At 48.1% G+C, this 72089-nt stretch overlaps 1 protein-coding gene across 1 annotated transcript; it reads right to left on the bottom strand.

Moving 5' to 3' along the window:
• Window positions 1-54672: 54672 nt before the first annotated feature.
• On the bottom strand, window positions 54673-59875 carry LOC138299599 (uncharacterized). The gene is made up of 2 exons (XM_069237994.1): window positions 57120-59875; window positions 54673-56593 (listed from the first exon to the last, which is right to left on the bottom strand). Exons 1-2 carry the CDS (start codon window positions 58265-58267, stop codon window positions 56482-56484), a joined length of 1260 nt encoding a protein of 419 aa, XP_069094095.1. The 5' UTR covers window positions 58268-59875; the 3' UTR covers window positions 54673-56481.
• Between the last annotated feature and the right edge of the window lie 12214 nt (window positions 59876-72089).

Genomic DNA, 72089 nt, shown 5'->3' with positions numbered 1-72089 from the left:
GGCACATAAAGGTTTGTAAGCAATTGCACAGTTTTAAAGAGTTCTTCAGAATAATTAGCAGCACGAGTGATTTTTTAGTTTAAAATGTAGTTATTTCTTCAAGTACAAGTTTCTTTTATTTCTTAATGAGACATTTATATCTGTCTTTTTTCATTTTCACAGTACTTAGATCTCCAGACTCTTTTGTGCATTTGGCATTTCTGTTTCATTATCTTTAATTTAGGGGAGAACCATGGGAAGTAGGATTAGATCAAAACGTTTTTACAGTTTTTGTTGGTACAAGCTCAATAATAACATCCAATACCTACTCAGTATATTTAACAGCTGCTTCATTAGGGTCTTCAGTTAGGGGCGGTAATGAGGCCTCAAGACTTTCCTCCAACTCTTTTATATCTACTTTATTCCATGCTGGGCACTTTTTAATCTTTTCTGTATAATTAAATGTAGGCTTAGGGACTGCTACCAATAGGGTCAAGTGGACAGCATTGTGGTCCACCCAAATGACTGTCATTACTGCTTCCACCTTAAGGTTGGCATGGTTGGAAAAATACAGTCCAGCATTTGGCCTACCTTATGCATTGCAGTCTTTACCAGCTGACTTAGAGTAAAACAGGTGTTTCAATAAATAGTTTTGTGTCTCATTGTTTGCATTGTTGCCTAAATGGAAAGTAAAATCTCACAGTGTAATGAAATTAGAATAGATGATGCTAAACTTCCTAATAGCTTCCAGGATTTTAAGTTTATGGCCAGGAAGCCTATAGAGTAATAGCCCTGAGAACATTTGCTGGTCTGTCAATTTACAATTAAACAGAGGAGCCTCACAATCTGTTAATGTAGCTGGTTCACACCTGACTTCCATCCGTTTGTGTTAAACTATCTCAATGCTGCCTTTGCATTTACCTGCACAATCAAGCCTCCTGGAGGCATAATTACCTGAGAGTGCTGAGACAAAGGCCTTCATTACAAGTTTGTAGTTGGAAAACTCTGACCGCCAAACTCGCAGGGAGGAGGCAGCTGTCATACCAGCTGCCTCCTCCCTGGTCGGATTACAATGTATTACAACATTCCGGCAGTCAGACCAGCAGGAACAGTGCTACAATAATGGTCTCAGTTCCCTCAAGTCTCCTGCACTGTGTTTCCACTAGCATTTACACCGCAGGGTCCAAACCATCAAAAGGATGGTGGAAAAAAGTTGTTGTGATGAGCATGCCAGCGTTGATTTCAGCCCCACTGTGACTGACCACAATTCCACCCACTCTCCCAGCCCATCAGGAACCATGTTTCTAGTGGTGATGGTGGTCCCCTGGCGATCCTACAGCCAGAGCCGTAATGTGGTGGTTGGATTACCTGGAGTGAGATGGTCCGACCATAACTGTCAGCCTTGCAGTCCTTGGTCTGCCAGACTCATAATGAGGCCCTAACTCTGGGTCAGAGGCTTCAACTACCCAAGTTTCACTTACAAATACTAACTCAGAAGAATAAGTCTCCAAAACGTCTGAAACTTCATACTTATGTTTAATGAGGGACTGTGAATTAGTCAAAAGGCAGCTTAAGGTTTTAGTATCAGAGGCCGGACAATCTTGTATTTTGACCAACCTAACTGTTGACATCAGAAACTGTGCCCTACCACTGAAATCAGAGGTATTGCAGTTTAAACAGTCACTCATACTAAGATTAAAAATGTTACACTCCTTTATCTTTATCTGCAGCAAATCTTCTCTCGAGTACTTTATTGGAGGAAAATGACCAGAGGTTTTGGTGCCAGAGTTGAAGGTCAGAACAGCGCTGATGTACAGAAACAGCAAGAAGTACAGGGTGATTTAAAAAAAGGAGTGTTATCTCACAGAGAAGTGTAGAAGGACCGAATGATCAACTGTCAAATAAAGGACATATAAATGGAATTTCCTGCTGTTTGCTGGGACAACAATCTAGAGGCAAATTTATCAGTGTTTAGCTTTGCCCTTGTGCCATACAGGGAGATTCAAGTATGAACATCAAGCCAGGCAGGGCCACTTTGCTTGGCCCTGAGTAGTTCCAGAGAACTAGGGGCAAATTTATAAATCTTTCACACAGCGCAATGCAGCAAGCCACCTTGGTGAGTTGTGGTTTGGGAAAGGGAAATGGCAGGAGTGTGCCATTTTTAACATTAGGATTCCTGTCCTTTCCTACCATTGGCAATCTTTTTGCTGCCTTATGCTATTGCAGTCACCCTTGCTTCATGCTGCAAGGATACTTTCATTGTAGGCAGGATTGTTTTTGTGCAAGAAGGGGCACCTTCCTGCACAAAAAAATCCTCAAAGGCATTTTCCTCTATGTGTGGGTAATACCCTTGCTTCACTCATGGAATGCCCCCCTTCCATTTAGTAACACAGGCCAGTGATTTGCACTGTCTTGCATTACTCTAAATTTATCAAGCCACGCAGGGCCACACAAGGTGGCCTTGCGTGGTTTGATAAGACTCACTTAGGTTTTGCGTCACCCTTGCGCCCCCTTGTGTGGCACAAGTATGATGCAAAACCTTGATAAATATGCTCCCTAGAGTAACGCAAGGCGGAAAAAATCACTCCCTTGATTTACTATGCAGCAGTGCACTGTGCCATGGGTGGAGCATACGTGTTCCCAGGCATCTACCAATGGATTATGACACATACCCTGAATTTTATAAATAGGTAGACCTGGATTGCATCAGAATAGTATGCCACTCCACCAGATGTGTTCTAATGAGAAATCCTAATATGTTTCCTTGTTGTTTCCTCTTTTGAAGAGTGCTGCATTCTGCAGCACACATAAAAAGAGCAAAATGCCTCTCAGAATAGTTTTTGTGTAGGAATATGTCCTGACATGCACAAAACACAAAACTGCCTACATCTCAGGCCTCTTTGCACCATGATCCAAGGGGGCCTGCGTTTGGGCTAGACAGACAAAAGTGTGCTAGGGAATGATAGAATTGCCCCCTAAATTGGAAAATATGACACATACATGCCCTTTCCCTTTCACACAGTGCAGCAAGATGGCTTGCCATATAAAGTTGTGTATATGTTTGATAAATATAACCCGAAGGGTGCTAATATTCACAAATGGCTTGCAAGACAGTCCTTCAAGACAGCTTGGTGTGTTGTGCTGCTTTTAAGGTATGCAGCAGGGATGTGGGCTCTTTCGCAATGCATGGGGCATTACAGCACTTGGATAGCATTGGTGCACACACTGATGGCTAGAGAAAATGCAGGAACCCTTGCAACATGGTGCAAGGATGCCTGTACTGGAGCTAGGCAGCACATTTTGCGCCAGTACGGGCAAGGAGCAGAAAAGCATGGTATAAAGTTAAATAGGACCTCCTCCTGCCCTCTCCATTAGATGCAGGGCAGCACAGCAAAGTGGCTTGCTGCACTGTGTTGTATGAACATATCTGGAATATGCCTCTAGTGAATGATGAAGGTGTGAGATCATTGTACATGTATTGCCATGAAAAATCACAACAGCACAGCATTTGCATATTCATGTGTCTAAACATAGGTTTTTCATATTCGTGTGCACTTGAAAGTGAATGAACATAATGTCAGAATGTACCAGGGATTACCTATGACATATCCAATCATGAAATATTTATGGCATATGCCTATTTCTTTCCATAAGGACAAATAACATCTCCTGAAGATCAGCCTGTCTGTGATACTCAACATGTTGATGACACCCTGTCCCTCCCCCCCACTGATGAAGACACTGACGAACAACTTCTGGATAGAATTGAAACTCTCCTTCAGTTTAGGCAAGGGAAGACAACATTTGTGGGTCTCCAGATTAACCAACCCAGACTGGACATGGACCTCAGAAATACAGTATTGCAAGTGAGGACTCTGAGGACCCCCAAGTCACATTTCAGAGGGGAGTGGTAGAAGTCTAGAGGCCAATGGTTGATGAACTCAGATTGGGGATAGAGACTATAGCAGGTACTCTCGAAGGAGTCTGTAAGTGTCTCAGCCCCCAAAAAGGGTTGTCAAAGGCTATTTTAGAGACCTGCTCTTGAGTCCATGGGACCAACAACACCGCCTTCAACATCTGACACTAGTGATGTTGTTAGCCAGCTGGGAGCCATCAATTCCTTCATCCAGCCCTTGGAAAGAAGACTGGAGGCTTCAGTTAATCATTTGGAGGCCAAGATGGATTCCTTCATGCCATCAACAAGTGCCTTCAATAGCAACATCACAGCTGTGTTGTCCATCCAGCAAGCCCCTTCTAGTGACTACCATGCTGCCTTACTGGCATTCATAAATGCCGTTGGAAAATCAGGAGTAACATCTACTGCTTCTGATGTTTGTTGTTCAGAGACCAGTACCATCATTCATCTGCCTCCTATTTCAACACCACACATCTAGTGGAAGCAGAACACTCATTAGAGAAGGACGATGCACATTTCCCTAGTTTCTGAGCCATAAATTCCCTAAAAGCATTTGTGACAGTTTCCTGCCCAGTTATATAACCGGTACTGCGTAGGACATGATGACACCTTCTTTGAAACCCACTACAGTACCCTCTTTTTGTGATGTATTGGATCTTATCCAACTGTTCTCATCAAACATCATCCATATTTGTTAATGGCCATTTGTTCCTCACCACTTTTCATATGTAACACATGTAAATGAGAAGTACTAGCTACATGTATTGTGAAGCACTGCACATTGGTATTTGGCACTATGTGATGATTTGCTGAACGTTTACTTATTGCATGATGAAATGTGAAAAACTGAACCTGGTTTATAATAAACAATTTTGAAATCCCTTGGCCAAATTTGTACTTTGTAATCTCTAAAGTCTTAATTAATAACCTAACAAAGACAAAATCAATTATTTTTTAATCTAAAGAAGAGAGAAATAAAGTAAATATCACATGCCATCTCTGAATGCGCAACTACTATACTGACATCCATTACAATGGTAGATCAAGCTATGGAACGTCAGAGTAAATGAACAAGCAACCTCATTTTGGTGGACACACAGAGAGATGATTCAAAAGTCTCCAAAGACTTACCACCTATTAAAAGGATGTGTGAGGTATGTGACCCCCAAAACACTATTCCACTGATCCATATCTATGCTGCACAGACACACTTACCTCAACATAATTATATAAGTTGTATGCCTCACTGCTCCCATAAAATATTTTTATCAACACATCGCTCAAGATGGTGGAACCAATACTAGCCAGATACTAATGCTCATATTTAGCATGGGTTTGCATTGCACTTGTGCCACGCAAAGGGGCACAAGTGCAGTCCAATACCTTGAATGAAGATATACTAAGCAATGCCAGGCCAGCTTGCGTGACCCTGTCTGTCTTGGTAAATGTGGAGTAATGCAAGGCAGAAAAAATAGCGGTCTTGCAGTACTCTGCCATAGAGAGGCATTCCATGAGTTGAGCGAGTGTGTGCCCACACATTTTTTAATGATTCAAAAAGCTCATGGCTACCCTGACAGGTTTCCCTGTACTGGCCTCCTCACCGAACCAAAGTACAGCATCTATAATATCACATTATGCAGGTGGAAACAGCTTACTCATCAACTTCATTTGAAGACCTATGATAATATCGAAGTAAACAGCCAAGTCTTCAGTTTTTTTTCAAAATACTGCAAACAAAGTACAATCATGCAATGAGTGTGACAGGGTATTGTACAATTTAGGGAGAAGATATTCAAAAAAGTGACCATCTTTTTTGGTCCTTATTATCCTTGGGATCAGGGCTTGATCTAAATGGCTTGAACGCAGAGCACGATTTGAAATACAGGCAGACACAAAGGCCTTGATTTATACTTTTTGGTGCAAAACTGCACTAACGCAGTTTTGCACAAAAAAGTTTAGCACCGGCTTACAGCATTTCTGTGCACCAGGTGGGCACCATATTTATGGAATGATACAAGCCGGTGCAAAGGGTAGGCAGAGTAAAAAAAAATGACGTTAGTCGGGTGGGGCTGGTGGTATGGAAGGAGGGGGTTTTGCACCAAAAAATGACGTTATGCAGGTTAGAGTGAAAAAGAAATGACTCTAACCTGCCTAGAGTCATTTTCTGACGCAAAACCATCCATACCACATGACTCCTGTCTTAGAAAAGACAGGAGTCATGCCCACCACCCCAATGGCCAGCACAGGGGACCAGGGTGCCCTGGGCATGGCCATTGCACCCAGTGCCATGTAGGAGGGCCCATTTCAGGGCCCCCAATGGCACTTAAAAAAAATACTTACCAGTACTTCCCTTCCCTTACCTGGGATGGGGTCCCCATCCTCCGCTGTCCCTCTGGTGTAAGTAGGGGTGTCCCTGGGGAGGGCACCTGGGGCTTATTCCATGGTGTTCCTCCATGGAAATAGGCCCACAGGTCACCTGGCCCAGGTGTTAAAAAAAGGGGCGAAGCCATTTTTTGACCCCTCCTCCCAACCGTGCGTGATTTTTCCATGGGAGGATATATAAGGCGCTAGGGCCTTAGAGTCATTTTTTGGCCGGGAACGCCTATCTTGCATCTCATTGCCTCAAGGCAGTTTTCTGCAGGCAAAAAAATTACTTTAACTCCAATATTTTGGCGCAAGACAAGTCTAGAGCCATAATATAAATATGGAGATAAGTTTGCTCTGGATTTGCCTAAAAAAAAAATGATGCGAATCGGGCACAAAGTATAAATATGCCCTAAGGATCTTAAATACAGTGGCCCAGTATTGACAAGGCACTTCTGCAAATAACGTATATTCTTAAACTGGATTCGCCGCTCAATGGGTAACCAATGCAGAGTGTTCAGCAAACTGGCTGTTGAAGTAAGTCTAGGTGGTTACAGCAGCATACAAGTTGCCATTCTTTGGACAATTTGGAGTAGCTTAAGCAGGGATTTTGTAACATCCAGGTACAAAACATTGCCATAGTCCAATCGGGATATCACTAAGGCCTGAACTACTGTCCGTTAAACTGAATCCAGTAGACATGGCATGATCTTCTACAACCAATTAGGAATGCCAAAGCATGTGTAGTTTATCATCTATCCAAAATCCCAGGCTTTTAACCACCTGTTTTGGAGTGGGGACTGGGCTCAGAGCAGAAGGCCAAAGATGGGGGCACCAGAGGTGGGGCTGATTGCCTACCATCAAAACCTCTGTTTTGTCCCCATTGAGTTACAACGAGCTGTCATTCATCCAAACTGAAACTTAAGCCAGAAAGACTCACAGGGTGTGCACATTTCAATTATTCTTGGTAGATTGGGACATCAAAATTTGTGTGTTGTCAGCACAAAAAAAGTGTGATCTCATAGGACTCCTCGATGTCAGCAAGAGGCCAAACATATAGATTGAACAGTAGTAAGCTCAGGGTGGAGCCCTGGGGTACCCCAAAGCTAGCAAATAGGATTTAGACAAGTAATGATGTGAGTGCACCTGGAAGGTCCTGCTATCCAGGAATGATCTTAACCATGCAAAGGCTGTGTCCTGCACTCCCATTCCCTCCAGGCGACTGAGTGTAGTTGAATGATTCACAGTGGCAAACGCAGCACTGAGATTTACTAGAATTAGTGTCGCTGAATTCCCTGAGTATAGTTGGCCTCTAAGATATTCTGTGACACCAAGAACAGTGGACTCAGTACTGTAGCAAACCCTAAATCCTGATAGTTGATGGATGCAAAATCCCGTTCTGCTCCACAAATTATGTAATTTGCTGATTGACATGCCTTTTCAATACCTTTGATAAGGAAGGCAGTAGAGAAATTGGTCTGTAATTTAACTATACTGAAGGGTCAGAATTTGTTTTTTTAAGGAAGGGAGTAACTAAGGCCCTCTTCCAAACTAATCACCTTTCCTTCCACCAAAGAAACGTTTGAAAGATGGGTGACCTGTTCTATAATAAACATAGTCAGCTTCCTCAGAATACAAGAGGGGCAGGGATCCAGTGGTGAATCATACTTGGTGGAATTCAGCAAGGTTTTGAATAGCGGAACCCCCAAAGAAGTAAAGACATTCGGACAGTCTGACACCAATGGAGTGTAAGCATCTCGACATGCGGTAGGACTGTCAGTAAAAGAGTTTTGAATATTCTCTTTTTCCTTAGAGAAAAAAATCAGCTATGTGATCACATTAGACTTGTGAAAGGGAGATAGTAGAACATGTAGAATTCTGGTCAGACAGATCTTTACAATTTTAACAAGAGTTTTGGGACACTGTGAAAATTCACATCAACACATTAATTTAGTTGCCTTCACAGATTTTTCATTAGTGGTAGACCAGGGAATCTGAAAAAATGATACACCTCCCCAGGGGAGTGCTGACAAGGAGATGGTTGTTGGAATCTGATTATTGTGTTCTTCATAGTATGCTGCATTATGCAGCACATTTCAAAAGGAGTAACTGCATCTTCAAATTGGTTTTGGCCAGGAAGGTATCCCTTCCGGCACAAAAATTATTTCCAGGCTACAATGCAGGCCCCCTTGCACCGCTGTGCAAGGGTGTCTGAGATAGCGTTAGGCAGCAGTTTGTGTGCAAGCATGGACAGACAGCAAGAATCTGTTGTGTCATGTAAAATACAGCTCTCTCCTGCCATCTTCCTTTCACTCAGTGCATTGCAATACGGTGACTACCTGTGTTGTGTTGTGTGTAAAATTGAAAATGTAGTCCCATTATCAGTGTTACAAGCATGGATACAGGTACATTCATAGCTGCAGAGTGAGGAAGCCCTACAGTTGTTAAGAGGAGTCTGATGCTGCAGTAGTTTGGTACAATGACCCTCATTACAGCCCTGGCGGTCGGTGATAAAGCGGCGGTAATACCACCAACAGGCCGGCGGTAACAAAAATTTAATTATGACCACAGCGGCAACCGCTCAGACAGACAGCTACTTTAACACACCGACCACCATGGCGGTAGCAACAAGCACCACGGCGGTAATGGCTAACAGCTAGGCGGAACACAATGTACCGCCCACTGTAATAAGACAGGCCTATCCGCCACCTTTTCCGGGGAGGTACCAAGGACATCAAAAGCACAGCGGAAACACTGCACAGAAGGGAAATGACTCACCTCTGGAGACTCAGGGAACAACCACGACGCCATGAACCCTGAGTTGCACATCTTCCCTATGCTTGTCTACCTTTTCCGGCATTACGAACATCAACGCCGGGGAAGACAACCACAGTGAGTACTGCCGCCTAGCACACAAGGGAGGCGGGGAGGAAAAAGAGAGTGACACACATACACAACACGCAACACCCCCACCCCCAACACCATACACACAAGCAGATGCAATAACATTACATGTACACCCCATACTCCTCAGGAATAATGCAAGGACAAAAGGAAGTGATTAAAGTGAGTGTAATAAGATAAAATAGTAAAAAATACGTGCTTCAAAATCAAAAAGTATATACCTATTTACAAATGTAGGGACACTGCCCAGTCCTCATTGTCCGTGGCCCACAGGGCCACAACACATAGGCCAGGGCCCCACCTCACTCCTGCAACAACATGGAGAGAACACTGCATGGACATCAGGTCGAAAATACACAGGCACCTCAGCGGGACGGGGAATGGGGGGCACCTCAGCCGGAAGATGGTACAACGCCACTGGTCCTGGAGGGGGCAACATGCCCTGTGCTTGGTCCTGGGAGTGCAAAGCCACAGTGTCGAGTATGCTCTCATTATCCTAATGAGACTAATGGATTTTTTGGCGGCAAGATCGTTCACAGTGTGGGGGACTAAGTCTAACCCACGGCGGAGGACCCTTGTGACCCAAATCCGGGTTGAGCTCCGGCTAACTAGCAGTGCCTCATCTCTCCCAAAAGGACGAGACAATTGGGCAGCCAAGCGCATGACATCCTAGTGTTTCCCAGGGAAGTCGTGGTCACTTAGGTTCCAACCAATTCTCTCATACACAGTATGGTCTCATATACAAATGACAAAGGCAGTTTTAAGTTTTAAAGATTGGTTTAATAAAACAACTGTATTTTAGATAACAAGGCGTGAGCCGCAATAACCAGAACAATACAACTCACTAATATTGAAATAGTAACGAGGAGAGTGAAACATAAGAATAATGCTATCATAGTGCGACTAGATTATGTTCTCTCTTCTAAGTTCTATTTTGAGCCCAGCATGTTAAGCTCTAAGCCTGCCTTTCAGGTTCCCCCGGGAGGACATCAACCCTCATACCTGAGCAAAGGCCTGTGATCGGGATCAGCATCTGCAACAGGGCAGTCAGGATCTAATTGTGGTTTCCTGGTTGGAATCTCCCTCTTACGTGTGTCAGGACTAGGAAGTGTTTTTATAACTATCACGCCGATGTTCTAAGAAACGTCCCTACGTAAGAGTGTGTACTTTCTACAAACCCTAAAGACTAAACTTCTACCACGTCTATCGGCAATGTACCAGACTGTATCCTTGACTGAAGCACAGAGTGAGCAAGAATGTATTGTTTGAGAACTTCAGTGCTGAAGTAAGCTAAACAATGTGGTAGAAGAAAATAAAACAAGACTGTGAAACTTGTTATTGTAAAATAACAGTGTGAGTCTAGATAAAATGCATCTAGGGCAAAGTGCACAGAGACCTAATACTTTCAGCAAACGCGCAGAGAGCTATATGAAAAATGGCTACACTACAACAGTCTCTCCAGTGGATGGTTTGCCCACTGCTTGGTCCTGGGGAGTGCAAGGCCACAATCATTCATGTGGGTGGTTTGCTCACTGCTTGGTCCTGGGGAGTGCAAGGCCACAGTCTCTCAATTGGGTGGATTGCCCACTGCTTGGTCCTGGGGAGTGCAAGAGGTTCTGGAGGGGGCCTTGTGCCCAGTGTGCTTCATTCTGAGAAGGATGGGGTGAGTGGATGGCTTCTTCCACTGGTTCTGGATGGGCATTGTGCCCAGTGTGCTTCATCCTGGGAAGGATGGGGTGAGTGGATGGCTTCCTCTACTGGTTCTGGAGGGGGCATTGTGCCCAGTGTGCTTCATCCTAGGAAGGATGGGGTGAGTGGATGGCTTCTCCACTGGTTCTGGAGGAGGATTTGTGCCCTGTGATGCAGATCTTGGGGAGTGTAAGGTCACAGTCTCTCACCTGGGTGTCACACCTACAGGATTTGAAGGGTCCAGAGCACACTACAGCGCATGGAGGCAGGACTACACACTGCCCGCCAGTGGTGACGGCTGCTCAGTAGTGGCAGTGGCGGGGCTGGGGTCGGGGCTAGCAGTGGTGGGGGGAGGCTCCAGCCCATCCCCTGCAGCCTCGGACGGCTGCCCACTGGGGCTGCTGCTGCTGGCAGTGGTGCTGCTGGCTGTGCTGGCAGTGGTGGGGGGAGGCTCCAGCACATCCCCTGCAGCCTCGGATGACTGCCCACTGGGCTGCTGCTGCAAGCAGTGGTGATGCTAGCAGTGCTGGTGGTGGTAGTGGTGGGGGGAGGCTCCAGCCCTTCCCCTGCAGCCTCGGACTGCTGAACCACCATGGTTGGTGGTGGGGGCTCCGAATGAGTCCCATCACTAGGCCTCCTGTCCTTCCTGCCTGCTGGTGCAAGACCCTTGCCCTTCCCTTTCACAGCTGTTGGTGCCTCCTTGCCCTTCCCTTTTGCAGATGGTGTTTCCTCCTTGCCTTCCCCTTTCGTAGCTGGGGGTGCCTCCTTGCCCTTCCCTTTCACAGCTGGTGGTGCCTCCCTACCCTTCCCTTTCGCAGCTGGGGGTGGCTCCTTGCCCTTCCTTGAAGCACCTGGCGCAGGCACACTTTCAGTGCTGCTGGCTGGTTCCCGGGATCCTCTCCCACCTGCACTAGCTTTCAACACTACTGTGGCCGTGGACTGGGTGGCAGAGGTGCTCGTCTGGGTTCTGACCACCCTAGCCTGACGTGAAGGACAGTGGGGAGGGGTGAGGAAGAGGTCAACGGTGGAGAGGAAAAGCTTCTTAGGGACATTGAGGCAGGAAGAGGGAGAAGATTTGGGAGTGGAATAAAAAGAAGTGGTTGTAGGAGGTGTCTGTCTGCTGTCTTTGGGTGAAGGTGCATGGGCTGGATGCTGTTGTAAGGTGGATGGTTGTTGGGTGGCTGAGTGCTTGCGTTTGTGTACTTTGGGAGGAGAGGGCACAGTGGGAGAGTCCACAGGGGACGTGTGCATGGATGTGGGGGAGTGACTGCCAGTGAGGGGTGTGTAGTGATAGGCGTGCTGGTGATGGAGGTATTGGATGAGGATGTAGTGCATGCAGGTGTGAGTGGAGACACTATTGGGAGGGAGGTGGACGAGGAGGAGGAGGGGGCCACAGTGGAGGCAGTGGATGTTGGTATGTGTGCATCTGGATTGTGTTTGTGTGAGTGCCTTTGGGATGATGTGTGGTGCTTGTGTTTGCCTGAGCTACTCATGTGTGTTGTTTTGTGTGCATGCTGGTCTGCCTGTGTGCTTGGGATAGGTTGGGGTTGAGGGGAATGGGACTGGGTAGAGGAAGTTGGAGGGGGTACATAAGTAACAGGGACAATGGCTGCCATCAGAGAGGAGGCCAGAGCTTGGACTGATATCTGTTGGACCGCCATGCCAGAGTGAATGCCCTCAAGGAATGCATTTGTTTGTTGCAAATGGGCTGCCAGCCCCTGGATGGCATTCACAATGGTTGACTGCCCAACAGAGATGGATCGCAGGAGGTCAATAGCCTCCTCACTCAGGGCAGCAGGGCTAACTGGAGCAGGGCTTGAGGTGCCTGGGGCGAAGGAGATGCCCACCCTCCTGGGTGAGTGGGCATAGGAAACATGCTGAGGGGCTGCTGAGAGGGCGGTGCTGGTACGGGGGTGGTGGCTGTACCTGTAGTTGGGGTGGGAACACAGGTGTCCGCCACAGCCAGGGAGCTTCCATCAGAGGAGGTATCACTGTGTAAACTGTCCCCTCCTGTCTCCGTCGTGGTGCTCCCTTGCCCTCTGTCCCACTGGTGCCCTCACCGTCAGTGGATTCGGCCTCCAGGGCCATGTGGGATGCAGCTCCCTCTGTCGCCGGTGCCTCTAATCCTCCGCCAGATGATGCTAATGCACCTAAGGACAGGCTGACAAAACAAAAAGGGGGGGGAGACAAAGGATACACTTGGTCAATGGCTGCTCCAACACCACCGTTGGCGTACACGACACACACATACACACAGGGTACAGCCCTATGCACTATGCAATGCCCTACCTGTCACAATGCTAGTCATCAGGCCATGGAGAGGAATACCTAACACCAATAGCAGCATGCCTGAGACCCATAGACCCTTGCCCAGTAGTGGATGCCTACTAGCTTGGTACTAGGTGGTTTAAATCATACCCTTCCCAACATGGGACCTACACTGGCCTAGGGGCACCTGCAGGTCCACACTCCCCACCAGGAGACCATCCCACACGCACAAGTAGTATATTAGGAAACTGTACTCACCCACTTGTGGCTGCTCTGATACCCTCAAGCACCAATACAGCTCCAGATAGGCCACCGCCAGTATGCGGGCCATCAGGGGTGTCAGGGTTTGTCAGGCACCCCTTCCTCCATGGGAGACCATCCCCAGCTGGGCCTCCGCCATCTTCCTTGCCCAGCGTCTCTGGTCCCCTCAACCGTTAGCGACATTGGGTGCTCCGTCTGCCATAGACCCCCCAGGGCCTGCACATCCTTGGCGAAAGCACGCCATATACCCTTTTTCTGATGGGCGCTGACCTGCAGAAAAATACACATAGAAAAAGGTATAAGTCAGTCCATCCGGCCTGTTACACTCATGTCCCACCATAGCCCTCACATCCCCTTACGCAGAGACATTGCCACCAGACATGCAGCATGCTGCCAAGGACCCTTCCACCAATACCCTGTTACACGAGGCCCTCACACACAGCACTCCATGCATTCATGCCCCATGCATCGTGCTCACAGTGTACTCACCTGTTGGTCTGAAGGCCCATACAGCATTCGGTACTGGGGTAGGACCCCATACACCAGTCTCTCCAACTCCACTGCGGTGAAGGTAGGGGCCCTTTCCCCAGTGGCACGAGCCATGGTCGGTTCCAGACACAGGTCACAGCAGCACTTGCAGTGTAGGTCCTCTCCTGTTGAAGGTCAGGTAGCAAATGAGTGAACATATAGAAAATGGTGATCATGTCCATGGGGGTGCATACCGTCACCGCCGGCGTACATCACCATTGGCCACTGTAACCCATATGGCCCAATGACAACCAATGAGGAGTTGCACGGCTGTACTCGACCGCCTCCTGCAACGGTGCACAACATCAGTGGAATTACCTCATTTCCACATGTCCATCCACACAGGACAGGAGGAAGCCATTTCAGGGGGGGGGCAGGCCATGGCACCTAACTGCATCACAGTACACATATGCACCATTTGGGCCTATCCAACAGTATTGTGTTACAGTCACAACATGCAATGCAGTGTAGTGTTTGGAAATGTAGAATACTAACCAGCTGCTTCCCGTTTTGCCCCCTAGATTACAACCGCTGCAGATGACTTGGAGATGGAGACATCCCCCGTGTACACACCCCTGGTGGACTTGGCAACAATGGAGGATAGGCACATTATCCTGACCTATAGACTGGACAGGGGCAAACTCACAGAACTCTGTGCCCAACTGGAGCCTGACCTGATATCTGCTATCTGTCACCCCACTGGGACCCCCCCTCTTGTGCAAGTCCTATCTTTGCTCCATTTCTTGGCAACTGACTCCTTCCAGGTGACAGTGGGCTTGGCAGCAGGAATGTCACAACCAGTGTTCTCAATAGTGCTGACCAGAGTGTTGGCTACCCTGATTAAACACATGTGTAGCTACATCGCCTTTCCCAGGTGGAGGATTTGGCCACAGTGAAAGCTGACTTCTATGCAATGGGACATATCCCCAACATAATTGGGGCTATTGATGGTACACATATTGCATTTGTTCCCCCGAGAAATGAACAGGTGTTCAGAAATTTAAAGAACTTTCACTTCATGAATGTGCAGAAAGTGTGACTGGTGGTCCAGTACATCTCCCATGTCAATGCGAAGTATCCTGGGTCTGTGCATGATGCCTTTATCCTGCGGAATACCAGCATCCCAAATGTGATGGCTTAACTCCAGAGGCACCGGGTGTGGCTAATATGTGAGCCCTGGTTCCCACCCAGTGGATGTTGGTGTATGGGTATGGTGTTGGCCATAAGGGTTAGTGTGTGTCTAACAGATGTCCCTCGATATTTGCAGGTGACTCTGGTTACCCCAACCTCTCATGGCTACTGCCCCCATTGAGGAATGCCAGGACAAAGGCAGAGGAACATTACAATGAGGCACATGGGTGGACAAGAAGGATTATAGAGAGGACCTTTGGCCTCCTGAAGGCCAGGTTTTGTTGCCTCTATCTAACTGGTGGATCCCTGTACTACTCAACCAAGAAGGTCTGCCAGATAATCGTGGCATGCTGCATGTTGCCTAACCTTGCCTTGAGACGACAGGTGTCTTTTCTGCTGGAGGATGAGGCTGGAGATGGGCGTGTGCCAGCAGTGGATCTTGTGGATAGTGAAGATCTGGAGGCAGAGAATGAGGATGAAGATGAGGACAAGAGAACAGCAATAATACGACAGTACTTCCAGTGACACACAGGTAAGACACTGTAACTTCACTTTACATTGAGAGTTTTGTGTTGGACATTGTACATGGCAGGCATATTCTCCCAATTCTATGGCCACTCACTGTACCCTTTGGCATCTCTATTTTCAGATATCTGTGTCCCACATAGGCTCCTGGTGTGTTGACTGCAGCCTACTACAGGTCATACATATGCCTACATTCCTGTACAGTTGTATTGCAGTGTTTAAAGCTTTTTAAACAAATACATAGTTCAATCATTTGCCAGACTCCATACTTGCATTTTTTAAATGGTGTTTATGTAAGTGCCAATAAGTAGAGGGGTATGTGCAATGGGCTGGTGTGATGGTTGAGGAAAGTCCAGGATAGAGTCCAGTCTATTTGTATCACAGGTGCATTGTCCAAGGGGGCATAGGAAGTAGAGCAATGGCAGTTCAAGGTGGACAGGGTGAAAGAGTGGGACACAAGGGTGACAATCAGGGGAGTCCTATTTCCTGGCACAGGTCTTGGCAATGTTCTCTCGCTTCTGCCTGGATCGCAGGGACCGTTTGCGGGGTGGTTCTTCTTCTGTAGGGGGAGGGGTGCTGGTGGCCTGTTGTTCCTGTGGCAGGGCCTCCTATCTATTAGCTGCAGCGGAGGTAGAGGGCTGTGTCAGGGGCCCGGTGGTGTGCCTCCCTCATGGTGTTGGCCATGTCTGTCAGCACCCCTGCAATGGTGACCAGGGTGGTGTTGATGTCCTTCAGGTTCTCCCTGATCCCCAGGTACTGTCCCTCCTGCAGCCGCTGGGTCTCCTGCAACTTGTCCAGTATCTGGCCCATCATCTCCTGGGAATGGTGGTATGCTCCCAGGATCCCTGCAAGTGCTTCCTGGAGAGTCGGTTCCCTGGGCCTGTCCTCCCCCTGTCGCACAGCAGTCCTCCCATCTTCCCTGTTGTCCTTTGCCTCTGTCCCCTGAACCGTGTGCCCACTGCCACTGACCCCAGGTCCCTGATTGTCCTGTGTTTGTGGGATTTCCCAGGGTCCCTGTAATGGTAGACACACTGCTGATTGACGTGTCCTGGGGACAGATGTATTGGCCCGCTGGGTGGGTGCTGTGCTGGTGTTTCCTGAGGGGGGATGCTCTGTGGTGGTATGGGACTGTGGCTGGGTAACCGACTGTCCGGAGGTCCCTGATGGGTCAGATTAGTCATCCAGATCCAGGCGTCCAGAGCTGCTGTCATCACTGTGGGCCTCTTCTGTTGGGGACTGGATGTTACTGGCGCCTCCTCTCCGGTGTCGTTGGGTAGGGTACCTGTAGGAATGTAAATGCAGTGTTATTGTTTCTGCGTGTGACATCTTGTGCATGGGTGTGTTGCACTCTATGGTTGTGATTGCCCTGTCAGCTTTGACTTGTGTGAGTAGTCATTTTGTGGGCTAGGTGATTGTCTCTAGTGTGCATGCTTTAGTGATGGGTGTCCTTGCAGGTCTGTGATGGGGGTCCGTGCATTGGTGTTACATGCAGGGCTTGGTATTTGGATGGGTGGGTTGTGATGGTGGGGTGTATGTGAGGTGCTAGAGTGATGGGGGTGAGGGTAGGGGTGGGGGTATGTGATGGCATGCAGGTAGGGAGGGTGAAAGTAGTAAAGAGTTGACTTACCAGAGTCGAGTCCTCCTGCTACTCCTGCCAGGCTCTCAGGAAGCATGATTGCCAAGACTTGCTCCTCCCATGTTGTTAGTTGTGGGGGAGGAGGTGGGGGTCCACCGCCAGTGCTCTGTACTGCTATCTGGTGTCTTGCTACCACGGAACGAACCTTCCCCCATAGGTCGTTCCACCTCTTCCTGATGTCATCCCTTGTTCTTCGGCGTTGACCCTGTCCATGATTCTCCACCATAGCTCCATCTTCCTAGCAATGGATATCTGCTGCACCTGTGATCCGAATAGCTGTGGCTCTACCCGGAGGATTTCCTCCACCATGACCGTTAGCTCCTTCTCTGAGAACCTGGGTGTCTTTGTGGTGCCATGGATGTAGTGTGAGTGGTGTGTGTGAGGGTGTGTGGGGTGATGTGTTGGGGTGTGTGCTGTAAAGTGCGTGTATGGCGTATGGGTGATGGTGTTATGTGGCTCTGGTTCTGTGGGTGCTCTTGGTCTATCTCTCTCAGTTGGCAATTTGTTTTAGTCGTAAAGGGTTGTGGGTAGTGTGTGTGTGTTTTATAGTGGTGTGTCTGTGTGGTGTGTGGATGTGTGTCAGGTATGGGTAGTTTGAATTGTCCAATGTAGTGTTGTTTTGTTTGAGTATGTGTATTTTGAGCACGGCTGTATGAACCGCCAATGGTTTAGCGCCATTGAATGTCCGCCACAGTGATTCATGGGTCATAATGCTGTGGGCGTTGTTCTGTTGGCATAATGGTGTGGGTTTTGGTACCACCAGTTTATCACTGGCCTTTGGGCTGGCGGACTTGTGTGTGTGGCTGTATAGTGACGGATTGGTATGTGGGTGTCATAATATGGGTTGCGGTGATCCGCAGCGCCTGCGGTACGTTGGCAGTACTTACCGCCAATGTCATAATGAGGGCCAATATACTCTGGAATATTTGACCATCACGTACTCTCCTAACTCAATAAGTAACTTAAATCTAGAAAATAAAAATCCCTTAGAGACCTATGAAAAATGTATAAAAATAAAAGATATACTATAAAAACACTCCATAGTTCTACCTAACCTACACTACCTATTATTAAAACTGTCCTACCCTACCTTATCCACCACTTCACCTAGCTTAACAATTAACAAAACAAGGCATTAACCTCCAGCCCCTTAATACAAATGTCAATACAATCATGAACTTTATGTTGAACCTGTACTACCTACATATGTAAGCATGTACAAATGTATACATGTGTATATCTATAAAACAATTTCCTCAATCCAGGAAAAGGAATCCGTACACCATGGCAATGCGGTCTTATTTTATTGACGCGTTTCGGCCGTAGCCTTGTTGAAAATAAAACTCCTTTTCCTGGATTGAGGAAATTGTTTTATTTGAGAGTATTTGGGTTTCTGGGACCCGTTCCGGACCGCTCAAGAATCCGCCTCGGCATTCTACCAGAACAGTGTTCATTTTTTGGGATGTGTATATATATATATATATATATATATATATATATATATATATATATATACACATATATATATATATATATAAATAAATATATATGTTCAAAACAACATCTGGAATACAGAGGCTGTAGCTCTGCGGTCCCAGGCAGGCTCCAGAACGCCCAAACGTGCAAAACTCTCCCTCTTCTATCAAGGAAAGCCGAGACACCTCCAATCTGCTGATAATCAATAAAGTTCCTTATTGTAAAATAGACTTCCCTCCAACGCGTTTCGGCCGGAGCCTTGATCACGGATGCAGTATGTGCGTGAAAAAAATACATATATGCATAAAACCAATAAACATAGAGAACTGACATGTTCCCCAAAGTCACAAAATGGTGGCCATCTTGGAATGATATAATACTCCAATTTTCACTGCTAATGTCAGCCAATATATACCAAATATCTTCATTTACAATCTACGATTGTGTACAAAACAGCACCTATATCAATCCTTCTATTATAGTCAATAAAAAAAGTTGTTATAGTGACATATAACCAAGTATTTACTATAGCTTGTTGTGATACTCCCTTAACTCATTGAATTAATTGAACTAGCAATGCAAACCGCAATTATCTTATTCATATTTCTATTCTTTTTAATTAAAAAGCAAACAAAGTCAAAAATCCCAAAGACTTTTCTGCGATTGCCACGTAAAATTAATTCTCCATAGTCCTCCAATATTTACGGATCAAATTATCCCATCCTGCCCAAGTGGGCAACTGGATTTGCTGACACTTTACAACTATTCTGATGTAGTGTTTTAACTTCATATATCAAAGTCCAATAGTGTACTATCACCCCATCAGCATCATTCATCTTAATTTTCAAATCATTTAATATCTTAATTTGGATCAAGTCCGTCTCTTTGCATGTGATAAATAAAACCAACTCTAAACTCACCTAATACCCCATACACCTTAAAAAATAAAAGTTAAAGTACTGTTAAAAATTACAAATGCTCGTATATTTATAAGTCTTCATTCACTATCCTAAGTGAATACTCATCTCTTCACCGGAATTTAGCCCTAGAGGATCAAGTATATCAAATGTAATTATATATTTTGATTCCAAGACTCTTAAATCTCTTTCGCTGTCACCTCCTCGACAGTTTAGTTTTACCCAATCAATCACCACAAACCAAAGTAGATTTTAATTTCCAAAGTGTTTTTTGATAAAATGCCTAGCCACGGGATAGTTTTTGTCATAATTTTTGATAGCTCTTCTATGTTCCAGTACCCTCTTCTTGGCACTGTGTATTGTACTTCTAACATACATTTTCCGACAGGGACATATTAGACAGTACACACAGTATGTTGTAGTACAATTAAAATGCCCTTTGATGATATAGTCCTTCTTGACACTCATCACTCCAATCTTCTTACAATTCTCACTATTCCTACTTGCTTTACATTGCATGCAGCAATAAAATCCAGAGGGCATCAAAGTTGTAGATTCACAATCTTGAGTTACAAAATTGTGACATAAATCCTCCTTCAAATATCTGTTCTTTTTAAAAGTGATCTGAGGCATATCCTTTATAAATCTACATAGCACTGAATCTGTCTACAAGATATGCCAGTTTTTGTTCAAGATGTTTCTAACATTATAAGATTGATATAGGTTGTAATGAATCTGATTGTTTCCAATTTTTCTTCCTCAACACTCGATTTGAATAGCAGATTTTCTCTACTCATCTGGTCCACTATATATATATATATATATATATATATATACACACACACACACACACATATATATATATATATATATATATGAAAGAAATCCAGGTGCCACCGTCTCCAGTAGATGGAAAAGCGCACTCCACAGGTCTGTATTTGGTGAAAGGCTTATAGTCTTTCTACTAGGTCTAATGTTTGATGTATCTTTTGAAGGGAGTTAGTGCACTTTATTCTCATTGGTCTCATTGGCTGTGAGGAAGATCTCAGGGAGATCGAAATGCGTTGCCATTACATCTTTTTAGCATGCATTGCAAGCCTGTGGAGTGCATTTTTCCAGTTACCAGAGACGGTGGCACCTGGATTTCTTTAATTTATTTTTAGAGCGGTGGCATGCTTCCGCTCCACGCACCAACCCCGAAAGTGTGGAAGCAGCCGGGCAATGCTAGAAATTGTATATTTTATATATATATATATATATATAATATATATACATCTTAACATTGTTATGAAAGAAGAAGAGGCACCCCCTTCATACACCTAATATTGATATGGATACATGTTCAATATACCTTCACTACAATGGATTTTCCTATTATAATATGTCAATCTTACAAGATTAAGGTCAGTGTAGGGTGAATTAAATCTCTTTAATCACAATATACAATCATATATTTCACTCATACCACTGACCCCCCTACTCATACAGACATCTGATTGAAAAAAAAAAAAAACTATGGCCCATATATATAAAGTTTTTGTGTTGGCCATGTGTCTCTTACAGGGGGCAAGGTCAAGCCAAAACCTAAGTGAGATTAGGTAAGCTACACAAGGCCACTTTTTGTGGCTCTGTGTGGCTTGAGTAATCTAGAGTTACACAGGTCAACACAAATTGCTGCCTTGCCTTACTCTGCAGCAGGGAGAAATTCCACGGCTTGAGAGTGGGTGTCGCCATGCACTGACCCATGCATTTTGATGCCTTTCTAGATTTAGCATCAGTGGTACACCTGGAAATGTGTCAAAATGCTACAACTCAACAGGTAAGTCTTAACTAGGAGAAATATCTTTATGTATCCTTGTAGTTACCTCTTCCTACCTTTGCTGCATTCATCAGCACACAAAGCAAGAGGAAAACGACTCTCAGAATTGTGTTTGTGCAGGAAGGTGTAAATTCCTGCCCAAAAACTATTTTACCTACAAAGCAGGTCCCCCTTGTACCATGATGCAAGGTTGTCTGCATTGGCACTAGGCTGCCAAAAGTTCACTTCCACTGGGAAAGGGCAGGAATGTCCCATTTGTTGGAAATTGCAATACATTCTTGCCCTTTCATGCAGTGCAGCAAGGTACCTTGCTAATTTCTTCTGCTTTAAAGATTGAGAAATATGCTCCATAATTAAGAAATTGCCCATGATGCAGGCATTGAGTTATCAAATTATGGCAATTCTAGTGCTTACATCCTGCTGGACAAACTTAGGTCAATGCATTTGTATCCGTGTGGTGAGGTCTACTGGAGCAGTATTGGCTCCTTATAAATAGTATTGGCACTCTGTGCTCTGTCATATACATAACATCTGATTTATGCAGCCTGCCAACCTTGGGACATCTGCTAGGCCACAGTACATGTTCTCTGCCATGGGGACATATACCCTCACAATGCGCACAAGAGTGGGTGACAGCTGGTGTTTCACAGCAATCTTTGATTCAAATCATTAGCTGCCCTACATCCATGCAGCCTTCAGGGCATCATTTTTATGAGGCTACTATCACTCCTTTCTACATAGGTCTGACATGGACACCTCTGATGGAGGGCCAGACACTCCCTAGACAGGAAGACAGGATATCAATACCTGTACCATAAGTAAGTGGTAATAGTGAGGAAATGGCTGGACGATATAGGAATGCCCCACACCCCTGCACCACCACATGGTGAGATGTCATTTTTTATGTTTAAAGTTTGGATGCTACTGCCACATTCCCTGCATCAATCTGTGCAATGTGTTCTGATGCAAAACCCTTTCTCCCATTAAACTAAGACAGGGTTTGACCTACAAAATGAACGCCTATTCAAAGCAAGCATTAAAAGAAGTGTTTTCATTCCTTCTTTCTTTTCCAACTTTTCATGTGTACTGCACTGTACAGCACACAAACAAAGTAGGAAATATTTTATTTATTGTCTAGAAATATTTATACTTCCTGATATGCAGTCACACCCATTGCATAATTTCCTGGGTGTAAGAGGCAGGTTGTTATTTCTTGTGTCAATTTTTCTAACACGCTTCCAAGCAGATGTACATTGTGTGATGCACTACTCTCACCATAATACCCTAAGGCCCCATGCTATACCTATGCAGTGGGGGGGGGGGGGGGGGGATTGCGCAACACAAAGTTCCAGGCAACTTATCCTTTTCCTACGCAGTAGCCTATATTTTTATTTTGCTACGCAAATGGTTGTGCAGTGACACATATGGAGCAACGCAAAGATCCATGCAGTAATCCTTCTACAGTAATGCAGAGGGTCAGCCAACTCATATCTATCCCATTTGATGGCCAATATACATAAATGTACATGCAGTGGCACATATGGAACTCTGCAAAGGCCCATATCGTGGCACTTCTACAGCAATGCAAAGGATCATACAGTAGCCCTTGTACAGCAATGTAAATGGCCATGCACCTCATGTGTTTCATATGAAGTGGTCTATATGGCACTACGCAAATAGCCATGAAGTGACACATAAGAAGAAACGTAAAGGACCATGCAGTGGCCCTTCTACTGCAATGCATTGGCCCTTCTACAGCAATGCAAAAGGCTGCACAATTCATATGATAATGGTGTCCTATTCACCATCACATGGAATAGGTAAAATAATGTGGCTTTCAGCAATATAGTTCAGCAGTAATCTTACTAATTACTGCAGCTATATGAAGAGCTACATATTGCCGATGTACATGTGACCCAGCACAGTAATGAACAGAAAGAGCGATATGTATCAAAAAGTCATGCAACACAACACAGCAGACCACCTGCTGGCCTGCATAGTGTGAAAGAGAAAGGGCTGGAATGCTCCACATTCATCTGTATATGTAGCAGTCCTGTCCTTTCCTAGTGCTGGCATGCATTTGGCTGCCTTGCACCAACACAAGCTCCCGTCCATCATGTTACAAGGGTGCCTGCCTTGCAGGCAAGTTTGTGCAGGAAGGCACACCTTCCAGCATATACACAATCCTCTGAGGCATTTTACCGTTTGTAAGAATGTTTCTGAATGCAGGATACTTCAATAGAGGAAACAAGGAGACAATGTAATATTTTTCCTCAATGAACCTCTGGTGAGGAGTGGTAGAACAACCCATGGGCGGATGCATGAGAACAGTGACACTCTACACATGGCATGCCTCTCTGCTGCAGAGTAACATAACACAACATTTTGTGCTGCCTTGGGTTTCTCTAGATTCATTAAGCCACTCAGGCCCATATTTATACTTTTTGACGCACAACTGCGCCAACGCAGTTGTGCGTCAAAAAGTTTACCGCAGGCTAACGCCATTTCAAAGCGCCATGCGGGCGCCTTATTTATTGAATGACGTTAGCCGGCGCTGCGGACTGTTGTGCGTCAAAAAAAATGACTCACACCAGGCAGCGCCGGCGTTGGGGAAAATGGAGGTTGGGCGTCAAAAAATGGGTCAAGTCAGGTCTGAGGCAAAATTCAGGCCTCAACCCGATTTGCGCCATTTCTTTTGACGCCCAACCTCCATTGACATGACTCCTGTCTTAGCAAAGACAGGAGTCATGCCCCCTTGCCCAATGGCCATGCCCAGGGGACTTATGTCCCCTGGGCATGGTCATTGGGCATAGTGGCATGTAGGGGGGCCCAAATCAGGCCCCCCCATGCCACAAAAAAAAACGAAAAAAAAATACTTACCCCAACTTACCTCAACTTCCCTGGGATGGGTCCCTCCATCCTTGGGTGTCCTCCTGGGATGGGCAAGGGTGGCAGGGGGTGTCCCTGGGGGCATGGGAGGGCACCTCTGGGCTCCTTCTGAGCCCACAGGTCCCTTAACGCCTGCCCTGACCCAGGCGTTAAAAAACGGCGCCCATTTTTTGGAAGGGAACGCCTACCTTGCATATAATTAACGCAAGGCTGGTTCCCCCTTCCAAAAAATGACGCACATGGTGGAACTTTGACGCCGGCGGGGTCGGACGTCAAAGTATAAATATGGGGCAGGGTTTGCGCCGATTGTGCGTCAAAAATTTTGACGCACATTCGGCACAAACAGAGTATAAATATGCCCCTCAGTGTCATGCAAGGTGGCCTTGCATGGCTTGACAAACCATATTTAGTTTTGACATTGCCCTTGTGCCCCCTTCATGGAGCCAGTGCAACCTCTACCACTTAATAGATATGCCCCAAAGTGTTGCCAAATGTTGTGCACTGGTGCATCTATCATCCACAGGTTCACATGTAGCTGACAATTACCTGATTTACAAGTGTTTGTTGTGATACAAATGCTATTCTAGCAATGTGTGTATAAATGTTCTATTTTACACTCCCCACACGGTTTCCACTTTGCAAGGGCTTTGTAATGTAACACAGATGCAAAGGAAATTGGTAAACGTGTATGTTCACCTTTCACTACCCTTGCACCCTCACACGTGGTAGTATTTGGGGCCATATTTATACTTTTTGATGCAAAACTGCGCTAACGCAGTTTTGCGTCAAAAAAATTAGCGCCATGCGGGCTCCGTATTTAATCAATGACGTTAGCCGGCGTTAGCCGCCGGCGCTGCCTGGTGTGCGTGGAAAAAAACGACGTACACCAGGCAGCGCCGGCGTAGGGGTATATGGGGCTTGGGCGTCAAGAAATGGGGCAAGTCAGGTTGAGGCAAATTTTTCGCCTCAACCCGATTTGCGCCATTTTTTTCGACTCCCAACCCCCATAGAAATGACTCCTGTCTTAGCAAAGACAGGAGTCATGCCCCCTTGCCCAATGGCCATGCCCAGGGGACTTCTGTCCCCTGGGCATGGTCATTGGGCATAGTGGCATGTAGGGGGGCACAAATCACGCCCCCCTATGCCACAACAAAAAAAAAAAAAACTCTTACCTGAACTTACCTTAATGTCCCTGGGATGGGTCCCTCCAGCCTTGGGTGTCCTCCTGGGGTGGGCAAGGGTGACAGGGGGTGTCCCTGGGGGCATGGGAGGGCACCTATGGGCTCCTTCAGAGCCCACAGGTCCCTTAACGCCTGCCTTTTGCAGGCGCTAAAAAACGGCGCAAAAGCGGCCGTACATCATTTTTTTGGACCCGCCCACTCCCGGGCGTGAATTTTGCCCGGGAGTATAAATACGACGCACATGCCTCGGAGTCGATTTTTTAGACGTGAACGCCTACCTTGCATCTCATTAACGCAAAGTAGGTGTCCACGCTAAAAAATGACGCAAACTCCATGGACCTTGGCGCTAGACGCGTCTAACGCCAAAGTATAAATATGGAGTTAGTTTTGCGTCGGAATTGCGTCAAAAAAAAACGACGCAATTCCGGTGCAAATGGAGTAAAAATATGCCCCTTGGTGTCTACTTCTCTCTCACTGTAAGGTTGGCATTAGCCTCCATCAACTCGTGTGGCACAAGAGGACCTCACAATATTCACAAGGACCAGCCTTTCTATGTTGATGACTCACGATAAGTCCCTTGGCTTTTGACTAGTGTCCTAGTGTTACGTATAAGTGAATATATGAAAATATAAGATATTGACACGTCTCAATGGATAGTTAAACCCAGGCCTATGGCATGACACAGAGATTAATGTGAACTTTTGTGAGCCACATTATTGAATTTGAAGGTGTGTAGATTGTTATGTTTGACTATGATAGTATCACCCATTAGCCATCAAACTCCTTTTCGTTCACACATCAATCTGGACCTTTTTTTGTGTGATTTGTGGCATTATAGCCTCTGGAATTTGTAATATATCGGACAGGATATCCTTCACGTTTGTGATGGAGTAACCCGTTTGCCAAACTCGAAATCAGGCATTAGGCCCTCATTACAACCCTGGCGGTCGGTGTTAAAGCGGCGGTATTACCACCAACAGGCCGGCAGAAAAAAAAATGGAATTACGACCACGCCGGAAACCGCCAACATAGACAGCCGCTTTAACACTCCGACCGCCACGGCTGTACACACAAACAGCGCGGTGGTAACAGCCAACAGATAGGCGGAAGACAATGTACCGCCCACCCTCTCACAACAAGGCAATCCGCCACCTTTTCCGGGCTGGATCCAACGTAAATAAAAACACGGCAGAAACAGTACACAGAAGGGGAAATCACTCACCTCTCCACGCCCCACGAGGAACCAGGAAGCCATGGAGCCAGAACTGCAGATCCTGCCGGTGATGGTCTTCCAGCTCCTCTATCAGGAGCTCCAACGACGGCGGTGATGACCACGGTGAGTACTGCACCTACAACACAGGGGAGGGGGAAGGGAAAAGAGAGTGACACACACGCAACACGCAATACCCCCACCCCCACACCCACCATCAACCACAAAACCATACACACAAAGACATGCTGCGACATTACATATACACCCCCCACCCCCCTTTAATAACGCAAGGACAAAATGATTTGATTTGAACGATTGTAATCAATAAAAATCCAGTAGTCAAAAATGAAAATACAGTATGTACAATCATGTACACCAACTACACAAGTCCGGATAGTGCACCAATCATTGTCCTTGGACCACTGGGCCTAAAATGCATGGGTGAGGCCCACACTAGATACCTGATTGGAAATGGAGAGAACACTGCTGGGGCATCAGACTGAAAATATACAGGCACCTCAGGGGGAGGGGGGGCACCTCAGCCTCATGAACGCACAACGCCACTTCTCCATGAGGGGGCTCCATGCCCATTGATGTATCCTGGGGAGTGCAAAACCACAGTCTCTCAAGTCTCTCCAGTGGGTGGTTTGCCCACTGCTTTATCCTGGGGAGTGCAAAGCCACAGTTTCTCAAATCTTTTCAGTGGGTGGTTTGCCCACTGTTTTATCCTGGGGAGTGTAAAGCCACATTCGCTCAAGTCTTTTCAGTGGGTGGTTTGCCCACTGCTTTATCCTGGGGAGTGTAAAGCCACAGTCTCTCAAGTGGATAACAGTCTCCACTGGTTCTGGAGGGGGCTTTGTGCCCAGAGTGCTTCATCCTGCCAAGGACTGAGGTAGTAGATGTATCTCTCCACTGGTTCTGGAGGGGGTCTGGTGCCCAGAGTGCTTCATCCTGCCAAGGACTGAGGTAGTAGATGTATCTCCCCACTGGTTCTGGAGGGGGCCTGGTGCCCAGAGTGCTTCATCCTGCCAAGGACTGAGGTAGTGGATGTATCTCCCCACTGGTTCTGGAGGGGGCCTGGTGCCCAGAGTGCTTCATCCTGCCAAGGACTGAGGTAGTGGATGTATCTCCCCACTGGTTCTGGAGGGGGCCTGGTGCCCACAGTGCTTCATCCTGCCAAGGACTGAGGTAGTGGATGTATCTCTCCACTGGTTCTGGAGGGGGCTTTGTGCCCAGAGTGCTTCATCCTGCCAAGGACTGAGGTAGTGGATGCCTTTCTCCACTGAAGGTGATGCTTCATGGAAGCTGCCCAGGCTCCTGGAACTCACCACCAGGCTCGGACGACTGACTACTGGGGATGGAAGCCATGTCTGCGGTGGTGCCACTGGCTCAGGATGTCGCAGGGCCACTGGCGGTGGTTACGGCGGTGTCAGACGCGGCAGTGGTTGCGGTGGTGTCAGTCGCGGCGGTGCTTGCGGCGGTGTCCGTCGTGGTGGTGCTTGCAGCATTGTCAGTTGCGGCGGTGCTGGTTGCAGGCTTTGTGGCAGCGGTGCTGGTTGCGGGCTCTGTGGCAGCGGTGCTGGTGACGGGCTCTGTGGCAGCGGTGCTGGCGGCGGGTTCTGTGGCAGCGGTGCTGGTTGCGGGCTCTGTGGCGGCGGTGCTAGTTGCGGGCTCTGTGGCAGCAGTGCTGGCGGCGGGCTCTGTGGCAGAGGTGCTGGCGCCGGGCTCTGTGGCAGTGGTGCTGGCGGTGGGCTCTGTGGCGGTGCAGGTGGTGGTGCAGGCGGCTGTGCAGGTGGCGTGGACAAAAGGTGTGACACTGGTCCCTCAGTCGGTGCCACCATGCCCTCTCCTGAACTGCCCTTCAATTTCTGGCCCTTCCCCACCTTGGATGGTGGTGCAGCTGTCTTGCCACTATCCCCTTTCATTTTCCCTGACCCCTTGGTGGCAGGTGTTTTCTGCTTCTCCCTCCAGGATGTGGGCAACCTTTTTAGCTTGGCAGGTGGCGGAATGTCCTTGCCCTCGCTCCATGGCACACTGGCAGCCCTGATGGTTGGTGCACTCCAATAGCCCGCAGTTGCTGGCACCACTGTGGCTGGGGATGTGGTGGCTGAGGTGCTGGATTGGGACCTGGAAAGCCTGGCCCTAGGGGACGGATGGGGGGGAGGTGTAGGGAAGAGGTCAATATTAGCCAGGAAAAGTTTTTTAGACACACTGGGATGGGTAGATGGAGGGGGTTTGGGAGTGGAGGAAGAGGTAGTGGTTGTAGGAGGTGTATGTCTGCTGAATTTGGGTGAAGGTGCATGGGGCTGAGGCTGTTGTGAGGTGGATGGCTGTTGGGTGGGTGTGTGCCTGCGTTTGTGTACTTTAGTAGGAGCGCTCACTGACACACTGGGAGAGGACACAGGGGCTGTGTGAATGGTAATGGGGGTGGTGAGTGCATGTGAGCGGTGTGTGGTGATGGGCATGCTGGTGATGGAGGTAGTGGCTGAAGATGTAGTGCATGCAGGTATGAGTGGAGACGAGACCTGGAGGGAGGAGGGAGATGTGGAGGAGGGGGTCACAGTGGAGGCAGTGGATGTTGGTATGTCTGCATGGGTATGATGCTTGTGTGAGTGCCTGTGGGATGTGTGGTGCTTATGTTTGCCTGAGCCACTTTTGTGTGTTGAGGTGTGTGCATGCTGGTCTGATGGTGTGCTTGGGATAGGCTGAGGTACAGGGGATTTGGTCTGGGTGGAGGAAGTTGGAGGGGGAGGCTGGACACAGGGACAATGGCTGCCATCAGTGCTGAGGCCAGAGCCTGAAATGCTTTCTGTTGGGCTGCCTGGCTAGAATGAATGCCCTCCAGGTATGCATTTGTTTTTTGCAAATGCCTCTCAACACCCTGGATGGCATTCAGAATGGTAGACTGCCCAACAGTGAGGGATCTCAGGAGGTCAATAGCCTTCTCACTGAGGGCAGAAGGGCTGACTGGGGCAGGGCTTGAGGTGCCTGGGGCAAAGGACATGTCCACCCTCCTGGGTGAGCGGGCATGGGACACACGTTGAGGTGCTGCTGGGATGGCGGTGCTGGTAGGGGGGTGGGGCTGTACCTGTTGATGCGGGGGCACATAGGGGCCCGCCACCACAAGGGAGCTCCCATCAGAGGAGGAGTCGCTGTCACGGTTGTCACCTCCTGTCCCCGCTGTGGAGCTCCCCTCGCCCTCCGTCCCACTGGTGGCTTCAGACTCCGTTGTTTCGCCCTCCAGGGCCAAGTGGGATGCAGCTCCCTCCAGCTCCGGTGCCACTGCTCCTCCGCCTGATGATGCTATTGCACACAAGAACATGGAGACCAAAAAAAGGGGGGAAAGACAGACGAAAGACATGTTCAGTGCATTCAACACCACTACCGTTGGCAGACACTACAGACACAGCAGCCCTCTGCACTACACCATGCACTTATAGTTCCGAGATTATTCACATGCCCATGGGGTACAAGGCCTAAGCCCGATTGCTGCTCACATGGAAGTCACAAGAGCCTGACTAGGTGTAGATGGCACTAACCACTAGTGGGGTTGGGGTTCCACTGAACCTGCCTCACAAGGGACCTTGCCTACCAAGCTCGCCCTGGCCTAGGGGAACACACTGCCCACCTCCCCCACCCAGACACCTCTTAATGTGCTCAGAGTCACATGAATGTGACTGTACTCACCCCCTTGTGGCTGCCGTGATGCCCTCAAGCGCCATCCAACTCCGGATACACCACCGCCAGGATCCGGAACATCAGGAGGGTCATGGTGTGATGGGCACCCCTCCCACGTTGGGAGGCCATCCCCAGCTGAGCCTCTGCCGTCTTCTTGCTCCAGTGGCAAAGGTCCTCCCATCTTTTCTTGCAGTGGGTGCTCCGTCTGTGGTGGACCCCCAGGGTCCGGAAGTCCTTGGCGATGGCACTCTAAAATATCCTTCTACTGGTGGGCGCTGACCTAGAGGAATAGTACAGGGGAAAAGGAAAATCTTTACCTGTCCGGACCGTCATACTCATTGGCCCACATGTCCACCCTTGCCCTGACGCTCATACACTCACCGTCCGCACATGCAGGCCTCAATCCCCCCCATGTATCTTCCATCCACACCACTCAAAACAGGCATTGCCCATGCAGCATGCTCACAGTGTACTCATCTGTTTGTCTGGAGGACCGTACAGTTGTGTGTACTGGAGGAGGACCCCATCCACTAGACTGAGGTCACAGGAGCCCTTGCAGTGTGGGTCCTCTCCTGTTGAAGGTCAGGTATCAAGTGAGTGAGCAGACAGAAAATGGCGGTCACGTACGCGGCAGTGCGTACTGTCACCGCCGGCGTACATCGTCAATGGCTCATGGAACCCATAGGGTCCAATGTTAACCGATGCAGGATTACGCCGTGGTCTTCGACCGCCTACCACGACAGTGTAGAACGTCAGCGCAGTTACTTCATATCTCCTTAGCCCACCTCACAGGTCAGGCAGCAGCCATTTCATGGGGCCACATGGAATTAATACTAACTGCGTCACACCTATCTAGGCCTTACATACACACAGTAACAGACACATTGCAGATTAATAAATGTGTGCTTATGACATTTTGTGATACCTCAGTGTTGGCTGACTCTCTGCTCGCTGTTCTCCTCCATGGGGCTGGGGCAGGTGATGAAATGGCGGCATCCTCCGGTGTACAGACCCCTGGTGGACCTGTCGACAATGGAAGAGAGACACGTAATGGTCACCTACAGACTTGATCGTGCAACAATCCAATAACTGTGTGCTCAGTTGGAGCCAGACCTGATGTCAGCTATCCGCCATCCCACAGGGATACCCCCTCTAGTGCAGGTCATGTCAGTACTCCATTTCCTGGCCAGTGGGTATTTTCAAACTACAGTGGCCATTGCACCAGGGATGTCCCAGCCAATGTTCTCTAACGTGCTGTCCACAGTGTTGTCTGCCCAGCTGAAACACATGTGCAGCTACATAGTTTTCCCTCAAGTGGAGGATTTGCCCACAGTGAAAGGTGACTTCTATGCCCTGGGACATATCCCCAACATCATAGGTGCCATTGATGGGACACATGTGGCCTTGGTACCCCCCGCAGGAGTGAACAGGTGTACAGAAACCGGAAGAGCTACCATTCGATGAATGTGCAGATGGTGTGTTTGGCCGACCAGTACATCTCCCATTTGAATGCCAAATTTCCTGGCTCAGTGCATGATGCTTACATTTTGAGGAATAGCACCATCCCTTATGTGATGGGGCAACTCCAGAGGCACTGTGTGTGTCTAATAGGTGAGGACAAGGACCCTATACTGTGTGAATAGTTGTCTGGGTATGGGGTTGTCCCTACGGGTAAGTGTGTGTCTTACAGTTGTCCCTCGAAATTTGCAGGTGACTCTGGGTACCCCAACCTGTCATGGCTACTGACCCCAGTGAGAAATCCCAGGACAAGGGCAGAGGAACGCTACAATTAGGCACATGGACAAACTAGGAGAGTGATCGAACGGACCTTCAGCCTCCTGAAGGCCAGGTTCCGGTGCCTCCATATGACAGGTGGTTCTCTCTACTACTCACCAAAGAAGGTGTGCCAGATCCTCGTTGCCTGCTGTATGCTGCACAACCTGGCTTTGCGACGCCAGGTGCCTTTGCTGCGGGAGGATGGTCCAGCTGGAGGTCTTGTGGCAGCTGTGGAGCCTGTGGACAGTGAAGAAGAGGAGGCTGAAGAAGAGGATAGCAACAATGGAAACAACGTTATCCAGCAATACTTCCAGTGAGACACAGGTAAGAAGATGTCACTGCCTCACACATCTCATACTATTGTTGGAGCTAGCATAAGTCTGTCATTATCACTCAGTATATGGACCCTGACTTGTCATTTTGCCTTTCCATTTAACAGATGTTTGTCCCACTTTGTGGCCTCTGCTATATTTCCTCCAGCCCTACAGCTGTGTTTCATTGGTATGTGGACAATTAAATTGACATTGCTATATTCCATAGTTATTGCAATTACACATTTGTGAAAGCACAGACTGACTCCAGATTGTTTTGTGATTGATGTGTGTTTATTTCTGTGCAGTTGAGGGGGTTGTAAAATGGGCAGGGGTGATGGTGGAGGAATGTCCATGGCAGAGTCCAGTGTATTTGTTTCACAGGTGCATTGTCCAAAGGGGCATAGGAAGTGGAGAAAGGGCAGTTGTAGGATGGACAGGGTGAGAAGGTGGGACAGAAGGGTGACATTCAGGGGTTCTCATTTCCTGGCGGGGGTCTTGGCAATGTTCTCTGGCTTGTTCCTGGATCTCAGGGACCATTTGCGGGGTGGCTCTCCATCTGCAGGGGGTGGGGTGCTGGTCTCGTGGTCCTGTGGTGGTGTCTCCTGTCCACTTGCGCCGGCGGAGGTGGAGGGTTGTTCATCATCCAGGTTAGTGTCAGGGGCCCCTTGTTGTGCCACAGTGTCCCTCCTGGGGTTGACAAGGTCCTGCAGCACCCCTGCAATGGTGACCAGGGTGGTGTTAATGGACTTGAGTTCCTCCCTGATCCCCAGATAGTGTTCTTCCTGCAGCCGCTGGGCCTCCTGAAAGTTGGCCAGTACCGTTGCCATCGTCTCCTGGGAATGATGGTACGCTCCCATGATGTTGGAGAGGGCCTCATGGAGAGTGGGTTCCCTGGGCCTGTCTCCCCCCTGTCGCACAGCAGTCCTCCCAGTTCCCCTGTTTTCCTGTTCCTCTGTCCCCTGAACCGTGTGCCCACTGCCACTGCCCCCAGGTCCCTGATTTTCTTGGGTTGGTGGGTTTGCCTGGGTTCCCTGTAGTGGTGGACACACTGCTGCTTGACGTGTCCTGGGGACAGAGGGATGGGCCCGCTGGGTGGGTGCTGTGGTGGGGTTTCCTGAGGGGGGAGGCTCTGTGGTGGTTTGTGCAGTGTCAGGAGAACCGATGGGCCGGGCTGGTCATCTTGATCCAGTTGTGCAGAGCTGCTGTCATCACTGTGGACCTCTTCCGTGTGGGGACTGGCTATGTCTGGAACCTCCTGTCTGGTGATGTTGGGTAGGGGTCCTGCAGGGGTGTAAAGGCATGATTATTGCATCTGTGTGTGCCATCGTGTGCAATGGGTGAGTGACCCTGTACTCCAGTGCTTGCATTCTTGTCTAGGTCCTTGTGTGATATTTGGTTTGGGGTCTGTGTGGGTATCTGTAGTGGACATGCTTTGGAGATGGGTGTCCATGCTTTGGTGTTGCATGCAGGGCTTGGTGTTGGGATGGGTGGGTTGTGAAAGTGGGACATGTGTGAGGTGTTGGAGTGATGGGGGTGAGGGTCAGGGTGGGGGTATGTGATGGCATGCAGGTAGGGTGGGGGATATAATAGTTATGAGTTGACTTTCCAGAGTCCATTCCTCCTGCTACTCCTGCGAGGCCCTCAGGATGCAGTATTGCCAAGACTTGCTCTTCTCATGTTGTTGGTTGTGGAGGAGGAGGTAGGGGTCCATCACCAGTCCCCAGTGTTGCATTCTGGTGTCTGGAGACCACGGAATGCACCATCCCTGTAGGTCGTTCCACCTCTTCCGGATGTCATCCCTAGTTCTTGGATGCTGTCCCACTGCGTTGACCATGTCGACGATCCTGGGCCATAGCTCCATCTTCCTAGCAATGGAGGTCTGCTGCACCTGTGATCTGAATAGCTGTGGCTCTACCCGGACGATTTCCTCAACCATGACCCTGAGCTCCTCCTCAGAGATCCTGGGGTGTCGTTGAGGTGCCGTGATGTGGTGTGGGTGATGTGTGAGGTGGTGCCTGTTGTGATGTGTGAGGGTTTTGTTGTTGTGTGTTGTTTGAGGTGCATGGATGTTGTGTGAGTGATGATGTTGTGTGTCTGTGGATGCTAGTGTTATTTCTGGTGGTGTCTCTCTCTGGCCTTCTTTCGAAATTTTGGTAGTAACGGTTTGTGGGTGATGTGGGTGTGTGCTTTATATTGGATTGGGTGTGTGGGAGTGGTGTGTGTATGTGTATCGGGTGTGTGTATTTCGAACTGTCCAATGTGGTTGTGTTTTGTATATGTGTGTGTATTTTGAGCGCAGCGGTGTGTACCGCCAATGGAATACCGCAGTTGAAAGGCCGCTGCGTGGATTCGTGGGTCGTGATAGTGTGGGCGTATTCCTGTTGGCGTGATGGTGTCGGTTTTGTTATCGCCAGTTTATCACTGACCTTTGGTGTGGCAGACTTGTGTGGGTGTCTGGATTTTGGCGGATTCCGAGCTGTGGGTCGTAATAGCTGTAGCGGAATTCCGCTGCAGCGGTGCCTTGGTGGTCTTCTGCACGGCGGTAAGCAGGATTTACCGCCAATGTTGTAATGAGGGCCTTAGTCTCTTTTTTGGAACTTGAAAATATCCAGCAGGATGAAGCTGCAGACTGCTGACTGCTGACTATGAGGACTCCAGAAGGCCTGATACCCCTTCTTTGAGGAGGCACAAAACAGGATTTGCTGCTGTGGAGATGAATAAAGAAGGAATTGCTGCAAAGTCAGGCTTACTGGCAATGCACCTTGGGTGGATCAATTAGCAGGTATGTCCCAGTCTCCTCTCAGTTGACAGAACAATTTCAGCCAAAAGTCCCAAATGTTGGATTTTTTCTAGCTCCACTTTTCAGGGCTCACTCAGTCTGGGTTCAGGTGCAGGTTCAAGATGGTTGGAGGATTTCTTTTTCCCAGAGGTTCTAATCAGGAGCACAGCAAACTAGCTCTTGGAGTCATTCTGATAGTCCTGGGTCTGATCTAAGATTTAAGAGATTTTCCTTCAAAGTGCTTGGAGTTTCGTCCTGCCCCACCCTTGCTCATGCCTGGCTTCAGTCACAATAGGTTTGTGTGAAATTTTTTGTGTGAAGGTAGGGCACAGCCCATTGACTTGTAAGTGGGACTGAGCCCAGCTCCACCCCCTGATCCTGCCACTGGCAACCCATCCATGCACATCTAATCCCTCTAATGCGTGGTAGCCTGGAAGAATAAACAAAGTCCAACTGCCAACTATATCCATTTATGTGAACCAAAACATGTTGTAGGCAACAAAAAGGGCAGGAAAATACACATTTTCTAAATGTGGCATTTTCAAAATTGTGACTTAAAATTCAACTCTACCATGAAAGAGGATTTTAAATAGGCCTAGGCGGTATTGGCAGAGTTTGGTAACTCCACCTTAATCGTGTAACATGAAGTTCCTGCCAAATTCTGCCAATTGTCATGTGGTGGAATTTTAATCCAGTTTGAGCAACGCAATGACAATGGGAAAAACACGAGGCTCCATCAAGCAAGCTTATAAGTGTTTACATATTTTGGCAGCCCCTGTTGCAATTTCTGGTCACCAGGGACCCTTCCAGGAAAACTCTGGTGGTCACAAGCTGATGAGGCTGCTTCTTGAGAAGATTTCCCAGTCACAAAGCAGATAACGCAACTAAAAAGTATCTTTTTAAATGAACATTCTACCCAAACAGGGTGTTCAGGTAGTTGTTTTTTATGCAAAATGCACTTTTTATGTAACTTTTTTTTAATAGGAAGGAAGTGTGACAAACACTCCAACTTCCTCTTCCTGTTCAGAAGGCTCATCCCAGTGCTTAGCCCATCACTATTCAATTGGATTTCGAGGTAAAAGGATCACTCTCATTGTCTGCAATTCCTGCTGGATAAACCATTAGATTTTAAGGACTTTGTTTTTGTAATATATTAATCAAGTAAGTTAAACACTTTTGGATAAGGGTGTTCTTTGATAGACCACCTAACAGCACATTTGTACAACAGGAAACTAGCTGAAATGCTAGCGTTGGACAGCCTTCATTTTTTTTGTGGAAGGAGTGGGACTTTTAGAATTCAAAAACAGTTGCTGTTCCAGTGCTCCATCATGATATGCTGCAATTGGTTGGCCAAGCTATGTAGCAGAGTGCTTTTCACACTATGCACCTGACAATAGACACATGAATCAGTTGTCGATCAGCTGAATACATGCGTATCACCGTACACTGGAAGTTTCATTCACAAGAACTGAGCCATTGCTGCCTTGCAGCAGCAATGCGTCAAAATAATATGTGTCAGTACGACAGAATACTACGCCATGGAAACATTGTATTTACAACACAGTGAACCATGGTGTAAGGATCCTGTCAGCGTAAAAAAAATAAAAATGACGCATCCGTGTGCGCCATGTTGGAAGGGAATCTGATGTTCCTCCTGCAAAAGTGACACTGGGCTTTCTTGCGGCACATAAAGTAACACTAATTGGCTCTACATTACTTTTGAGTGTGGAATGCACACTTCACTGAAGGCAGCCCTGGAGCAGATAACAGAAGCAAGGACAAAAACCCCAGCACCAGTCAGGTTGTCCAGATAGACTCCCAGGGGAAGAGGAAAAGGAAATGCAATTTCAGTGCCATCTTGATCACTGAGGCAACAGACCACCAAAATCAGCTCTTTGTCACCTCTAAATTTCCACTTGGTAGGAAAGAGGCCATTTGGCAGTCCATAGAAGCGAAGATGTGTGGGGCAAGTGCAGAAGACTGTCACCGACTGCAAGAGACGCTGGCATAATTACAGTCACCAGACAAAGCAGAAACTGGCCAACATCCTGAAGGCAGCAATGCAGACCATAGAGGGAGCCCAGCACCGCAGGAGGAGCTGGATGCCTTAGAGGAGCGAGTGGCAGCTGTCATCCCAGATGAGTAGGTGGCTGGAGTACTAGGACAAGATAGTGCAGCATACAAAGTGACAACCAGAGCCACAGGGTAGTTATCAACATGGGACAATGGGGGCAAAATAGTCATATTGTGCAGTGCAGTTAGTTATGTCTCAGTGCTCCACTGTGCTGTGTGCAGGGCAAATGGCAGGAATTAGCATCAGTTAAATGGCATAGAAATGTCAGACACACTGCCCAAATACATGTTGCACAACTCAGTCATGCTCCATCACGTTTCTCCGTTCCATGTGTGAGGTGTTGCACCAGTCCAGGTCCACCCTGTGTATACTAGCATGTGCAGTGGAACCTAGAACATTACTCACCAGAACTACAAGTCTCACAATACAAAGTAAAAAACATGGACTGGAATAACACATCTTGCATGGACACTTGAACCCTGCACAACCTGATGGTCACAAGGCAGTACACCTTGCACCATGAGGCCACTGTGTCTTACTTGGGCCCATGCAAATGCATCTGGTATGTAAAGCAGAGGAATGGGTTGGGCTTGTCACAGGAGAAACAGTTCAGCTGAGAGGGGGTTCAAGTGTGAGGTATGTGAAGTTTCAACATATAGGAACATATCAAGAACCGTGTGTAAAATAAGTGCTATGACAATACCTAGCAATCAGGTGTCCTGATGTCTGGGGTGAGACCACACAGATGTCAGCTGCCGTGTAGAGACCACCAGAACCCATGCCAGGACTAAAGCAGATTAGTTCAGAGTGAATGCAAGTGATGCACACCATAGAACCATGTGTGTTGAACACAAAGATGATGTGTAACCCAAGTGGGCCCCTGGTTGCGCAGTGCAATGTAAGCCCTGGCTGAGTAGGATGCACTGCCACTGTGTCTGAATGGGGAGACATTGCATTGCAAGGAGGTCAGACTGGATATGTGTTCTGCAAGGCAGCCTGACCAATACAGATACACTGCTGTGTCTGACAGTGTCACACTTGTGTTGCAGCCTGGTAGGGATGATAAAGAAGATCCCATTGGGGTGCAACCTCCCACATGTGATGTGATCATGGGTGAAGATGTAGCATGTGGCAGGAGGGAGTCTGAAGGGAAATTGGCTCACTGTGCCACATATGTCTTAGTTGGAGGATGTGAAATAGGGATCTGTCAAGGTACATAAAAACTAATCTTCCAACACAAAAGGCAGGATTCAGCGTTGGTTGATGACTGAGAATGTGCACAATTATGTTGCAAACATGGGTAGGTACATGTCACCAATTCCAACACTACTACCATGTGGGGAACAGCTTGGCCCATACCCCTCCATAACAGCCAACCATGTCAGTCTATTGGATATTATCACACATATTTTAGGTGCTGTAGGCATATGAGAGTCAAAGTATAATCTGTGTTCCCTCACTGTGTGGCATTAAGTTGAGTCCCTGGCACCAAAAGAGGAGTGGCAGAGGAAGCCTGTACATGAACAAGTGAGTGGGCCTGATGCAAAGGCTGTGTCATACTATGCAGATACCCAATCCTGCCAATTATCAACTGAGGTGAGTATCAGTGCCAGCAACCTAACTGGTGTGACTGGGCCCACCCCTCAGATTTGGTACATGGTACCTACTGGCCACAAATATAAAGTCAAATACGCATCCAAAAAAATCACATGAGTATACACAAATAGGAAATACATGGTGAGCACATGCCCTCATATATTCCTGAAGTGTAGCAAGGTTGGTCGGAGTATAAAGCTGTACAGGATATGTGCTACCAAATAAACCCTTGTACATATGAATGTGCAATGTATATGCAAGGCAACAAGGCACAGTGCCATACTGTACAATGTAAAGGCCAGATGGCAGGATCATAACTAAGTCACATGCAGACCCACATCACCTGCACAGGAACTGTGGGCTGAATACTGGCCACAGAGAATGCATTCACCCTGGAGGATAGGTGCAATGTGCAAAGTAGTCTTGTCAAAATTGTACAAAATAATCAGTATGGGGATCAGGGAAGAGAATGCAAATCACCATGGCAGATGTTGACCTGATCTCTTATCATATGTGCAGGAACGGTTGGCACAACAAGCTGTGTAACTTTGTTGCAACATGTGTCAGCTCACAAAAGTCAGCCTTGTCACACAGTAGTTATGTGAACAAAGCAGACATACTGCTATCTGAAAGCCAACTACATTGCAACTTGCACTCAATACCTCCATATAACAGACATCCTACACATCAATGTTGAACTGAAATTCACATATCTATAGCAGGTTGGATTGTCAATCAGATTCCTCATGTCAACATCTAACGTAGAACACCATTAAATTATCTCTCGCCTCATTGAAGAGCATGTACCTACATCTCATGACCAGCTGCTGATCCAGGATGACAACCTTAGTGAAGATGACAACCTGCCAACCATTGACCAAGACACTCTCTGACAAATCTTAGCCTCCTTCAATACACCATCTCCGGTTGAGGGAAGGGCCAACAGTATTGCGGGGTCTCCAGGGAATCTACCCAGCACCTAACCAAAGCTACCTGCCAGCCCACCCCAAACCCTTGTCTCTGAGGGTCCCCAAGTTGAACACCAACATTGTGTGGTAGGAATTCAGCGGGAGATGCTAGATGTGGTGCAGGTGGGGATAGAAACCATGGCTTGCACCCCTAGTAGTTCTTTCAGTCCCAATAAGGACACCTTAGAGGCTATAAGAGGCACCTACCCTCTGCTCTGTGGCCTCGAACCGACCCTGGCTGACACCGCTGGTGTCATGAGGCAGAGGCACGAACAACTGCCCTGCCAAACTAGCACCAGCAAGCTTGCCAAAGAGCTGGGGGCAATCCGCAACATCCGTGAGTCCATTGAGCAGAAACAGGACATATGCATCGCTACAATGGATCCCTACCACCATGACATTGGGGCTGTGCTGGCAAACCAGCAGGCCCTTCTCAGTGCAATGCTGCTTCACTTGTAGGCAGAAAGAAACAATGCTACGGATAGGGGAATCCAAACCTTTAGCCGCTGATGTGTGTGTGCCTCCATCGCCTCAAATGCAAAAACAACAGATGATGGACGGAATGCAGAGCAAATCAAACATTCACCCACAGTCACAGATCTGGATTTAATCCATCAGATATTTTGCTTGCCATGCCATTCCAGTTTGGACCCAGCCATATGCAAATCAGTCTTGACCCTGTTCCCCATGGGAACAGTCCAGCATGAACTGCCAGGCCAGGTCCTCCCTGGACCAGAAAAAAGCATCCTGGGACCGGTTTTAGGGTATAACCCTTATCAGCCAGGCCAGCTTGAATCTGGTGGCATAGCAAGGACGGGACCCACATCTGGGCATACCCTTCCCACTTGGGGCCACAAATGCAAAAACAACATATGATGGATGGAATGCAGAGCAAATCAAACATTCACCCCCAGTCACAGATCTGGATATACAAATCAGTCTTGACCCTGTTCCCATATGGCTGGGTCCAAACTGGGGTGGCATGGTGAGCAAAAAAACAGTGGATTAAAACCAGATCTTTGCGACTGGGGGTGAGTGTCCGCATACTTCAGCATTCCGTCCATCATTTGTTCTTTTTGCTTCCATTGCCTCAGGCACCAACAACACCTCCCTCACAAGAAGCACCACACACATCCGCAGAGTAAGATGTGTACTCCACCTCATTCTAATATAAAACTACCAAGTAGCATTTCTCTATGCCAAATAGCCAGTTTCATCTTTGACCACTGCTAATGACGACACCAGTGTACATTCCAACTGGTACTGTGCTCAATTTGCTGTCTCAACTGGTGATCTCACCCACTTGTGGACTGTGGAAATGGCTGATTTTCCCTACTGGCAACTTGATCCTTCTCTCCCTCACTGAAACACTCAGTCCAACCACATGTACAATGAAATTTATCCCCCATGGGCTCTGTCTGTGTATCCTATGGCTCACAAACAATTCTGGGGGTGTTGCCCCAAGGACTGCCCCTTGCTCTTAGGTTCACTTGTAAATAAAATCAGTTACCAGATCCAGCTTGTTGTATGTCTTTTCATGATCAAATGGAGTAGACCATGGTGGATGTGCTGCCCATAAAGCAACATATTCTCAAAATGGAATTGTGTTCAATAGACCCATGGCAAAATCAGCACAGGCCAAAGGCAATAGTATATGTGAACCATTTGTGCATCTGAACTAGCAAGTAGTTACCCAAAGTCACATGCATGAAGTGCTACAACTAGCAATCAGTCAACGGTAAGTCCAAATAAAGTTACTGTCGAGGTAGGGGACACTTTCTTGGATACTAGCCTGGTATCAACACTGATTTGACAATACATTGGTGCAAGGGAGAATGTGTAGGTTGCTGCCAACGGTGTGTGACCCAACACATCCTTGATTACTCACTTATTCATCCGTTCAGAACATGGAGCATAACTTCCACACAGTGCAACAGAAAGTGAATGCCTGTTCTGGCTATGTGTTCTTTCACAGCAAGATTGCCACTTTCAGTGCACAGCCACATTGGAAGATCTCTTAAGTGACTTCATTACAAACTTGACAGTAGTTACTCCTTAGGTGCATCATCCAGTTACACATGTATATGAACACTGCCAGGAAAACATATAACATGTGCTTAATCCAGCAAAAACATATGTGACATCTGCCAAACAGTTAATAAGGGAGCAGTTGTGAAAGTACATGAAATATTTTTTTATTATAAACACTATTGAATACTTAAAACCTAACCTAAAACTGACCTACACTATCTAAGCAATCCTAAGTAAACTATATCTAAACAAAGCAATACTAAGTAACCTATATTACCTTAACTTTAAACTTACCTAACTTTAATTTATCCAACTCTACACATATTAAAAATCAACCTCCAGCCCCCTTAATACACATTCGGACATGAGACAAACATAGACTACACCTATACATAAACTAAACATTAAAACCTACACAAATATTTTTTTTTATACATTTGTATATATATATTTTTTTTTTAATACATAAACTCAATATTGACCCCCACCCAATAAAATCACCTACCCACCCATCTAGCCAACTAACAACTATCAAACACTAAAATTCATAAAAGCACCAAAACTAACCTGACCTATCCCCATTCCAAAACCTGTCCTAAACTATGCTAAAATGGTATGTATAAATTAGATCAAACGAGGTGGGGCAGCAAGTTAGAGGCAGTCCTAAGCTTGTGTGTCAATCGGGTCCACAGTTTGCTGCAAATTCCTGACCATGTCCATCAGTGTGGCCACCTGCTGTTCCAGGTCAACCAGCCTCAACTTCACTTCAGCATTGTCCTTCAGGACCTGCTGTTCAAAATCAGTTTTTGCCCTGGTGTTGTGGTGAAAGCCTGTGGTGGAACTACCGGCTTTTCTGTAGAGTGTCCAGAACTGGTGCCAGATCACCAGCTTGGGACCCCTCAAACTCAGCACTGGTGCTTGTCCTGTCTTGCAGTTTCTAGCTGCGAGAGGGTGATCTCCATGTCCCAGCTGCCTTCCACTCCTTGTGCTTCCTGCCCATGCTCCTGAAGGCCTTGGCAACCTATTGAAGGTGCCAGTATTGGATCCAGTATGCCTTCTCCTGTTCTTGGGTCATGCTGTCTATTGGAGAGGATGGACATATGTATCTGACCTGGCTGAAGTTGTTCAATTCGTCATCAAGTACATGCATGAACAAATGTTACAAGCACAAGTGGCATGTCTAGCCAATAAATTGGACATCCATGGAGTGAAGCATGACCAACTGCCATAAGAGGCATCTTCCTTTCCTGCAGTTAGAATGCTATAGTGCTAGTTTCTATCCCTTGTAGGTACATAAAATGGCTGTGTCTGGCATCATAAACGTATACACGTGAACATTAGGACAGATTGTGGACAATGATGTTGTATACACATGGAATGGTACACATGGTCCATCTAGGTACTTCTTGGGGGATGGTCAGGCAGCATGCAACAGGATATGGAATACGGCCAACCACCTCTGTGAAATGAGTAATGTGTAGCAAGTACTCATATTGTGCCTCAGCAATGCTTCACTGCCATGGCAAGAACACAAGCCCACACACATTGCAGCATATAATGACTCAGTGCCAGATAGTTGTAAAATAGATGGAGTATGGTTAGCTAGCTTCACATCAAGAGACCTGTTGGACATCTTTCCAATACTGACTCGTGGATGTACCTGGAACACTAATACTTAGATCACGTAATGAAATTCAAGATGGTTTAGTTACCTTAATTCGATTCTCTAAAATAGCTAGAGCTCATCAAATTACGTGTAAACATCAGGGTTTTTTAACCACTTGGGTAGTCTTCTCAAATAAATGTAATGTTGTGCTGGTCAATTTCTATAATGCTGTTTGGAATTCTGGGTGTCAAATTGAGGTGCTTTTCTCTGTTTTGCTGAAATTGAAGTGTAGAATGGAGGGTTCTGGGTTGGCTTTTTGCACTGTAGTGGCAGGGGACTTATAATGCCAAAATAGTGAGTTATAGCACTATGGAGAACCCATTTGAACAGGATCACAAGACAATGGTCAGTAGAAGGGACACATGATGTGAGGGGTGGGGTGTTGATTAAAGACTTGAGGAGCCTAGGCCTCCTGAACTTCGCCGATCTGGGATTGGTGGGCTCACATGAGGCTCCCACTTGTGTTGGTAGGGGGGCTGGAACCACAATCAACTACATTTTTGTGTCCCCTCCCTTAAAGAATATGGTCATGGAAGGTGAAGTACTAGTGCAGCATTTTAGTGATCATAACCCCCTTAGAATTTCTTTTAATTTCTCTGAGAAAATGCGGAAATTAGTGAGGGGTGGGCCGGACTCGGTGAGACCTAAAGACCAGGGTAGACGTCTCGGCTGGAAACAAGTTAATATTCAGCAACTAACAGAGAAGGTAGCGGGTAAAAACGTAATTATAATTTTGGGAACACTCTTGGCTGATTCTCCGACCCCAGGGGAAGTCATGGATGCTATATCCATTTTAAATAGAGCCTTTAAAGAAGACATGACTGCAGCTGTCCAGCCCCGTGCAAGCTTCAGGGGGTTTGGTTTACTAAGACCTGTTATGAGGCCAAGCAATCTCTGAGGAAGGCTTTGAAGAGTAAACTGAGAGACATAAACTTAGTAAGAGATGCAAGGGCCCTTTATAAATCTGTCCTGAGGGACAGAAAACAACAGCTTAAGGAGAGGGTTTGGGAGGAGCTGGAAAGGGCCACTCTATCTAAGAACCCCGGTCTGTTCTGGAAGGTGGTCAATAAGGGCTCTATTGAAACGGAAACTTCTGAGGGCTTGGGTTGCAATATTACCCCTGAGACGTGGGTGGCCCACTTTTGTGGAATTTTTTCTGGATGCCCTACAGGAGACCAAAGGAGTGATCAGCAGGGACACTCCCCAGATCTAGCTATTAGGTTTAACCTAGAAGAGGTCAAGGAGGTGCTGCAACGCAGTGCGAGTCACAAAGCCCCGGGTCCTGACACTATTCCAATGGATTTACACAAACATTGTCCACAGCTGTGGGCACCAATTTTGCTCACTGTTCTCAATGCGGCAGTGAGTGGGGGAATCCCTGCTAGTTGGAGATCGACATGTATTGTCCCCATTTACAAAAAGGGCAATCGTAATGACTCGAAGTCGTATCACCCGATTTCTCTGCTTGACTCCTCAGTAAACATTTTGGGTCGGATTATTCTCAGTCGCATTGAGGATTGGATGTCTGACAATTCAATCTCGTGTGGGCTCAGTACGGCTTCAGGGAAGGGTTAGGTACCCTAGAGCAGTGTTTAAATATGCTTATGCTGATTGGCAAGTATACACAGGCCACGAGGTGTACCCTGTACCTTGCTTTCATGGACCTAAGTTGCGCCTTTGATAAGGTAAGTCGTAGTAAGCTCTGGGATTGGCTTACTCAGATGGGCATGGATCCTCTCATTGTGGAGCTGCTTCGCTATCTGCACTCAGGTACCAATGCTAATGTGAGTGTTGGGCAGCATGGTGAAAGTACTGAGTTGTTTGAATTAAATAGGGGAGTGTGACAGGGGTGTGTTTTGGCCCCTACCCTTTTTCTGCTGTACACAAATGGGTTGTTCGATTTTTTAGCTGAGAGATGTAAGGATGCTCCTAAAATCAATGGTAAGAGTATTCCTGTATTGATATATGCAGATGATGCTGTTCTTATGGCCCGCACCATGAACAGTTTAAGTGAGGCAGTCAAAGCTTACGAAAGCTTTATGACTTGGAGATAAATTGCAGCAAATCTCATTTTATGGTCTATGGTAAACCTTTAAGTACCGTGGGCATCTTAAAATTAAAGGATCAGGTGAGTGGAAAGGTGCAGGATTTTCCCTATCTTGGAGTGATTTTTGATGATAAGGGCACGTGGAAACCCTGTATTGGCAAGAGTGGGAGGCTTTTTAATTCTACAGTAGGTGCTTCGTTTGAATTTGCTGCCAGGGTTGGTAACAAACCTATAAAGCCCCTGCTCGAGGTATACAGGCGTAAATGCGTTCCAGTTTTGTTGTATGGGGCCCCACTCTGGAGTTATATAGAAAATAGGACCCCTGTGACTGAGGAAATTGTTTTTGTAGAAGGCTTTTAGGGGTGGGTCAAATACTTCTGGGTTTTGTTTGCACCTTGAGTTGGATTTGGATCTCAATGAAGACACCATTAAATTAGCTCCTGTTTTATTGTAGATTTCAATATGGACGAATGAATCTGCGCCCCTAAACAGGGAAATCCTGCGTGATTGTTTGCGATGCAATCACGCTAAGGAAATTCCCTGGTTGGCCTATGTAAGAAATGTTGTTAATGCTTTGAGGCGTCCAGACATCTTTGATGCTCCAGAATATTTTTTAAATGGTAATGGCCAAGAGGGAGGAGACAGAACTAAAAAAGAAATCAGTGAGGGATTTTATTATGATAAACATTGGGGTGGGCCCAGAGACCTACCTCTTGGAGGTCAAAAATGCATGGGAAAGGACCCTCATCAAGCGTTTTCATTTGGGGGTGATCAGAACTAATCTGTGCTTCCCGTTAGGGCAGTTTGATCAGAACACCATAAGACTGTGATGGTGTTTCCCTGCAGACCCTAATGCCCTTTCCTACGTTTTGTGAGCTATATGCACCTTTTAGGAAACAATATATAGTCACCCTTTTGAGGGACAGGGGTTTTGTGCAATACCGTCCAGCTTTTTTATGGTTATGTATGACTTCGGAAGCGATGGTGTGGCGAGGGATTGGTTCTTTTCTAAAGGGAGCAATAACTTGGTGGAATAGTGTACATTTTTAATTATAATGTAGTGTCTATACAAATTTTTATTGTAAGCTTGGTACCATCAATTTTGAGTTTTATTATGTTGTCATATTAAGGGGGTTTCAAGGTCTAAGAGATTGTTATGTCTTGTGTATTTTTTGACCTGTTAACTGTCTAATAACCGGGAAAGAGCCTTATTGTTAAAATTCGGAGTTGGCATTATGGGCCTGATTACAACTTTGGAGGAGGTGTTAATCCGTCCCAAAAGGGACGGTAAAGTGACGGATATACCACCAGCCGTATTACGAGTCCATTATATCCTATGGAACTTGTAATACAGCTGGTGGTATATCCGTCACATTTGGGACGGATTAACACATCCTCCCAAGTTGTAATCAGACCCTATATGTTTTATGCTATTTTCTGGTTATGGGATCCTTGGAGGGTGAAGTGTGTTTGTGACATTGGCCCTCATTACAACATTGGCGGTACCGCCGTGCAGAAGACCGCCAACACACCGCAGCGGCCGCGGAATTCCGCCACAGCTATTATGACCCACATCTCGGAATCCGACAAAATTCAGACACCCACACAAGTCCGCCACACCAAAGTCAGTGATAAACTGGCGGAAAAAAAATCTCCACGTCACACCAACAGAAATACGCCCACACTATCACGACACACGAATCCACGCGGCGGTCTTTCAACCGTGGTATTCCATTGGCGGTACACACTGCTGCGCTCAAAATACACACACTCCTACAAAACACAGCCACATTGGACAATTCCAAATACACACACCTGATACACATACAAACACCACTCCTACACACCCAATACAATATAAAACACACACCCACATCACCCACAGACCCCTACGACCACTATTACAGAGAGAAGGCCAGAGAGAGACACCACCATCCACAAACTAGCATCCACAGGCACACAACACCGTCACCCACTCAACTTCCACGCACAAAACACCACACACCACTACATATCACCACACTTATCACCACACACCATCCCACACATCACCTACACCACCCCATGGCACAGCAAAGACACCCCAGGTTCGCGGAGGAGGAGCTCAGGGTCATGGTGGAGGAAATCGTCCAGGTAGAGCCACAGATATTTGGATCACAAATGCAGCACACCTCAATTGCAAGGAAGATGGAGCTATGGTGAAGAATAGTCGACAGGGTCAACGCAGTGGTGCAACACCCAAGAAATTAGGAGGACATCAGGAAGAGGTGGAACGACCTACAGGGGAAGGTGCGTTCTTTGGTCTCAAGACACCACCAGGCGGTTCAGCGGACTGGCGGCGGACCCCCACCTCCTCACCCACAACTAACAACATGGGAGGAGCAGGTCTTGGCGATTCTGCTTCCTGAGGGCCTTGCAGGACTAGGTGGCGGAATGGACTCTGGTAAGTCAAACCTTTAACTACCATATCCCCCACCCTACCTGCATGCCATCACATACCCCCACCCTCGCCCCATCCCTATCACTCCAACTCCTCACAAATGTACCAATATCACAAACAATCCATCCCAACACAGAGCCCTGTATGCAACACCAACGCATGAACACCCATCACTAAAGCATGCCCACTGCAGATACCCATACACCTCCCTAAACCATCATCACACAAGCCCCCACACAGGAATGCCAGCACTGGGGTACAGGGTCACCCACCCATTGCACACCATGACACACACAGATGCAATAATCATGCCTTTCCACCCCTGCAGGACCACTACCCAACGTCACCAGACATCTCCACTCCACCCACAGAAGAGGCCCACAGTGATGACAGCACCTCGGTCCACCTGGATCTAGATGACCAGCCCGGACCATCGTGGGCCTCGGGACAGTCGGTTCCCCTCACACAGTCACAGGCCACCACAGACCTTCTCCATCTGGAAACACCAGCACAGCACCCACCCGGCCGGCCCATACCTCTGTCCCCAGGACACGTCAATCAGCTGTGTGTCCACCACTACAGGGAACCCAGGATAACCCACCACCCCAACAACAACAGGGACCTGGGGGCTCTGGCAGTGGGCACACGGTCCAGGGGATGGAGGCCCAGGAACACAGGGGAACTGGGAGGGCTGCTGTGCGACAGGGGACGGACAGGCCAAGGGAACCCACTCTCCACGAGGCCCTCTCCTCAATCATGGGAGCATACCACCACTCCCAGGAGACAATGGCAACGGTACTGGCCAAGTTTCAGGAGACCCAGCGCATGCAGGAGGAACAGTATTTGGGCTTCAGGAGGAACTCAGAACCATCAGCTCCGCCCTGGGCACAATTGTAGGGGTGCTGAAGGAAGTTCTCTACACCAGAAGGGACACTGTTTCACTACAAGGGGCCCCTGACACTAGCATGGACGATGAACTGCCCACCACCTCTGCCGGCGCTAGTGGACAGGAGGCACCGCCACAGGACCACCACACCAGCACCCCACCCCCTGCAGAGGGAGAACCACCCCGCAAACAGTCCCTGAGATCCAGGAACAAGACAGAGCACGATGCCAAGACCCCCGCCAAGAAATGAGACCACCCTGATTGTCATCCCACTGTCCCACTTTGTCACCTTGTACATATTGAAACTGCTCCAGCTCCACTTCCTATGCCCATATGGACAATGCACCTGTGAGACTAATAGACTGGACTCTGCCATGGACATTCCTCCGCTATCACCCCTCACCATTTCACTACCCCCTCCAATATTGAGCATTTAAATAAACACACCTAAATCACAAAATGATCTGGAGTCTGTCTGTGATTTCGAAATAGTGTATTAGCAATTACAGTGACAAACTGTTCAGGAAATAGTAATCACAACATAACTATGTCACACAGCTCTAGTCCCTGAGGAATCTAAGCAGATGACACACGTTGGGACCCACACCTGTGAAACCGTAAGGGAAAGTGACAACTCAGTGACCATACACTGTGTGAAATCGACAGACAGGATAGAGGTAGAAGGGTAAAAGTACATATAGTAGGCAGGAATGTATTCTCACCTGTGTTTCACTAGAAATATTGCTGGATGACTGAGTCCCTGTTCTGCATGTCTTCTTCCTCTGCTGCCTCCTCATCACTGTCCACAGGCTCTACAGCTGCCTCAACACCGCCATCTGGACCATCCTCCTGCAGAAAAGGCACCTGTCGTCGCAAAGCCAAGTTGTGAAGCATACAGTAGGCCACGATGATCTGACACACCTTCTTTGGTGAGTAGAATAGGGATCCACCTGTCATATGGAGGCACCTGAACCTAGCCTTCAGGAGGCTGAGGGTCCGCTCGATCACCCTCCTAGTTCGCCCATGGGCTCATTGTAGCGTTCCTCTGCCCTTGTCCAGGGATTCCTCACTGGGGTCAGTAGCCATGACAGGTTGGGGTAACCAGAGTCACCTAATAGCCACACACGGTGCCTCTGGAGTTGACCCATCACATAAGGGATGCTGCTATTCCGCATGATGTAGGCGCCATGCACTGAGCCAGGGAACATGGCATTCACATGGGAGATGTACTGGTCTGCCAAACATACCATCTGTACATTCATCGAATGATAACTCTTCCAGTTCCTGTACACCTGTTCACTCCTGTGGGGGGGGGACCAAAGCCACAACGGGTCCCATCAATGGCACTTATGATGTTGGGGATATGTCCAAGGGCATAGAAGTCACCTTTCACTGTAGGCAAATCCTCCACCTGAGGTAAAACGATGTAGCTCCGCATGTATTTCAGCAGGGCAGACAACACTCTGGACAATACATTGGAAAACATAGGCTGGGACATCCCTGATGCTATGGCCACAGTTGTTTGAAAAGATCCACTTGCAAGGAAATGGAGCACTGATAGCACCTGCACTTGAGGGGGGATTCCTGTGGGATGGCGGATTGCTGACATCAGGTCAGGCTCCAACTGTGTACACAGTTCCTGGATTGTGGCACGGTCAAACCTATAGGTTATAATCAAATTACTTTCCTCCATTGTCGACAGGTCCACCAGCAGTCGGTACACCAGAGGATTCCGCTATCTCCTCACATGTCAGAGCAGATGGTGCCTATGAAGGACAACAGCGAGCACAGAGTCAAACAACTCAGAGGTATGTACCCACAGTCTACACAGAACACCATTCATTCACAAAATGTGGCCTGTATTTGTGTTGAGAGTAGGCCTAGCTATGTGTGATGCAGTTGGTAACTAGGCCATGTGGACCCCTGAAATAGCGGCTGCCTGACCTATAAAGTGGGACAATGGGATGTGAGGTAACTGCGCTGGCGTTGTACACCGTCGCGGTAGGCGGTCGAAGACCGTAGCACAATGCTGCATTGGTTAACATTAGACCCTATGGGTCCCAGGAGCCAATGACGATGTACGCCGGCGGTGATGGTACGCACCACCGCAGACGTGACCGCCTCGGACGTGACATCCAGTTTCTATCTGTTGAATTACTCGATACCTGATCTTCGACAGGAGAGGACCTCCACTGCAAGTGCTGCTGTGACCTCGGTCTGGAAGAGACAATGGCTCGTGCGTCTGGGGAAAGGGCCCCTGCCTTCACATCAGAGGAGTTGGAGAAGCTTGTGGATGGGGTCCTCCCCCAGTACAAGCTACTCTACGGTCCTCCAGACCAACAGGTATGTACACAGGGAGCATGTTGTATGGGCTATGCCTGTGTGAAGAGTGCTGTTTATAAGATGGAAGGGGGCAGAGTTCTGCATGTATGAAAGACGGTGGGTGCATGTGCCACATGGCAAGGGTAGGGATGGGGCCACTCACTTTGACGGCGCAGCTTGTAATGACTTCTCTTCTTCCCCTGTACATTTCATGTAGGTCAGCGCCCACCAGAAGAAGGATATTTGGCGTGCCATCGCCAAGGACGTCCGGACCCTGGGGGTCCACCACAGACGGAGCACCCACTGCCAGAAAAGATGGGAGGACATTCGCCGCTGGAGCAAGAAGACAGCAGAGGCTCAGCTGGGGATGGCCTCCCAACGTGGGATGAGTGCCCGTTGAACCATGACCCCCCTGATGTCCCGGATCCTGGCGGTGGCCTACCCGGAGTTGGATGGGTGCTTGAGGGCATCACAGCAGACACAAGGGGGTGAGTACACTCTCATTCAGCTGACTTTGCGAGCAGTGGAGGGGTCTGGGTGGGAGAGGAGGGCTGTGGGTTTCCCTAGGCCAGGGCGAGTTCCATAGGCTATGCCCCTTCGTAAGGCATGGCCCTGTGGCCCCCCACCCACCTCTGTAGAGTGCCAAGTACAGCTATTCATGCACCTGTGTCATCTATGTGTGCATATGTCATCCATAGCCTTGTAGGCCATTTCCCAGGAATTGCACTGTAGAGCCCAACAGCGCGATGTAGTGCAGGGGGCTTCTGTGTCTGTCTTGTCCGCCAACGGTAGCGGTAAGCCATGCACTCAACATGTCTTTCTTCTGTTTCCCCACCCTTTTTTGCAGTCTCCCTGTTCTTGTGTGCATTAGCCTTCGCCCAGTGCCCACTCACCCAGGAGGGTGGGCATCTCTTTCGCCCCAGGCACCTCAGCCGCTGCCCCTGTCACCTCTGCTGCCCTCAGTGAGGAGGCCATTGACCTCCTCAGGTCCCTCACTGCTGGGCAGTCTACCATTTTGAATGCCATCCAGGGTGTAAAAAGGGATTTGCAACAAACCAATGCATTCCTGGAGGGTATTCATTCTGGTCAGGCGGCCCTTCACCGAACCTTTCAAACTCTGGCCTCAGCACTGATGGCAGCCATTGTTCCTGTGTCTAGCCTCCCCCCTCCAACTTCCTCCACCCAGACCCAATTCCCTGTACCTCTGCCTATCCCAGGCACACCATCAGACCAGCCTGCACACACCTCACTACACAAGGGAAGCTCAGGCAACCATAAGCACCACACATCCCACAAGCACTCACGCAAGCATCATAGACATACAGACACACCAACATCCACTGCCTCCACTGTGTCCCCCTCCTTGTTGTCTCCCTCCTCCCTCCCAGTCTCATCTACACTCACACCTGCATGCACTACCTCTACAGCCACTACGTTCCGGACCAGCACACCCACCAGCACACCCCGCTCCCATGCAGTCACCACCCCCACTAACATTCACACGTCCCCTGTGTCCTTTCCCAGTGTGTCTGTGACGCCCCCTCCCAAGATACACAAACGCAAGCACACACCCACCCAACATACATCCACCTCACAACAGCCTCCAGCGCATGCACCTGCACCCAAAGCCACAAAACTTACACCTCCTACAACCACCACCTCTTCCTCCACTCCCAAACCCCCTCCAGCTACCCGTCCCAATGTCTCCAAACAACTTTTCCTGTCCACCCTTAAACTATTTCCCACCACCCCCCTCCCCGTCGAACTCATAGGTCCCGAACTAGCACCTCAGCCACAAAATCTCCGGGACCAGTGGTGCCTGTTGTCACAGGTATGTGGAGTGCACCGGCCACCAGGACAACCAGTGTGTAACGGAGCCAAGCACAGCCAGTCCCCCCCCCCCTGTGAAGCACCATAAGTTGGCCAGCGCCCGGCGGGAGAGGGGGAAGACTCCAGCCACCCAAGCCGCTCCCAGGGGTCCCGGGGGGAGTATGGACTCAGCTGTGACTCCTCCCAAGGTGGGGAAGGGCCAGAAGAAACCCAGCAAGGCAGGGAGGAGCAGCACGGCAGAGAAGACCGCCATCATCCCCGCTGGACAGGAGGGCCCCGCCAGCCCCATCGTCGCTGCCCAGGAGGCAACCGCCAGCCCCATCGTCACTGCCCAGGAGGCCACCGCCACCCCATCATCGCTGCCCAGGAGAACACCACCAGCCACAGCCCAGCTACCCAGGAGGACACTGCCAGCCACAGCCCAGCTGCCCAGGAGGGCTCCCCCAGCCACAGCCCAGCTGCCCAGGAGGGCCCTGTCAGCCACAGCCCAGCTGCCCAGCTGCCCAGGAGGGCCCCGCCAGCCACACCCCAGCTGCCCAGGAGGGCCCCGCCAGCCACAGCCCAGCTGACCAATGAAGGACCGCCAGCTCCAGCCCAGCTGGGCAATGAAGGACGGACCGCCAAATCAAGCACCGCTGAACAGGGCAAGGACCGCCAAGTCAAGCACCGCTGAACAGGGCAAGGACCGCTGAACAGGGCAAGGACCGCCAAGTCAAGCACAGCTGAACAGGGCAAGGACCGCTGAACAGGGCAAGCACCGCCAAGTCAAGCACCGCTGAACAGGGCAAGGCCCGCCAAGTCAAGCACCCCTGAACAGGGCAAGGACTGCTGAACAGGGCAAGGACCACCAAGTCAAGCACCGCTGAACAGGGCAAGGACCGCCAAGTCAAGCACCGCTGAACAGGGCAAGCACCGCTGAACAGGGCAAGCACCGCCAAGTCAAGCACCGCTGAACAGGGCAAGCACCGCTGAACAGGGCAAGCACCGCCAACTCAAGCACCACTGAACAGGGCAAGGATCGCCAACTCAAGCACCGCTGAACAGGGCGAGGACCGCCAACTCAAGCACCGCTGAACAGGGCAAGCACCTCCAACTCAAGCACCGCTGAACAGGGCAAGCACCGCCAACTCAAGCACCGCTAGCCCATGAGAGGCAGGGGCACTGACGCAACAGGGACCGTCACGGGGTGAGTGATGCACTCTGGGCACCAGTCCCCCTCCAGAACAAGTGGAGACATGCATCCACTACGTCTGTCCTTGGCAGAATGAAGCACTCTGGGCACCAGTCCCCCTCCAGAACCAGTGGAGACAAGCATCCACTACGTCTATCCTTGGCAGGATGAAGCACTCTGGGCACCAAGCCCCCTCCAGAACCAGTGGAGACATGCATCCACTACGTCTTTCCTTGGCAGGATGAAGCACTCTGGGCACAAAGCCGCCTCCAGAACCAGTGGAGACATGCATCCACTACGTCTGTCCTTGACAGGATGAAGCACTCTGGGCACCAGTCCCTGTAGTGCTTTCCTCTTATTTAGTTTCTAAGCACTAACATAACACAACAGAAATGCACTTCTGAGGTCAAAGAAGACTTTTATTGTTATTTTATTCTTCCCCAACCACAATGTTTATGAATGAATGACGAATTAGTAGCTTTCAAGTCCGCGTTAATCAAACAAAATATATCAGTTTGCAATATACACAGCAGGTTATATTTATAAGATATTGAATGCAAAGCAAAACAAATACTTCACCGTGTAGGAACTATTTACAGCTACATCTTTCTAAGGTCTGCAAGCTGGGGACCCCTGTCAGCCGCGAGAAAGAGTGTCATCTACCCACACGGGATGCTGGCAACTGGCGCCAAGCTCCAGCACGAGGTCCGGCAGATTCGAATCTGACTCTCTGCAGCCTGTTACATTCGTTACAAAGGTGTGCCCCCTCCTCTCAGACCTGGGAAACTGAGCAAGCCTTTTGGAGACTGGCCAGGTCTCCAAGACTACTCCTGTTCCCAAGCTCAAGGGAAGAGAAACAACGCCCATGTACTCTCTCTTATCAGGTCTAGTCTACTGTGAGAGCAAAACATCTTGGTTCTCTGGTGCAAAAACACAGCTTGGAAAAATACAGAACTATTCTCAACTGCAATGTCTAACTCCACGTTAAAGGCAATGGGCAGCTAACCTAAATATCAAATGCAATGTCATGTTAAAGGCAATAGGCAGCTAACCTAAATATCAAATGCAATGTCTAGTGTCATGTCAAAGCCAATAGGCATCTAAGCTGAATACAAAATGCAATGTCTTATATCATGTCAAAGCCCATAGGCAGCTGAGCTGAATATAAAATGCAATGTATAATATCATGTCAAAGCCAATAGGCAGCGGAGCTGAATATCATGTCAAAGCCAATAGGCAGTTAAGCTGAATACAAAATGCAATATATAATATCATGTCAAAGCCCATAGGCAGTTAAGCTGAATATCATGTCAAAGCCAATAGGCAGCGGAGCTGAATATCATGTCAAAGCCAATAGGCAGAATATCTAATAGCATGTCAAAGTCAATAGGCAGCTAAATTGAATACATCATGTCAAAGTCAATAGGCATGCAATGTCAAAGCCAATAGGCGGCTAGACTGGATACAGCATATCAAAGCCAATAGGCAGAATACAGAATGTAATGGCTAATGCAATGTCAAAGCCCATAGACGGCTAAACTGAATACAGAAAGCAATGGCTAATGCCATGTCAAAGCCAATAGGCACAATACAGAATGTAATGACTAATGCAATGTCAAAGCCCATAGACGGCTAAACTGAATACAGAAAGTAATGGCTAATGCCATGTCAAAGCCAATAGGCGGCTCAACTGAACAAAACATACCATGTGCTACTGGTGAACATTGAGCAACTAATATGCGCAGTGGTGAAACACAAAGTCATTGGTCAAAACAAAACTCCATCAAATAGCAGGACATTCCGCCCTTTGACCAATGAATTTTTGTTTCACATATCTCATATTTCAAACAAACAAAAAAAAACATTATCAGCAAATCAAATTTCAATGATCAAAGCAATCCCTGTAAAGCAATAGAAGTGAATTAACACATTGATTTCATGACCTTTTCACATCAGATACATCTACATAGAAAAGACTGGGCAATTTTTTTTTTTTTCTGAATGAGTCTCTAATTCAACAGTGTTAGCAATTTGATGTGGCATGAGTTCTGCTCATGTAAAGGTGCACGGTCCACCTGAAAGGTTTTCTGGAAGGTAAGAAAAAGTCAGAGTTCCATACGAGAGGGGAAAAAAAAAAAACACAGCAAACAAGTTGAACTTGAACTGAAGGCGCAGTTTGCGCAAAATGGATCCATGGTGCTGGCACTTTACTCAGCCCGGTTCAGGTTGGGGATTCGGTCCCTTCCCCGACCCCACACGCACACACCGGAAGGGGGACCACACAGCACACTCAGGGACAGTGGCGAAACGTGGTAGGATCTGCAAAAGAAACAAGTATGACTTTTCTTGCAAATAACATTTTTCATTTAAACTGCACCCTTCCTCTTTCTTTCCCTGTTTTATAATCAGCAGGACGTTTTTGAGGCCCTTTGTTATATTTTCTGCAGGTTCTGGAGGATCACTTGGGGCTTCAGCCCACACATCAGAACTGAGGTTTTTATCTGCTGCGCCACAGCTCCCCTTTTCTTGCACTGTCAGAAGGGCTGGGGCAGACTCCTTCTTTACCAAACCTCCATTCACTGCATTTTTGTCAAGTTGGGCCATTCTGTCTCCAATTTGTATGAATGAATCAGATTCTTTTCTAGGTATCAGTATAATTTCGATTTTGCCTTGGTAATTTGCAGCAATCACTCTCCCTAAAACCTGATCACTTTGCCATTTCTGTTCTGGTAACTTTCCTCTCCCCAACTGCTCTGTGACTGCTTGCATGACAGATTGCTTTTGTGCGTGCTGCACAGTTTTTATCAAATCTAGGGGAATGTGCATCTCTCTCATCTCTGCCCACCTGTAAGTGGCCTTTTCACATTTCTGGGGCACCCACATAGCCATCCCCACTAAGGCAGAATTCTGGGTGAACACTTCTCTCTCTGCATTTTTCTCATTAACATCTGCAAGGTAATTGAACCAGTTAGGTACAAGCCATGTGGCTAAAACATTATCAAAGAACCAAAAATCAGCGTAAAAATTACACATCTCACGTAGCTCTTGCTTTAAAATCTGACACACATTATACAACGCTGTTCCTTCTACGGTGCCAGAAAACAACATTTCAGTCAATGAATCATTAGTAAAACAAACATGCTTTTTATCTTCAGTGGACACGAATTCAAATGGTGCACACAATTTCATTGGTAATTCTTTTATCTGTGGTACTCTAGCCCTGTCTTGCAAGTACCAGATCCATTGTATGATTCTAGCTAGGGGCACTATTTTCTTCCCTTGTTCATGATTTAAATGTACATAAGTATTTCCTTCTTGCACTGCGCAGAAACCTAAAGTCTGCATTATTTCATTTGCCAAATCACAAGCGCGCAGCTGCATATTATTTTTCACAGTGACCATGTACAAAAGTGTTAGGATTTCTCTCAAATGAGGGCTATTCTTTTTCCAAAAATCAAACAAGCTAATGAAACTCGGGGTGTCTTGCTCTAAAATCCTTCGTTTTACTTGTGCATTTTGCAACGTAACTCGTAAATCACATTCTGGTCTCTTGTCCCTGTTATCAGTTAAGGAATGCACTTTGGCTGCCAAAAACCCTGGCTCACACGGAAACTCAGTGCAGCTCGGAGCTGTCTTAACCCCCTCATTACTGGAATGGGACAAGAAAGATTCTTCATTTTTATAACTTTCAGCATTATTTTGAATTATCGTATCCTGGCTAATTTGCTCACGTAAATTCCTATTTTCATGTTCCAACTTCCTACATTTCTCCTGCATTTCTCTGTAAGCAGATAAAGGTATCCAGACCTTTCTGTCATCATTACTTCCAAAACACACGTTTTCTACATATATACAACAGGAATTATTTCTCAAAACATTATCAGGCCTTTTAGCTACACATGCATTTTCTTCTGTAATTCCCCAAACAGAAAACAATTCACAGTTTTTCTTAGCACCATCAGGCAGTTCATCAACACATGTATTCTCAGACATGGTCTGCCGTGCTACTGTGATTCTCCAAACAGAAAACAATTTCTGTAATTCTCCAAACAACAAAAAACAATTACACTTTTAAAGTGTGCACTTAGAAATCTACTAACTCGTCAAACCCCTTTTAATCACCTCTTAATCACCGACCCCACTTCTGGTACCAATTGTAGTGCTTTCCTCTTATTTAGTTTCTAAGCACTAACATAACACAACAGAAATGCACTTCTGAGGTCAAAGAAGACTTTTATTGTTATTTTATTCTTCCCCAACCACAATGTTTATGAATGAATGACGAATTAGTAGCTTTCAAGTCCGCGTTAATCAAACAAAATATATCAGTTTGCAATATACACAGCAGGTTATATTTATAAGATATTGAATGCAAAGCAAAACAAATACTTCACCGTGTAGGAACTATTTACAGCTACATCTTTCTAAGGTCTGCAAGCTGGGGACCCCTGTCAGCCGCGAGAAAGAGTGTCATCTACCCACACGGGATGCTGGCAACTGGCGCCAAGCTCCAGCACGAGGTCCGGCAGATTCGAATCTGACTCTCTGCAGCCTGTTACATTCGTTACAAAGGTGTGCCCCCTCCTCTCAGACCTGGGAAACTGAGCAAGCCTTTTGGAGACTGGCCAGGTCTCCAAGACTACTCCTGTTCCCAAGCTCAAGGGAAGAGAAACAACGCCCATGTACTCTCTCTTATCAGGTCTAGTCTACTGTGAGAGCAAAACATCTTGGTTCTCTGGTGCAAAAACACAGCTTGGAAAAATACAGAACTATTCTCAACTGCAATGTCTAACTCCACGTTAAAGGCAATGGGCAGCTAACCTAAATATCAAATGCAATGTCATGTTAAAGGCAATAGGCAGCTAACCTAAATATCAAATGCAATGTCTAGTGTCATGTCAAAGCCAATAGGCATCTAAGCTGAATACAAAATGCAATGTCTTATATCATGTCAAAGCCCATAGGCAGCTGAGCTGAATATAAAATGCAATGTATAATATCATGTCAAAGCCAATAGGCAGCGGAGCTGAATATCATGTCAAAGCCAATAGGCAGTTAAGCTGAATACAAAATGCAATATATAATATCATGTCAAAGCCCATAGGCAGTTAAGCTGAATATCATGTCAAAGCCAATAGGCAGCGGAGCTGAATATCATGTCAAAGCCAATAGGCAGAATATCTAATAGCATGTCAAAGTCAATAGGCAGCTAAATTGAATACATCATGTCAAAGTCAATAGGCATGCAATGTCAAAGCCAATAGGCGGCTAGACTGGATACAGCATATCAAAGCCAATAGGCAGAATACAGAATGTAATGGCTAATGCAATGTCAAAGCCCATAGACGGCTAAACTGAATACAGAAAGCAATGGCTAATGCCATGTCAAAGCCAATAGGCACAATACAGAATGTAATGACTAATGCAATGTCAAAGCCCATAGACGGCTAAACTGAATACAGAAAGTAATGGCTAATGCCATGTCAAAGCCAATAGGCGGCTCAACTGAACAAAACATACCATGTGCTACTGGTGAACATTGAGCAACTAATATGCGCAGTGGTGAAACACAAAGTCATTGGTCAAAACAAAACTCCATCAAATAGCAGGACAGTCCCCCTCCAGAACCAGTGGAGACATGCATCCACTATGTCTGTCCTTGGCAGGATGAAGCACTCTGGGCACCAAGCCCCCTCCAGAACCAGTGGAGACTGTTATCCACTTGAGAGACTGTGGCTTTGCACTCCCCAGGATGCAGCAGTGGGCAACCCACCCACTGTAGAGACTTGAGAGACTGTGGCTTTGCACTCACCAGGATTGAACAGTGGGCAAGCCACCCACTGTAGAGACTTGAGAGACTGTGGCTTTGCACTCCCCAGGATGCAGCAGTGGGCAAGCCACCCACTGTAAAGACTTGAGAAACTGTGGGTTTGCACTCCCCATGACTGAAGAGTGGGCAAGCCACCCACTGTAGAGACTTGAGAGACTGTGGCTTTGCACTCCCCAGGATTGAACAGTGGGCAAGCCACCCACTGTAGAGACTTGAGAGACTGTGGCTTTGCACTCCCCAGGATGCAGCAGTGGGCAAACCACCCACTGTAGAGACTTGAGAGACTGTGGCTTTGCACTCCCCAGGATTGAACAGTGGGCAAACCACCCACTGTAGAGACTTGAGAGACTGTGGCTTTGCACTCCCCAGGATGCAGCAGTGGGCAAGCCACCCACTGTAAAGACTTGAGAAACTGTGGCTTTGCACTCCCCATGACTGAAGAGTGGGCAAGCCACCCACTGTAGAGACTTGAGAGACTGTGGCTTTGCACTCCCCAGGATTGAACAGTGGGCAAGCCACCCACTGTAGAGACTTGAGAGACTGTGGCTTTGCACTCCCCAGGATGCAGCAGTGGGCAAACCACCCACTGTAGAGACTTGAGAGACTGTGGCTTTGCACTCCCCAGGATTGAACAGTGGGCAAACCACCCACTGTAGAGACTTGAGAGACTGTGGTTTTGCACTCCCCAGGATACATCAATGGGCATGGAGGCCCCTCGTGGATCTGGCGTCGTGCACTCATCCGGCTGAGGTGCCCCCCCTTCCCTTCCGCCTGAGGTGCCTGTTGTATTTCTATCTGATGCCCCTGCAGTGTTCTCTCTGTTTTGATCTGGTATCGTGTGTGGGCCTCGCCCATGAATTTTGGGCCCAGTGGTCCACAGACTATAGATGGTGCAATACCTGGACTACTAATCTTGGTGTATAATTTCTTAATAGTGTATATATGTATATTTTTGCATACAGGATTTTGATATATTACAATGGTTACACTCATTTCCTTTTGTCTTTGCATTCTTCCGGGGGGGTGTAACTGTAATGTATAGATATGCATTGGTGTGTGTGTTGTAGTGGGTGGGCGTGGGGGTGTTACGTGTGTATGTCCATGTTTTTTGCCTTCCCCCTTCCCTGTGTCGTAGGTGCAGTACTCACCGTGGTCTTCGCCTCCGGCGTTGGTGCTCCTGGCACAGGAGCAGGAAGACTATTGCAGGAAGAATATGGAGTTCCGGCTCCATGGTGTCCTCCTACCTCGTGGAGTGTGTAGAGGTGAGCATTTTTCCTTCTAAATTCCTGTTTCCGCCATGTTTTTATTCGCGGTGAATCCGCCCCGGAAAAGGTGGCGGATTGGCCTGTCATAATAGTGTGGGCGGTACATTGTCCTCCGCCTGTCTGCTGGCGGTGACCACCGAGCTGTTTGTTTGTTCCGCCATGGCGGTCTGAGTGTTAAAGTGTCTGTCTTTGTTGGCAGTTTCCGCCACGGTCGTAATTGCAAAACATTTACCGCCGGCCTGTTGGCAGTCTTACCGCCGCTTTAACACCGTCCGCCAGGGTTGTAGTGACCACCAATGTGTCTTCCCAATCCTTTTGTACTTTTTGGTATTTTGTAAGCTGTATAAATCTCCTAGAGTTCAATACTTATTGCCTCTTTTTAAAACTCAAAGTTTTAAACAATGTAAAGCTGTTTTTTGATTTAAAAAATTGTAGTTTTCTTAAAGCAGTTATATATTATCTCAAAAGATTTTACTTTTAGATCATATTTATGTATTTAATATTGTTCACCCTTATAGTATTTCCTATGTGTCTTTTATACATTGTGTATATTTTTTATTATGATTGTCTTTGACATTCGAATAAAGAAGAATTGATTGATTGATCGAAATTCAAGATATTACTTGTGATCCTTGACATGGCCAAGCCTCTGTCCATACATTTCTCCATGGAATATAACCTAGATGCACATCAACTAATATTTAATCCAAGTGATGAGTGTGTGCATGAATGCTCTGGATATCACATCTATGAGTATGCTGTCTTGTACATTGCAGATAATTGCCTGAAGAGTCTCAATGGTGACAGTTCGTAGGGTACATAGTATGGGCAACACTGTTTGCATGCATGTCTGTGGTACTTAACACATTACCCTTATTCCTCAGAAAACACTACAAAGGTATGAACATGTGTATGTACCCAATAGAGAAATGGGTATATGGGGCATGAGTCAGGCATGGAACAGCATTGGCATGTGTAGAATGGTGACATGTCCCACATCAACTCACAACAAATTTGTTTACAGTGAGTTGGGAACCAACACAGTCTGTGTGGGACTGCCATACAAGTTTGAGCATACATTGCCATCTGGACGCCTACACTGTGTGCATCAAACAGGCAGATAGAAGTATATCCCTCTATTTCTATGTTCACATACACTTCCATTACATCAGCCTTTATACCACCATCCTATTTCTACTTCCTGTGTCCTACTGTTGTTGGTATCTATATGTCAGGTACATTTTTAACTACTGACTGATGATTCCTCTTACACAACTGACTTCAAACTATATATATGGGCACACACAATCCTTACAGAGCACAGAAACCATCAGGTGACACTCACTGGTAGCATTTGGATCACAGAAGCTGTCCACCTCACCACGGATGTATGGGTCTGGTTCAACTAGAAGAAAAGAACATGGTACATTTCTCTGTTAAAGCTGAACAGGTACACTGTGTACATATGAAGCACGGTACACTGACTTCACAAATTTCTGGTATTGGCTGCACATTGGGAATGTAGCATGAGGCAACGTTGAAATGTCCTAATGATGGACATATGTCTGCCATGTTGCAGTGTAGTCAGATGACACCTTCCACATCACATATCAGTTGCAGAGAGTGCAGAAAAGGTACAAGACTCACATATCTTTACTCAGAGTTCAAGGTTGCCTTGATTTGATGGCTAAATGAACAGTCCAGATTGACTGACAACACTCTGCATAGCATAAAAATGCTGTGGATTGCTAACGTCAATACCTGTTCTTCACAATGACGCACACATCTGACAGCACCCACACTTACATATCTTCTTCACTTAGGGCCAGATGTAGGTATATTCCAATTTGCGACTTGCAAATTGGAATGTAGGATGGTGTCCCTGACACCATCTGCGTCTCGCAAGGGGGTCGCAAAGGCCCACCTCATTAATATTAATGAGGTGGGTCGCAATTTGCGACCCACTTGAGACTAGCGGCACTCACAGGGATGGTGGCCTGCTGAAGACATCAGACCACCATGTCTGTGACTGCTTTTAAATAAAGCAGTTTTTTTAATGTAATGCAGCCCGTTTTCCTTAAAGGAAAACGAGATGCATTACAAAACTAAAAAATGAAATGTTTTCGTGTCATTTTTTAGAGCAGGCAGTGGTATTGCCTGCTCTGAATTTTTTTTGCAGTTCCATTCACAAAGGGGAAGGGGTCCCCTGGGGACACCTTCCCTTTTGCGAATGGGTTACCACCCATTTCAAATGGGTGCAAACTGCGATTGCTTTGCAACCGTGTTCGCGGTCACAAAGCAATCTGGCAAGGGACTCCCCTTCCTAATTGCGTCTCGCAAACCTGTTTTGCGATTCGGTAACCAGGTTACCGAATCGCAAAAGGGGTTTTGTGCATTGCAAATTGCAGTTTGCAAGTCGCAAACAGCAAAATTCGCTGTTTGCAACATGAAAACTGTTTGCTACATCTGGCCCTTAGTTCCTTACATGTAACCAGTGCACTGTAAATCTACAATTAGCACTTAAGGCCTGTACAGGCTCATAATAGAATCATGACCATTTCTCCCAAAATACACATATGTGTGATACTATGGGTGGTAAAGCAAACACCTTGTCTAAACAGGGGTGTGAGTGCACTCCCCTGCAACATAAATGCCAGTTGACCCACACAGTTTGGATTCACTAATGACCTAGCATGCTGGGTGACATTACTCCCTACACAATACCAGATGGGTCACACTGCACCTATGGGCTGAGCTGGCACAGCATGGTCTGTTTTTGCATGTGTCATGCCACTGTGAACAGGCCCCTGTAGCCTTTACTGTTCATTTTAGTGAGTTGACCCATATTAATCCAAACTAACACAAACACATATATGAGCCTACATTAAAATTATAAGTGTCAATCATATGTGCAAATGATACACAGAAACAAGCTCAAGGTCAGCTCACCTTCAACTTCAATTCTCAGGTTCAAGGAGAGTGTCCTCCCAGCTAACAACATCTGCCCAACAGTGCATCAGTTGGTGGATGCTACACTAGAAATCGAATACCCAATCCATTTGGTACTGCATCTGTTCCCGCTGCTGTTGCCTCTCTTGTGTAGGGTAGCCTTGCTTCAGTCTATCTGCACTCCCATCATGTTGGGCAGGCAATGCACCAACAACCACAGCAGGCTACCAAACTCATTCTCCAACTTGTTTTTGACCCTGCCCCTGCCTGACATCCCAGCACCCAAACTAGCCACCCTAAACAAAAATAAAAACCCTAACCCTTCCCCTAAACTAAAGAACCCCTAAATGGATAAACATGACAATACAGTGGACAAAACTATGTAATATGCAATATACAATACAGAAAGGACAGTTTACAAACACAACAGGGACAGCAGAAATACCACGAAGACCAAAAAGCAGACCACTTCTCAACAGCATATACCAAACACCTCCAACACCCAGCACAAACAAAAGGACTGTAAGTGAAAGTGGAAGGAAGTTCCTGCTTTCTGGTGTGCAGCATGGCTGAGCCATTGTATAATTTCCTGTATGGATGCTTCATGTTTCTGAATGAAGCATCTCTTTTTCTATGAAATTTTAATTTTTTATGATGAATTGCTAGTGATTTAGCCAAGATAGGAGTTACTCAGAATAAATTACAATAGACAAGGAATTGTTTTTGATGCTTTGGAGTACAGGCGTGGATTCCAGGTGACAGTCTTCCTACTAAAGCCTTTTTTTTCCAATGTATCTCTAGTGACATAGACAATGAGTGGGTTACATACAATACATGCCAATATACAATGCATTGTTTTTTACTCTTTGATGTTGATGCATGGTCTTCGAATGACGCTCCATGTGCAATCCTTCATTTTAGGGGTTGATGCTTGTGTTTTGCTTGATGCAACTCACCTTATTATGGGGTACAGTGTAATGATTGGTGCAATGTAGTCATATTTATCTTAGGTTTCATTTTTCTTTCTCTAATTTTCTCTGCTGACATGCATGTAGACTTGGAATATGTTGCACGTGTATGTTAAGAGTGCACATATGTGCTCATTTGTGCGACTCTTTGCGTTCATGTTGTAGACACTAGGACAGGCAACATATTGCTGTGAGTAACATAGACTGATTATCAATTGTGCACATCTTTACATTATCAATATGAATAGCAGTTTGTATTAGAGTTACATTGATGTAGTTATCAGCGTAGAGATAATTTTTGTTCCCAGATGCTGCACTACTATGCAAATGATTCCCATATTGTCTGACATGGTTGTCTGCATACTTTTAGTTCATACTCTCTGTCTGCATTATTTACAAAGGTTGTGCTTATGGGCGGAAAACAGACTGTGGCTGCCTTGTGGATAGGTAACCAATCCAGCAGTGGCACAGTATAGGAATCAACATTTGTATGTGTTGTGTGAGATGGGACACTGACATAGCTATGTGCTGGCAAGCATTTGTGTACCATATGTGGGCTTACTGGGTTGCAATATGTGCCCATGACCATCATATGGGCCTCTGTTCACAGTCTTGGGACAATCAGGTCACTATAATGCCCTCTATGAGTGTGACTCAGTAAAGATATGTCAATACGGAACACACACACTCAGGGGGTCATTCTGACCTCGGCGGTAAAAGCCGCTTACCGCCGGTCAGAAGGCCGCCACAATACCGCCGCGGCCGCGGTCAGCCGCCACGGACATTCTGACCCACAACTGCAAAACCTCCGAAAATCCGCCCTCCACTGCAGTCCGCCACATCAGCGGCCAGCGGTAAACTGGAGAAGACCAAACCTCCACCGCCACGCCAACAGAAATACGCCCATCCCATTATGACCCGCAAATCCACGCGGCGGTCATTCAACCGCGGTATTCCATTGGCGGTAGACCCCGCCGCGGTCAAAATACACACACCTTTACAAACCCCTACCACATTGGACAATTTGAAAGGCACACACCTGAAACCCATACACACACCACTCCCACACATCCAATACCATATAAAACACACACCCACATCACCCACAAACCCCTACCAACAAAAACCAGAGACGAAGGAGAGAGAGACACACATCAGAGAATAGATAGCCAGACACACAGAGGCACACCGCAACATCACACACACCACATAGAAGCACAAAGCACCACACACCAACACACACATCATCACATACACCACCCCACACCTCATACACCCCACCCCATGGCACCACAAAGGCACCCACGCTTTTCGGACCAAGAACTCCGGGTCATGGTGGAGGAGATCATAAGAGTGGAACCCCAGCTCTTCGGCTCACAGGTCCAGCACACCACCATAGCGAGGAAGGCGGAGCTCTGGCAGCGGATCGTGGACAGGGTCAACGCGGTGGGACAGCATCCCAGAAATAGAGAGGACATCCGCAAACGATGGAACGACCTACGGGGGAAGGTGCGCTCGATGGTCTCGCAACACAACATCGCAGTGCAGAAGACTGGCGGGGGACCCCCACCCACTCCACCCGAATTCACAACATGGGAGCAGGAGGTACTCAACATCCTGCATCCTGATGGCCTCGCTGGAGTACACGGAGGAATGGACTCTGGTAAGTACAAGGCCAACCACTTCACCCCACCCCCAGCATGCTAACCCCCACCCTCATCCCCAACCCCCCAGCACACATCCTCCCTGAGAATGTCTCCCCAGCACAACCCACCCAACACCAACCCCTGCATGCCACCCCCAAACTATGGACACCCATCACCTAAGCATGACCACTGCACATACCCATCACCCCCCGCCACAAAACACCCTCACAACACCTCCCCCAAGGGAATGCCAGCACTGGGGGACAAGGGCACCTATAAAACGCAAGCTAATGCACACACAGAAACAATAACCATACCCTCTTACCCCATGCAGGACCCGAACGACAACACACCGGTCAGGAGGGACCAGAAATGTCCATCCCACCCCCGGAACAGGCCACTAGTGATGACAGCAGCTCTGTCGACCTGGAACCTGACGACCAGCCCAGACCATCGGGGACCTCTGGGCAGTCGGTTCCCCTCACCCAGACACAGGCCACTGCAGACCAAACCCCCTCTGGGAACAACCGCACAGCTCCCACCCAGCGGGCCCATGCCTCTGTCTCTAGGACAGGTCAAGCAGCGGTGTGTCTACCACTACAGGGCCCCCAGGGTAACCCACCAACCCAACAACAACAAGGACCTGGGGGCAGTGGGAGTGGGCACACCGTCCAGGGGACAGAGGCCCAGGGAAACAGGGCAACTCGGAGGGCTGCTGTGCGACAGGGGGGGGAGGAGAGGCCCAGGGAACCCACTCTTCAAGAGGCCCTCACCACCATCATGGCTTCCTACCACCACTCACAAGAGACGATGGCGACGGTACTGGCCAGGTTCCAGGAGATCCAGGCACAGCAGGAGCAACGCTACATGGGGTTCAGCGACCAACTAACCAACATCTCAACCGCTATGGGGAGCATAGTCCAGGCCCTGAACCGCATAGAGGACACGTTTCGGGACCATGTGGCATCACACAGGGCCCCTGTCACTAGCCAGGAACAGGAACAGCCTACCACCTCCGCCGGCGCTACTGGACAGGAGGCCCCACCACAACGACAGCCCCCCAGAACCCCACCTCCTGCTGAACAACAACCGCCCCGCAAAAGGAGCCTGAGATCAAAAAAACCGACAGAGTAGGATGTCAAGTCCCCCGCCAGCATCACATACCCCCTGAAGTCCTCCCACTGTCCCACATGGCCACCCTGTCAAACCTTGAACTGCCCCTGCTCCATCCTGCCACAGGCGTATGGACAATGCACCTGTGAGACTGAGAACTGGACTCCGCCATGGACATTACTCCACCCCCACCCATCACTGTTTCACCATCATGTACCAATATCTATGCACTAATAATAAATCACACATTGCACTGAAATCAATCAGGACTCAGGCTGTCTTATTTACAAATGTATGACACATTACATATCAATTACGTATTGTGAACATTGTGAATTACACATACCGAGGTAACTTAGCATTAGTCCATGGGCCAACCAAGCCGAGGTCACGCAGTGGCTCATACAGCACAGAAAAGGGAAGGGAAATTCAAACATCATGTCCATAGGTCTGGGGGGAAACCGACAAAGTTGAGATGCAGGAGGCTTTCAGGAAATGTAAAATGGCATGGGTGATCATTACCTGTGTGCTACTGGAAATACTGTGCTATTACTCTGTCCCTGTTGTCTGTGTCGTCCTCTGAGTCTTCCTCCTCTTCACTCTCCGCAGGCTCCACAGCTACTTCAACACCACCATCTGCACCATCCTCTTGCAGAAAAGGGACCTGACGTCGCAATGCCAGATTGTGAAGCATACAGCAGGCCACGATGATGTGGCACACCTTCTTTGGTGAGTACATCAGGGGTCCCCCAGTCATATGCAGGCACCTAAACCTGGCCTTCAGGAGGCCAAAGGTCCTTTCGATGATCCTCCTAGTTCGCCCATGGGCCTCATTGTACAGTTCCTCTGCCCTGGTCCGGGGATTCCTTACTGGGGTCAGTAGCCAAGGCAGGTTGGGGTAACCAGAGTCACCTATTAGCCACACACGTTGTCTCTGTAGCTGCTCCATCACATAGGGGATGCTGCTATTTCGCATCACATACGCGTCATGCACTGACCCTGGGAACTTGGCATTTACATGGGAGATGTACTGGTCAGCCAAACAGACCACCTGGACATTCATCGAATGATAACTTTTTCTGTTTCGGTACACCTGCTCATCGTCTTTTGGGGGTACCAAAGCCACATGGGTCCCATCAATGGCACCAATGATGTTGGGGATATGTCCAAGGGCATAGAAATCACCCTTCACTGTAGGCAAGTCACCCTCCTATGGGAAAATGATGTAGCTCCGCATGAGTTTTATCAGGGCAGACAACACTCTACTCAAAATCTTTGAAAACATAGGCTGAGACAATCCAGATGACATGGCCACTGTGGTCTGGAATGACCCACTTGCCAAAAAATGGAGGACTGACAAAACCTGCACCAGAGGGGGAATCCCTGTGGGTTGGCGGATGGGGGACATCAGGGCTGGCTCCAGCTGGGCACACAGTTCATGGATAGTGGCTCGGTCAAGTCGGTATCGTAGTATGATGTGGCGTTCTTCCATTGTCGACAGGTCCACCAGCGGTCGGTACACGCGAGGATTCCTCCTTCTCATCGCAAGTCCCAGCGGACGGTGCCTAGGAAGGACAACGTGGAGCACAGAGTCAGCCAAACCACAGGTACGTACAGACAGCTTGCACAGTTAAAGAATGGCAATGGGTTGAAAGGCGTGTATGTGTGGCAATGCAAGGCCTAGGCCTGTGTGTCGCATTCAAAATTAAGCCATGTAGGCCCTTGAAATGGCGGCTGCCTGACCTGTGAAGTGGGACAATGGGATGTGAGGTCAATGCGCTGGCGGGGCACACCGTGGCGGTAGGCGGTCGAAGACCGCGGCACAAAGCCGCATTGGTTAACATTGAAGCCTATGGGTTTCAGGAGCCAATGACAAAGTGCGCCGGCGGTCGCGGTACGCACCGCCGCGGTACGCACCGCCGCGGGCGTGACCGCCATTTTCTATCTGCTTAATCACTCGAGACCTGATCATCCACAGGAGAGGACCTATACTGCAAGTGCTGCTGTGACCTCGGTCTGGAAGATACAATGGCTGCTGCGACTGGGGAAAGGGCCCCTGCCTTCACGTCTGAAGAGTTGGAGAAGCTCGTGGATGGGGTCCTCCCCCAGTATGCGGTACTCTACGGTCCTCCAGACCAACAAGTGAGTACACCGGGTGCACATGGAATGGGCTATGCCTGTGTGGATTGGGGTGGATGTAAGTTGGTGGGGTGGGGGGCGAATGAGGAGTGCAACGCCCGACACATGAGAGCATGTGCCATATGGCAAAGTTGGTGGGGGGGGCCAATCACATCTAACATGCAGGTCATTGATGAATTCCTCCTTTCCACCCTGTACATGTCAAATAGGTCAGCGCCCATCAGAAGATCGAGATTTGGCGTGCCATTGCCAAGGAAGTCCGGAACTTGGGGGTCCACAACAGACGGGGCATCCACTGCCGCAAGAGGTGGGAGGACATCCGCCGCGGAACAAGGAAGACCGCAGAAACACTGCTGGGGATGGCCTCCCAACCTAGGAGGGGTGCCAGTTGCACCATGACCCCCCTGATGTCCCGGATCCTGGCGGTGGCTTACCCAGAATTGGATGGGCGCTTTAAGACATCACAGCAGACACAAGGGGGTGAGTATCAGCACATTCTCCTATCTTTCTGCGCAGTGGAGGCGTCTGGGTGGGGGAGGAGGGCTGTGGGTGACATTAGGCCAGGGCGCTTTCTGTAGTGTAGTCCTCTCCCTTAGGCATGGCCCTGTGCCCCCGGCCCCCACCTCGGTAGGGTGACAAGTACAGCCATTGAAGGTCCTGCATCTCCCATGTGCGCGTTTGACGTCTCTTGGCCTGTTGTCCTAGTCAGTAGTACTGAGTAGTGTACCCTGAATGCGTGGCTTAGTGCATTAGGCTCCTGTGTCTGTCCTCTCCGCCAACGGTGTTGACATTGCATGCACTCAACCTGGTCTTCTTTTTTCTCCCCCCACCCTTTCTCTTCATCTTCTTGTGCATGTGTGCATTAGCATCATCAGGCGGAGGAGATTTTGCATCGGAGCACGAGGGAGCTGCAGGACACAAGGCCCCGGTGGGCCCAGGAACAGACACCGAGGGCACCAGTGATCCGGAGGGCGAGGGGAGCACCACGACGGGGACCGCTGGTGAGAGCAGCGAAAGCGACACATCCTCGGACGGGAGCTCCCTAGCGGTGACGGCAACATCCGTGCCCCCGCCTCTACAGGTACAGCCGCCACCCAGTGCACCAGCCCCGCCCTCCCAGCAGCCCCTCAGTCTTCGCTCCATGCCGGTTCGCCCAGGAAGGCGCGCGTCTCCTTCACCCCAGGCACCTTAACCCCTGCCCCTGTTGCCCCTGCTGCCCTCAGTGCGGAGCTCATTGACCTGGTAAGGACGCTCATTGTTGGGCAGACGACCCTTTTGAATGCCATTCAGGGTGTGCAAAGGGAGGTGCAACAGAGCAATGCGTACATGGAGGGCATTCATTCGGGTCAGGCTGCCCATCAACGAGCGTTCACTGCTCTGGCCTCAGCACTGACGGCAGCCATTGTCCCTGTTTCCAGCCTCCCTCTTCTTACTGCCTCCAGCCTTTCTCTGTCTCCTGTCCCTCAGCCTATCCCATCCACACCATCAGACCAGCCTGCACACACCTCAACACCCAAGAGCAGCTCATCCAAACACAAGCACCACAGATCCCACAAACACTCACCCAAGCAACACCCAGATGCAGACATGCCAACAGCCACTGCCACCCCTGTGTCCCCCTCCTCCTCGTCTCCCTCCTCCCTCCCTGTGACGTCTACACTCACACCTGCAGGCACCCCAACATCAGCCAGTGCTTCCATCACCACCTCACCCTCCAGTACAGTCCACACTCGTGCAGTCACCACCCCCACTGCCATTTACACGTCCCCTGTGTCCTCTCCCACTGTGTCTGTCACCCCCTCTTCCAAGACACACAAACGCAGGCAGCCACTCACCCAACAGCCATCCACCTCACGACAGCCTACAGCACCAGCACCTTCACCCAATGACAGCACACCTGACTCT

The sequence above is a fragment of the Pleurodeles waltl genome, chromosome 1_2, assembly GCF_031143425.1.
Source record: "Pleurodeles waltl isolate 20211129_DDA chromosome 1_2, aPleWal1.hap1.20221129, whole genome shotgun sequence".
NCBI lineage: Eukaryota > Metazoa > Chordata > Amphibia > Caudata > Salamandridae > Pleurodeles > Pleurodeles waltl.
The sequence above is the reverse complement of the archived record's forward strand: the minus strand, read 5'-3'. Positions and strand labels throughout refer to the sequence as shown.

Coding starts and splice junctions, on each gene's coding strand:
- LOC138299599 (XM_069237994.1), bottom strand. CDS start 58,267: ATGTCTGAGAATACATGTGTTGATGAACTGCCTGATGGTGCTAAGAAA. Junction 56,594..57,119: donor TGTGAAAAGGCCACTTACAG/GTGGGCAGAGAT, acceptor TTTCTTTTGCAG/ATCCTACCACGTTTCGCCAC.